General features: G+C 50.5%; 2 protein-coding genes across 4 annotated transcripts; both read right to left on the bottom strand.

Moving 5' to 3' along the window:
* Positions 1-29416: 29416 nt before the first annotated feature.
* On the bottom strand, positions 29417-37539 carry LOC102576758 (keratin, type I cytoskeletal 19-like). Of its 2 annotated transcripts, XM_019476632.2 has the most exons (9): positions 36648-37539; positions 35745-35873; positions 34921-35003; positions 33808-33964; positions 33174-33335; positions 32778-32903; positions 31917-32137; positions 30315-30352; positions 29417-29673 (listed from the first exon to the last, which is right to left on the bottom strand). In XM_019476632.2, exons 1-9 carry the CDS (start codon positions 36936-36938, stop codon positions 29564-29566), a joined length of 1317 nt encoding a protein of 438 aa, XP_019332177.1. In that variant the 5' UTR covers positions 36939-37539; the 3' UTR covers positions 29417-29563. The 2 variants fall into 2 exon arrangements, with proteins under 2 accessions (XP_019332177.1, XP_059582936.1); XM_059726953.1 differs by lacking the exon at positions 35745-35873.
* Positions 37540-45069: 7530 nt separating this feature from the next.
* Positions 45070-56465, bottom strand: LOC102576985 (zinc finger protein RFP-like). Of its 2 annotated transcripts, none has more exons than XM_019476611.2 (7): positions 55960-56465; positions 54138-54233; positions 51544-51774; positions 51135-51157; positions 50569-50681; positions 49454-49495; positions 45070-46973 (listed from the first exon to the last, which is right to left on the bottom strand). In XM_019476611.2, the coding sequence occupies exons 1-7, from the start codon at positions 56377-56379 to the stop codon at positions 46927-46929; spliced, it is 972 nt and encodes a 323-aa protein (XP_019332156.1). In that variant the 5' UTR covers positions 56380-56465; the 3' UTR covers positions 45070-46926. The 2 variants fall into 2 exon arrangements, with proteins under 2 accessions (XP_019332156.1, XP_014460174.1); XM_014604688.3 differs by lacking the exon at positions 45070-46973 and adding an exon at positions 47894-49075 and having other exon boundaries at positions 55960-56464.
* Positions 56466-69974: the final 13509 nt, after the last annotated feature.

The raw sequence follows: 69974 nt of genomic DNA, 5'->3' as shown, positions 1-69974 counted from the left end.
CCAGAAGCACTATAGGATTAATTCTCATGGGTGTGCAGTACAAACAGTGCAAGCTCTCTCTGACTATGAGTTGCTTACATTCCCATTTCAGGAAAGATGCAAGAACCTGGATGTAACAAAACAGTAAGGTGCTAGGGACAAGCCCCTTCCTTTCCTGCGCCAAGCACACTGGCAGACAGCTCTCACTCCTGGCATTTGCCCCCCAAAGCCACTGCATTTGAAACAGAACTTCAGCACTGTTAGAGCAAGAACGAAGACATGCCCTCTTGTCATGAATCTCTGCTCATGGCAGGGATTGCAATATCCTGGTATTTGAACAGCTGACTAGGTTATTCCAAGCAGTCTGTCTTTCCGAATCTGTTTGGTGCTCTAGGCAGGAGTAGAGTACAAGCTGCCTCTCTGGAAAGGACAATCTTACTCACTTCTGATTTAACCTGAGTAAAAATTGCTCTGCTTCTACAGAGGCAGGCCCTTCAGGACAGTAGGAACTTCAGACCCGATTTTCCACAGTGGCCAGTCCTTGTCAGTTGCATGTAATAGCTAGTTATGAAATAACCTGCCCAGAGAGAAAGCTCATTCCCAACTCCCATCAGAAAGAGGTAGAATTATGTCTGGAACTGGTAGGTTTATATTTTTTCCACCAAGAGCAGATCCAGGGGGCACCCCACTTAGATTCCTGGTCCACCCAAAGTTTAAAATCAACTGCCTGGCAGTGGCAGCAGCATTTCTAGTCCGGCAGTGCTGAGGGAGTCAATTGACTTCATGGCTCATTATAGTCTACAGTCCCTTCTAAATTCATCCCATGGGATCATCTCTTCTTTTTAATGGTCTTGATGTTCCACCAGTCAAGCTATCCTCTGTTCTGCAATTACGCTGTGTGTTAGCCGGTCCTGGTAATGAAGGTCCTATTTCACAGCCCTACAGACTGTTTTTATTCATTCCAATGAAGTTATAATATTTGTTTTTGTTTCAATGCATCCCTAGGCCCCTAGCATATTACTAAAGCTTCTAGTTTATGTTTAACTGTAGAAAAATGATTGGTTTCATATATGATGATGCACCACACCATCTGCACCCCACTTTTCAAAATTCTAGATCCACCCATGCTTTCCACAATTCAGGGTATGTATTTTCAAGCCCCTGTTGTTATAGCTTTGAATCCTTTTGTTAGCCATATAAATGACCCACCATTCAGGGTCTTGCTAAGCTCTTGGCCTCAGTGATATCTAATAACAATGAGCTCTTCAGGCTAATGGGAGGGGAGGGGGACACAAGGTAAGATGGTACTGATAAATGCCTGCAGAGAATAAATGTACTGCTCAACACCTGATGACCTGAAAAGGCACAGAAATAAGAAGTTTCCCATACCCCCTGTGAGCTCCTCCCTTCTCTGAGCCCCTTCCGACTGCCCCCATCAGCTCCTTTCCTTCAGAGATGTCCCTCTTTGCATCACCGAGTCAGACCCACATTGCTGCAGCCAAAGGAATTCTTGTACATAGGCTTCTTTTCAAACCCTCCCTCATGACAACTAGTACACTTGCCATTAATCTACAGTTGGCAGCCAGCTTTATGATACCATGAACAAGGCTGGAGTAGCGTGAACCTCCCAGGGGAGATGAGTTCCCACTGGTTCTCCTGCCCTTTGTAGTTTCTCACTCTCTCTGCAAGATGAGAGCTTTCTTTCCCAAGTCCAACAGTTATTTCCTTTCCTTGCACCCACGCAACAAAAAGGATCCCGAGAGGCCCTTGTTTCACTAAGCCCCATTGCAGCTCTTCCCCATGGGGTGGAGCTCCCTGTTCCCTACTCTTACACCTCACAGTGCCCTGCAGGGCTCCTGGCTACAGTTTCCAACCCCGCCTTGGAGACTTAATTGTTTTTTTCTTATCCTTCAAAGGCAACACCCTTTGTTTGTGCATATGTATAAGTGCAATTACCCTGCGGGGCCTGGCACAGTCTTTTGGCTCAGCTTGTGGCTTCTGCCTGCAGCGCAGCTGATCATTTTGATACGACATACGTAATTAGAATTGTATTTTGTCATCATCAGCGCTGGAATCATTTCTTCTTCTTACAAGATAATTAGGCCTGGGCTTATCACTACAGTAAGGAAAAAGTGCTTGCATTGGAAGAACCTCAGTTTCTTATGCTGGTGCTGTATTGAGCAGGGAAGTGGCTGGTCTGGCACAGTAACACACATCCTCCTGGATCTGAAGAATCCAGCAGTCCTTGCTGTCTGCTATGCCAGTGCATACTAACGATTTACTTAGTCACACAGAAGTACTAAAGCATGGTGCAGTACGGGTGGTTACTGCATCGTGCATGCAGCACATGGTTAGATTTCGCCGCTATGTCACCATAGCAGCACACTATACTGGGGAAATGCACCACTACTGCGATGTAGCTGGCAAGCACATGTAGACCCACGTGATCGCTACATCACTGTAGCATGCCATACAGCAACATATCACTTCAGTACATTGCTGTAAGGCAACCTGTCTTTTTTAAACTTCATTTGAAACCTAGGTAAGAAGTCCTTTCCCCTAACAGGCTGGCCACCTCTTAGAGGTTTTTTAAAACTTTAGGGCCTAATGAAATTAATGTTAGAATCTCTCAAATGTTAATAAGATTATTTCTTTAGATGAATGCACATTTTACACATTACAGGGGTGTAGGTTGTAGCCATGTTGGTCTAAGGGCATAGGCAGACAAGGTTCTTTGGGTGAATCTGATATCTTTTATTAGACCAACTTAAATAGTTGGAAAATTGTTTTCCAACTATTTAAGTTGGTCTAATAAAAAATATCAGATTCACCCAAAGAACCTTGTCTGCCATTTTACACATTGTAATCATTTGCTTGATATGCCTTATCTGTGCTATTTGGTCGTTTATATCTTATCTGTATTTCATTTTTAAATTTGCTGTTAACATTTACCTATGTTTACATTTGTGAGTGTTTAAATTTGGTGGGACAGACTTTTCAAACCTTTCTTCGTTCTCAGAATATATGTGGGCATCAACACACATCCAGTACACCAGAGACTAAGGCCTGGAGAGCACCTTCAGAACCATGAAGGACGTATGTCCCCAGCAGCTGGGGGGGCACGGCAGCGCTGGCGTTGGCGGCAGTAAGTGGGGAGCTCCCGCATATGCTGCCAGCACTGTCAGTGGCGGGCTGGGGGAAGGGGTGTGGTGAGCACCAACCAGGGGTTGGCAACCACCCACAGACACCACCGGCAGTGTCGGCGGCAGCCAGCGGCAATCGTTGACCTCCTGCACACACTGCTGGCAGTGTCGACAGCAAGCGGAGGGGGTGGCAAGGCCACTGTCGGCAGCACCTTTTCATAGGACATTCACTGCCATGCTTAGGGGGTGCATGTGTACCCGCGTGCACCCCCTACGTGTCACTAATGCTCAGAACATCTGGAGCAATACCCCAGGGCATCTTCACCAGTATATTACTTGGTTTGGAGCCTAGCCTTAAGGCACCTAAAAAGATATTTGGTGCTTAAGTTTAGATACTCAAGGGGCTGGGGTAAGAACTCAGTCCATCTGGGAGCATGGAAGGTAACAGGCAGAGTCAGTCTGCAGGCTCCAGGGACAGAAAGCATATTGTCCTCCTGACTACCACCACAAACCAGGGAAAGAGGAGAGAGAGATGTGCTGGAGCAGGGTGTTTTCAGCTAAAGGGAAGCACATGGAGGAAATTCAGACTGATAAGGATCAGGATCAGCTGCGATTACAGAATAATCTGGTGTCTGGTTGCCAGAGGCATGGCATACGCCGCCCCACCTGAAGCTGTCACATCTGGCTGAGATGCGAGTCACTGTACAAGGCAGCGCATTGAAACGCATCCTCCAACACATTGAAACACATCCTCCATGTACACCACAGCCCCCTTGTGCTCTCACACCACAGGCTCCCATGCCAGGTTCTCAGACATGAGGCTCCCCAAGGGATAAGAAGCATCATGCCCTTCAACCCTCCACTTTCTTTCCTCCAATAAGTACTCCAGAGAATAAGTGCTGCCTATAAATCTTGCAGGGCCTTAGGTGACTTGTGGGGTCCCATTTAGTCCCCTCAAAGCAGGTAACCAAGCCCTCCATCCTCCCTCATCTGCTAAGGGGAGCTGCATGGAGAATCACAAGTGTGGATCCTGGCGGGCTGGGCAACCATGTCACTACCAAAAGCCTAGACAAGTTCTGTTTCTAGCCATCTCAGATGCACAATGATCTCCAAGAGTATTAAGTTCCCTGGAGAGTCTGGGAGAAAGGCTGATTCTCACTGCCTCCTTTCCCTCCCCCCTGCAAAATAACCTTAGAGAGATCCAAAAACATGCTGAGGACTGGCAAACTCAACTCACTTCAGTCAGATCATGTGGGCACTGTTCCTGGGAAGGCAATCTGTTTGCCTTCTGCATGTGTCTTCATTAGCTGATCTTGTTGGGGCCTGTTTCCAGCATGTCTTCTGAAAAGCAGCTATCTGGGGAATGTGGGCTGCACCTGAATGCCAAGAAACTACACCTGAGGTCATCTGGCTCCTCATATTCATCTGCCATCAATCCTGGATGTCACAGTCACTGGGGCGCTGGCTTCAAGGGGTCAGAGAGAATATGCATCTCCATAGCACACAGGTGCTGCTGAGTTAGAGATGGCCAACTTCCCCCTTGGATAATACTGATGCAGTGTCCTGGTGTGATGGTAGGAGGCACTACAGTACAGAAGATGTTACTGGTGCCCAATGGGGGATGCTTTCTTCTCCTAGCCCATACTGGACCTATGACACTCTGGGGAGCAGGCTTCCTCACAAGATGCCCTAGGCAAACTTTAATAGGTGGGACAAGAATTCAGAGGGTCGGGGGGGATGAAAAGCAAAGGAGAAGGAAACAGAGCTTGAAGCACCATGAGATTCATTTCTAATGTACATCTTCAGGCATCAAGTCAGGGTTTCTTTGGCAGCATTTTCGTTAGAAGGAATGGTATGCCACCGGGCTATCAGCCAAGTAGAACTAAGTGACCTGTATGTTTACAGAACTAGTACAAGAAATAGGATTGCTGTGTGAGCAAAATGGTGTGTCATGGCACATGGGTGCACTGGAAGATGCATAGATCAGCTGGCAAGAAGCCCAGTTATCCACATGGATGTATTGTCTCTCTAGGCATGGTTGCAATGAGTCCCATTACTATCGTCCTGTGCTTGGGCATGTTCAGGTGGTGTTCCCTATTGCTGTGCCAATTCTGGCTAATGTCTCATCCCCTTTCTGGTTATTCCTGCCCTCCTCCCTCCCTCTCTGCATCTGTCTCCTTGACTGCTGTGCTTGGTTTGGACTCCTGGGAGTGTCCCTTTGCAGGGGTTTCCAGTGTGGCACCACCCCATACATTGTTGAGTCTCATGCTCAAATAACTACAACACCTCCAAGAGAGACAAGCCAAGTTCTTCCTTCTTTCAGACTAGGTCTGTGGGCAAACTGACAGCTCTCTGCAGTTTGTCTGAAACCTCAAAGCCACTCCAGGTGTGGTTAGAACCCAGCTTCTGCTTGTCAAAGAAAGGGCACAGATTCGTCTACCTGTTAACTGTTTTGGAAGGGGGTGGGGGCTCCTACCAGTGGGAACTCACATCAGCTACTATGATCTGAAACCTCTGACTGATCCTGTGGCAATGCAAGGGAGCCAAATCCCTGCAACTTTAGTTCTGAGTGAAACAGGGTTAAAGCTGCAGTGGTTTTACTGTGCTTGTACTGTTGCAGAATTGTGCAGAAGTAGCATTTGTATTGTAACAGTATCCCTGATCCAGAAGCTACTTCTATCCATACCAGTGGTTCCCAATCCTTTTAGACTCAAGGCACCCTCCTTAAAATCAAGGCATCTCTTGGAAAATGCCAGCTTCTAGTTTTCACTTGTTTTTTGACTACAGGAAAATACCAAAGCAATTCTGCTGCTGCAAAGAACTCAGAAAGACCACAGCAGGTCCAGATGTTTTTAACACTCTGGATTCCTATTTGGAACAGAGGTTTATCTTGTGGATGTTGGATCATATTTGCATATCTAATGGTGTTAACATTGCATGGCACCCGGTGGGAGCCTTGAAAGGATCTCAAGGCACTCAAGTATGCCACGCCATTCTGGTTGAGAATCACTGAGGCTCACCGCTGTGGGGAGGGGCCTCAGGCTAATAAGTAATTTGTCACTGTTATGCGCACAGGCAGAGGGGATGGTTCTGGGTGAGAGAGATAAGAACTGCATTGTGTATAGAGTTGTACAGGTTATGCCTACCTGATGGCTTTTGCTATAGGAGTCCTGAGTTCAGGGATGACCTGCCTTGGGAGTAAAGAAAGGGCTGAGCTGCTCAAGCTACACTGAAAACCTCATGGAAGAAGGAAGGCTTAGCACTGGGCCCAGCAAGGCTGGTACAGAGCAAGGCCTGGTGGGCACTTCAAATCTATGTCAACTCAGAGGATGAAAGTCAGCTCCCTACGCTGCCCCAGCTAAAGTCCCAGCCTGGGCACAATGGTGCAAAAAGAGTCATTTTGCTGGCAGGGAATATTTGGTTCACAGGGCTGGTAAAGGAAAGCTGATGTTACAATTGTGGCATAACTGTCCATGCAACCTTTTCTGGTATGGACAGTTCCTGAGAAGCAGGGCGGTGCCTTTGTCTTCAGTAAGAGTGAGCCACATGGGAATGCTTCTCCCACCCACTCACACAGCTGCTCTCTGCTTGCCTAGCACTGCTAGGGAGGAACCATGAATGTCTGGATGTCAATAAATGTGATGGATTCAGAGAGACAGGTCCACAGTCAAAGCTTCTGAAAACTAGTTGTCATTGCTCAAACCATAGGCAGGATTTTAAGTCCACAGAGAAGGCAGAAAGGAGAGAGTTTCCCCCTTTCTCAAAGTCGAAAGATCAGATGGGATTGTCAGATCAAGTCCTGAGTGGGACCTCGCTCCGGAGCCTCACTGGTTTATTATTGTTATCATATATTGGTTGTTGTTATATGTTTCTAGGCTGATTTCCCACCAAGAATAGCAAAGGATGGGTTCTAAGTGCTTTTGGTTAGGAGCATGAAAAATTGTGCATTGATCCCCATTCACAAGTGTAACTGACTGTATTTGAAGGTAACCTAGGAGCCTAAGAACTGGGAAATGCCAGGCACCATATGGAGCAGGGAAGTGAAATGTGCTGGGGAAATGAAGCACTGGGTTTCAAACGTTTAGCAAGGGTGCCCTCACCTGGTGCCTATTGGTATTGCAGGTCAGTGCCCTGGATTTGAAGGTTCTTGGCACCACAGTGTGAAGCAGCTGGCACAGACTCTGAACATAGGTAAGGGTTCATCCCCAGCACTGCAAAGTTTTGGGGAATGAACACATACTTATTTTCTAGTGTTCAGTGCATGTTGGCATCCAAAATAATGGTGCAGCTTTAGGTACCAGTGTTTGCCCCTTGAAGAAATGAAATGTATTTAAAAGTGAGAAACTGGGGCATTGTATTTTGCGGGGCGGGGGGTGATGTTGTGAGGTGAGGCTGACTTGCAGGCCATACCATAGCCACTGATTGCAGTGACTCTTACACAAGCTAATCTGGCCATGTTGCAGGATTCTTATACTACATATGGATACATCTGCCCAGGATTTCTCTTTGCAAGAGAGTTTTGAACTGCATCTATGCAGAGAGATCACACTTAAGCAAGTGGGTACTTGCATGTGAGTTGTCCCACAGTGAAAGCAGGCATCCTGTGGGATGTGTCACTTAACAAGATGTCCATATGATAGGATTTGATAGGCCTCTCAGTCATAGTACAGGCTTCCTCCTGGTGTCAGGGGAAGTTCTGAGTGTGGATTAAAGGCAGAAGAAAGGCAAAAGGGCGGGGCGGGGGGGTATGCAGCAGTCCCAAGTGCTTTCAGCAGCTGGAAAGTTTGGGGCTGCCAGCGGCGGCTCACCTGGCAACTGTCACAACAGGCCCATTGCAAGAGCAGGCACTTTGTCTTCCCAGTCAGTCTAGTAGAGACTGTGTAAGTGGTGTCTTATTGACAGCTATGCAGGGAGTGTCACTGGGCAGGGCTGTGCCTCCTATGAACACTTCAGGGAAATGACATTACTGGGTTTTGGCTCTTGGCCCACAAGTTGCTCAGAGCCTGCCCCTGCTTCCCTGACTTGTGCCTCTAGTCCATGCACGCAGGTCTGTGTGCATACAGGCGTGTGCAGGAGCATGTAGTACCGATTCAGTTCCATAGGTGGCACCAAGCTGCTGGTCATCCATCCCCAAGGCTTCCTATGAAAGCACTGTGGTGGCCTCCTTGTCATGGCCACTGTGAGATGCCAAACACCCTGATGGCTGCTGGCGGTTCTCTTGATAGGTGAAAGTGGCAACAAATGGACCCCTTCCCTCTTTACATACATGTGTGTGACCCTTTTCATGCATCATAGGGGGTGGCAGACTGCAAGGGAAGGTGCCTTTTGTAGCTATCAAATGGGCACAGTAGTGCAGGGTCAAGGCTGGGTGGGAGAGGGAAAGTTGGGTGTGGCAGTAGGATAACAATGGGCCCTGGCCTTGCTTTCCACTTAGGCTCCAGCCTCAGGGCTTTCCAGAACGTATCAAGGGAATGAGGTGCACAAGAAGACAGAGCTGCTGCCACTGAGGGCCCTGGGAACTTTCCCAGGCTTCAGCCTCATTGCTTGGCTTCATTCACTGGTTCTTTTGCATCCATAAAGGAATTCCACAACTCTCTGTCATGCCCCTGGCATGTCCTCACCCTTGCAAAATCACTTGCAAGGCTGGCCTGACCCTTGAGCTACTGTTTGACTCAGACAGGCCTGTCCATCCAGTGTACCCCCTGCACCCTAGTTTGTCATTCATATTAGTCACTGTTCGTACTACAAAGTCACCAGGGGGCCAGGGACTCCTTATACTGTGGGCTGCACACACACAAAAGAGCTTCTAGCCTTTAAGTGCCTCCCACTGTGCAGGGAAGGGGTGGCTGCAAAGAGCCTATGCTCTGTCTCTCTTGTCCTCCAGTGGGAGAGTTCAGAGATGGTCCACATCAGTGTCACTCTCACACTCCAGATGAGTGTGGCCTCTTCATGCTTTGCATAAGCCCCCACTGAAACAGAACTCGGCAAATGCTTTTCTGCCCACCTGAACTGCCTCCCCAACTCTCCACTCTCTGTCACCTTTTGCAGTACTGGAAGGTCTTCACTTATCCCTGGTGGCCCCAGAGCCTTGAGGAAGAACTATCCTTGTGCCCCCACACACACACACTAAGATGGGTACACTCCATGGCTCTTTGGCCTTTGCCAACCCAGACAACTGTACAAGAAGGAGAAACTGCCCAGTATGACAAAGTCCTGACTTGCATGGTCACCTGCCTGCATGGGAAGGGTCAAGTCAGTTAGAGGAGTGACAAGTCCATGGCTGATTCTGCAGGCCTGGATACCTTTCAGCAGGCATGAGACCTTGTGTCTGAGTGTCCAGTGGGTCACTCAGATCTGGAACTAGGCACTCTTCACTTAGACACTCTCAGCACCATTGAACTCAGTGGGATTCAGGTCAGGGTGGGATTTGTCCCAGAGATAGCTGAAACAATTTGTGGTTAAACCCGTTGGCAGTGGAACTAAGCTATTAACAAGCACTGGCAATAGTGAAAGGCTCTGGTTTGAGATGAAAGTGGAGAAACGGTAGCAAGTCAGTGAAGCTCATCCAGCAGGGAGGGCTGGGGGAATTGAGCGAGGGACAATTGGAGAGGGGCTGCTCCTGTTCTAGAGATGGATTCTGGCTCAAAATCTAACACTCAGTGCCCTCTACCATTACTAAATTCACTCCAAAAGCTCAGTGAATGAGAGTATGAGAGGCTCCACCTCAGGAATGCTGCCAGTAGGGTGGCCATCATAGAGGACCCTCCAGTTTTCTGCTACTCTGTCCTCTATTGATACGAAACCAGATGCCTTCATGTCCTCTATTTTAGAGAAAAATAGAGGACGTAAAGGCATCCGGTTTCATATCAAAAGAGGACAGAGGACAACCAGACTGTCCTCTATAATGGCCACTCTACCTGCCAGGCTTGTCATGTGTTGGCTGCCATAGATCCATAGATTCATAGATGCTAGTGTCGGAAGGGACCTCAGCAGATCATCGAGTCTGACCCCCTGCATAGGCAGGAAAGAGTGCTGGGGTCAGATGACCCCAGCTAGATGCCTATCCAGCCTTCTCTTAAAGACCCCCAAGGTAGGGGAGAGCACCACCTCTCTTGGAGGCCCATTCCAAATTTTGGCCACCTTTACCATGGAAGTTTTTCCTGATATCTAGCCTAAATCTGCTTTCTGTCAGTTTGTGACCATTGTTCCTTGTTACCCCAAGGGGCACCCAGAGCATCTCTGTTCCCTTGCTGCGTCCCCCTAATGAATTTGTAAGCATCCACAAGATCACCTCTTAGCCCTCTCTTGCTGAAGAGGTCCAGATCCCTTAGTCTCTCCTCATAGGGATTGTCCTGTAAGCCCCTAACCATACCATCTTCTGTGATAAAAGCAGCTCCCACCATAGTGGTGACCTTGGTCTCTCTGGACTGCATTTTGCAGACCCCAGAGCCAGAATGTCAGAGGCAGCCATTCCAAACACGTAGCACAGGCAAGGCGAGGCGTAACTCCCCATGTGAATCATGGCATGGGTGCATTCCTGAGGCAGGAGCGGGCATGTGCCTTTCAAGTGCTGTTTATCTCAAGACACTCTCTCTCTCTGCCTGGGAGCTGGGGTGGCCTCCAGTCTCCATGCTGAGACTTGTGAGAAAGTAATTGCAAAATGGGTTAGGATTTCAAAGGTTTTGCATTCCTCCTCTATGGGCCACACCTTAGGAAAAACTTTCTCCAAACACCATCATGACCTGGCTGTAGTTAACAATGTTCACAGGCCCCTCACTCTCTTGCAGTTCTGCCAGCACTGGAGTCTGTTTCAATGACAACCAGTCTCCCTTCAGATCAACCCCTAAAAGTCTGGGTACAGCTCAGAAAGCAGCAGTGCCCCCCTTGCTAATGTGCTTCAGACCAGGGCTTAAAGGAGTCTCACTGGGAGAAAAGGGAAGTATAGTGTCCCTAGCATCTTCTAACCAAAAGATTGCCCCTCAGTACTGGTGTGGTGTTTTGTGGTAGTTTCCCCCTGGGAGCTGCACTGAAACCCACCCTGAGCCCATGCATACAGGCCTCTGAAGAACTGCCAGAGACTCCCAATGGCTCTTCAAAGCTCTTCCTTACCCTTGACTCTAGCAAGCTTTTTTACACCCCTTCCTTGAGAGCAGGGTACACTGGATAGCAGTCTCTTCCGCTCTGGTTCTGTTGATGCAAGGGGCTCTCCAGTGCTTTCAAAATTGGATCTTCCCTTACACCACTCCTGAAAAGGGAAAAGCAAGTTACCCACCACTGTGACCTTATTCTTTAATTCTGCATCCACCTGTTCTTTGGGGCTAGGCAGCAGTCGAGGCAGGATTGCCCTCTCTTGCAAAGATGACAAAAGACAGGGCAGAGTGGCACCTTACAGACTAACTAGTTCAGAGAAACATGAGGTTTTGTAGGAAACAACCTACTTGTCAAATGCTAACAAAGATGGAAATCCAATGTCCTTTTATGGGAGCCTTCTGGGTGGCTCTGGATTGACACTGGCATAACTGAGATCAGACCTGACCTATTTGTCCCTAATCAGAGCTGCCATCTCACCATCCTGCTCCCCTTGCCCCTCAACCCCACAGTGATATCATAGCATTTTGCCTTTGACATCATCATGTGTTACTGCCAGGGAAGCAATTATGTTCCAAGGAAGTCTAAACAGGGATCTATAATGGCTTTGTCTATAGCAGGGGTGGGCAATTATTTCAGGCAGAGGGCCGCTTACTGAGTTTTGGTAAGCCATTGAGGGCTGCATGACAGGCAGCCAGGAGCAGATAAATATTAATTTTCTCAATTTTTAGGGGCCCCGTGGGCCGGATAAAATGGCCTGGCAGGCCACATCTGGCCCGCGGGCTGCATTTTGCCCACCCCTGGTCTATAGTCAGGCCCCACAATTAGTAGCTAGATTTCCAGAGCACCCAGAAGCTATCAGCATTCAGTTGGACACATGCATGTTCTGGAACTCAGGCCACTTATTTAGGTGCCTAAAAATGATCTTTTGTTTGGGATTTTCCAAAATGATGTAGAAGCACAAGTAACACTGACTTCCAATTGGACATTGCTCCTCAGTCACTTGGGCCCAGATCCTCCAAGGTATTTAATTCCAGCTGATTCATTCCCATTTCAGCCCATGGGGGCTAGGCTCCTAGATGCCTTTGGATATCCAGGCCTCGGACTCCTTTGAAACTTCCCTCTTTGCATCCTCCTAAAGTAGCCTGATTTGGGGCACAGGAGTCCCTCTAGGAGCAATGAAGTGATTTGTGATTCATCAAGTGCATTCAGTTAATGACCCCCAGCTGCTCAACCAGGGTCCTTTCCCATCTGGAGGTCCCACCAAGCAGCCCTCTGCTGAACCAGAGCTTTGTTTGTAATAGCTTCTTGATGACTCATGTCCTGAGCCTGAGAATTTGGCAGCCACCCCTGTAAAATACCTGCCTTGCATTATTTCCAAGGGCGTGGAGCACCACAGTGAGATTCATGCAGGGGCATCCACCTGGGCCACACAGCTCAGGCAGACACTCCTATTAGCAGGGCCAGGGGACACCCAAGCCATTACACGTCAATGCCATAACAAGCTGAGCTTGCAATAGGTAGCTGTCTTCGTGGGAGCCTGGAGACGGGAGAGGCAAATCTAGGGCACTGGATCTTTGCTTGACTTAATCTAAATTTTCAGCATGTTAAATGCTGAGGAAGGACATTATACTATGCAATTAGCCTGGAGATCCAGAGCTTTGGCTTACCCAAGAGCAGACCCACCCCAGGCCTAACTGCTGACTTAGAAGGTCCAGGGAAGAGGGAGCCATTCGGTTCTCCTGTGGCCCCAAAAGCCTGTCAGGAAGCGGCACCAGTGCACAGCAGGGGTGCTCCATGGACATATGCATCAGGGACTGGACAGAACCCACCATCTCATTTCACACCATCCACCTGGGGGAACGTTTGTTCACCAGAGCGCCCCAAGGGATGACGACTAGGTCGAACGGTCATAAACTACTACAAGACCGTTTCAGGCTGGACTTAAGGAAGAATTTCTTTACTGTCCGAGCCCCCAAGGTCTGGAACAGCCTGCCACCAGAGGTGGTTCAAGCGCCTACATTGAACACCTTCAAGAGCAAACTGGATGCTTATCTTGCTGGGATCCTATGACCCCAGCTGACTTCCTGCCCCTTGGTCAGGGGGCTGGACTCGATCTTCTGAGGTCCCTTCCAGCCCTAATGTCTATGAAATCTATGAAATCTATGAACCTTATGGCCTCAGTCATGGCTAGGGCACGGCCTCCCAGCCTTGACTGAACCCTAACTGATGATCCATGATGGAAAGACTTAAATTCCCTTCCTGATCCTGCAGGGAGGTGGATTCTGCTGCATTTCACTGCCCTGCACAAAGCACCTGAGTTTGCAGGCAGCTGCTCCCTCTGAGCCAGCTTTGCAAAACATCCATCTGGGGATGGTGACTGCTTCCTGGACACTTACTGCAGAGCCCCACACACCCTGTGCATGGCCTGAGCTGCCAGGCCCCACATGCAGACTGGACATGGGCCTTCCAACACTCTAAGCCGTCCCAGTCACCTGGACATAAAGGGGTTGTTGCAACGAATCTCCTATGTACTCACAAAGCCTGAGCCCTGCCTGGGTCAACACATCCAAGGATACATTCAACTTTGGGTGGATTCTGCAGACTGGGAAAGAACAACGGACAGGCTAGTAAGACAGCTGGCCTCCTGCAGCAGCCCAAAAGGCACTAAAACCCCTTCCCAGCTGCTCCATATAATATCCCCAGTTCTGAAACTTCAATCCACATGCCTTCCTGAGCCTTGCTGAAAACCATCTTGTGCTTGAAGCAGATCAAGGTCCCTAGACAGAGCCAACCTTAGGGGTGGGCAATGTGGGCGACTGCCCTGGGGTGCCACGGTCAGGGGGTGCCACACATGCAGAGCAACACTCTCCATCCACCCCACCCTGCCCCAGGTGATCTCTGCCCAAGCCGCTGCTCAGAAGGAGCCATGCCAGGTAGTGTGAGCAGCTCTGGCCTGCCTGCCAGACTGCACCCTGCACCCCTGCCTGCCAGCATCTGCCTGCAGCAGCACTGCTGACTTGGAGCGGGACAGGACACCAAAATACAAGTTTTGGTGCCAAAGGCACCATTTTCCCTAAGGCCAGCTCTGTCCCTAAGTAGCCTGTCCCAGAAAGCAGTGAGCTCTGGGGCTTAAGTGCTGCTAGGTACAAATGGGGCCTTAACAAACTTTCCTGGCCTTCTCCTGACTAGTTGCTGACCCAGGGAACTGGGACATCATGGGGGAGGGGGTTTTGTCAGAGGAAGCATCCAGATGTGTTACTGTCTCTCCAATCCAAGCTGGAAATCGCACAGGGAGAGCCTTTCTTCTTAGGTTGCAGGGCTTCTGCTTCCTACCTGGCCCAATTTTGCCCACGAGCCTGACAGTAAAGAGCTGGAAGAACATCAGCCGACATCAGTCATCACTTTGAGTGAACTGGTTTATGACTGCAAGAAACAGCTTCCCCAAAGAGAGGGCAGTGGTTAAAGTGTTGACAGTGTATATTTTACATGCATCAGGGAGACATTTTAGTTGGCGCACCTGTTTCCCTGGGTCAGAAGGGAGGTCAGGTTTTATCCCTCTCTTTTACCCTGACTTTCCAAGGGCCTTCATTAATTTCAGGTCCTCTAAAGGGCCCTTGGCAGGTTGCAAAGATCTACTAGATGCTGAGTGTGATCAGTGCAATGGTTTGCCAGAGTGCTTTGAGAAACATGCCTCTGTGAAGGGCAGGAGTCAGCAGGGGAGCAGGGCAGGCCTGGCATGAAGAAAAGGCAATATGCCACCATTTTAGGCCAAGTAGCCTCGTTGTATGTACCATTGCTTTACAGCCACAAACAGTTGCACTGCTAGCAGGGGGCTGCTTGGCACCACTGAGCCACCTCTGCCTGACAAAGTAGCGCGAGGAGAGGAAGGTGGGAGTTGCGGGTCTTGCAGCCCAGGTCATATACTAGCTTCCTCTGCCTCTTGCCATGTCCTTTATCTGCACTGCACCTTTACATGCCATCAAGCAGGAGGGGTTCTCAGAGGGCTGGACACAGGCTAAGATCACATACCAATGTCAAGTGAGGCCAAAAAGGATTCTGATTAAGGCTCAGTTTGCACCCCACAGTTGCTTCATTACATCCTCAGTCTTTGTTGGCAGGGGTGAGGAGGATCTGGTGCCAGGCGTTGGGCTCCCCCCCACACACCTGCAGCAAGCTGGGGCAAGCAGGGTGTGTTAGCGTGTTCCAAGTCCAGGCTGTTTCAAAAGCAGCCGGGAGTGATTTGTTTCCTAATAGGGTAAAAGACTCAGCATGGCTATGGGCGGCAGCAGCAACAGCCAGGTACAGCAATGCAAGCTATACAGGCACACCTAGCTTGGCAAAGCTTGAAAGAGCCGTCTGGCCCTAGGCGTAACAAGTGCTGACATCGGAAAGGTCTCCTGATGCTGGCAGCACCTCCTCCCCATTAATCACTGCCTGACTTCAAGATGCGATTAGGTGTACAGCAGCAAGAACCCAAGGAAACAGGCATGTCAGCTAAAACGCATCTCCCTGCTGCATGGGGAACCTGCACTGTCAACACTTTAGCCATTGCCCTCTCTTGGAGGAAGCTGCTCCTCCCAGGCATAAACCAGGGGCAGGGGCTCCATGCTGAGAGCAGCTGAGGGCTCAGATCCTAGGGGGTCAGCAAGCATAGCAGGAAGGGCTGGGTCCTCGCTCAGAAAATGCTCTATGCAAGGCAGTTGTGCACCAGAAATAGTACAGACAAGGAAGAAGGACAGCAAGAGGTTCCTGAAGTAGTTTTGCTTCTGCAAATGAAGTGCATCTGGGGCAATGACGGATGTGAGATTGGGCTGGCCACCATTTCTGCTATGAAGCAGGGGACATTGAAATGGCACTTGTCTCAGTCACAGGCCTCCTTCAGGGCAGAAGCAGGTTCTGCACAGGGAGGCTCAGTCTCTTCTGCTGTTCTGCAGCATCTCCAAAGTGCCCCTGCTTGAGCAGAGACCTCCTTTCTGCCAGGAGAGGTAAGATCTCTCTTCCTAGCAGAGGAAGGTTCCTGTCTCAGGCAGCTGGTGGGCTACCTGCAGTGGCAGCACAGCTCCTGGTGGAAGCCCCACAGAGTCAGAGCTTCTTGCAGCAGACTGAAGTGAGCACAGACAAAGCCCGAGTCTCATCATGTGTCATTCCAGGAGCACTGACCATTCATGAGCTAGCACATCATGGAGGAGAGAGGGTCTGTCCGGGGAAGCATCCAGATGTGTTGCTGTCCCTCAATCCAGGCTGGAAATCTCACAGGAAGAGCTTATCTCCTAAAGTTGCAGGGCTTCTGCTTCCTACCTGGGCCCAACCTGCCTGGGACCCTGACAGGAAAGAGCTTGGAGAACATCAGCCAAGCTTTTCTAAACCTCTGTGGGGTTTCACTTTGAGTTAGGAATGGAGTTTTAGGATTAGTCTTACTGAGCCAGCAAACTCAGCCCCTCAAATCACCAGGTTTTTTCAGCCCTCAGCATAGCGTTCACTTCCCTGCATCTCCAGACTAACACAGTGCCAAGTGGAGCCTTTAGCTAAATGCTTGGAGTGACACAGGAAAGGCAGCAGTCTGTGCTGATGGCCAAATGCACCCTTTGGGAACCAGACCCGGGGGGGGGAGGGAGGTAAACAGATGATATTTGGGTCTAGACACTTGGTGCACAGAAGGCAAGCCAGTCCCACTTACCAATAGGACTAGCACCACAGCATGTCCCCCAGCATGTCGAGACAAAAATACATTTGCAGGTGGCTGACTAGGCAGTGCTTCCATAGCAGTGTTTGTGCTAGGGGAAAGCAGCCTGTAATGGGAAGTAGAGCAATGCAGTGGCGAGGAGACCAACCTGGGAGGCTGGAGATCTGGGGTCTATTTCCTTCTGCCACTGACCTGCTGTATGACCTTGGGCAAATCACTTCTGTCTTCTCATCCCCTCCCCTCCCCCTTTTTCTGTTTAGATTGCAAACTCTTAAGGCAAAGCCTAACTCTTATTGTAATATTTGTGCAGGATCAAAAAAGGGCTCCTAACCTTGATCAGAGCATCTGCCTGTTACCCTAATGTGTGTAACAGTTGCAGAGGTGAGCAGTGCATAGGAGCCAACTTCTCAGTGGCCCTCTGTGTCTGCCTGAACCAGCCTCAGCAAGGCAGAGCAGCTCTTGCCCTAATGCTTTGCAGCTGAGAGCTGGGATCTCTCAGCAAGTGCAACTATTCCAGGGGTCATTGGCAATGACCACCTCTCAGTCCCATTGCCTGGGGCAGGGAAGATATTAAATGGGACCTCTAGAGGGTTCCTACTGCCTAATAGGAGTTTGCAGTCTTCTGTTAAAGCTAGCTGCTTGCAGGCCAGCTCTCTGCTTGGGCATTTGAATCTGGGAAAATGGCTTGAAGGAGGATTTCTGGGGTAACTCATTGAGGCTTTGCTTGCTAGCAAAGTTGTTGAGCTTTGTAGAAAGCAGGATAGGATTGCACCTATAGACTAACTGATTCGGAAACATAAGCTTTTGTGAGCCTGAACGCTTTATCAGATGCTGTGAAAGGGCATGCACAGTGTTTTGTAGTCCTGGCTGAACAGTAAGCTTGCAAAGCTGTTGCCATACTACTAAAGTTGCTGGCTGGGTGTAAGGGCAAGACTCAGTTTCTGGCTGGAAGGAAGCCTTGCTGGTCACAAGCTCAAGAGTGGGTATGTGCTGCTTTTTCTTTTTTCCATTAATTGGCTGAAGGGGCAGCTGTTTCAACTTCAGCCTAGTTTAATCCTCAAGGCAAAGGCTGCAAAGGCTTCCCTGCACTGCTGCTGTCATGGCTTTCACAGTCTATGCCTATGACAGTGCCCAAGCTGAATTGTCTGTAGAGATACAAAGACAAAGGGTAGTCTCTGGTATCTGCATGCTAGTGTCCAGTGCACTTGGAGTGGTGCACTGTTACAGAACAGCAGGAAACCCCCAAGTCAGTCATGAGTGGGCAAAGAATGGCCTGGAGAAGCTGCGAACAGGCCAGCTATGGCAGTCTGGTAGAATGGTTCCTCAACATTATGCCAGCAATACTCCCTGGGTCAGTTGGCACACTCCTGAGGTTCAAGGCACATCCAGCTGCTCTTGGAAGCTGAGACTCTGAAGGGCTTCCAGCCTGCATTTGCTTGGGGGTAGGGCTGGAGGGCAGGGCTAGGGTCCAGAATGACTTGGATAGAGTGGAGATATGGTCCACAATCAATCAGAGGATCTTTCACAAGGACCATGCAAAGTCCTTCACTTAGGACAGAACAATTGCATGCACAGACTGGGGAATGACTAGTTAGGCTGCATAAGCTGAATATGAGCCAACAGTTCATAGATTCATAGATGTTGGGGTCGGAAGGGACCTCAATAGATCATCGAGTCCGACCCCCTGCATAAGCAGGAAAGAGTGCTGGGTCTAGATAACCCCAGCTAGATGCTTATCTAACCTCCTCTTGAAGACCCCCAGGGTAGGGGAGAGCACCACCTCCCTTGGGAGCCCGTTCCAGATCTTGGCCACTCTGACTGTGAAGAAGTTCTTCCTAATGTCCAGTCTAAATCTGCTCTCTGCTAGCTTGTGGCCATTATTTCTTGTAACCCCCGGGGGCGCCTTGGTGAATAAATACTCACCAATTCCCTTCTGTGCCCCCGTGATGAACTTATAGGCAGCCACAAGGTCGCCTCTCAACCTTCTCTTGAGGAGGCTGAAAAGGTCCAGTTTCACTAATCTCTCCTCGTAGGGCTTGGTCTGCAGGCCCTTAACCATACGAGTGGCCTTTCTATGGACCCTCTCCAGGTTATCCGCATCCCTCTTGAATTGCAGCGCCCAGAATTGCACGCAGTACTCCAACTGCGGTCTGACCAGTGCCCGATAGAGGGGAAGTATCACCTCCTTGGACCTATTTGTCATGCATCTGCTGATGCACGATAAAGTGCCATTGGCTTTTCTGATGGCTTCGTCACACTGCCGACTCATGTTCATCTTAGAGTCCACTAGGACTCCAAGATCCCTTTCCACTTCCGTGCCACCCAGCAGGTCATTCCCTAGGCTGTAGGTGTGCTGGACATTTTTCCTCCCTAGGTGCAGCACTTTGCATTTTTCCTTGTTGAACTGCCGTGTGCTCTTGTTGCAAAAAAGCAAACCGCTTTACTGGGTTGTATTCATCAATTGTAAACAAAGGGAAGAAATTCTGCCACTCTATTCAGTGCTGGGGAGGCCTCACCTGGAGTATTGTGTCCAGTGTTGGTCTCCACAATTCAAGAAGGATGTGGATAGATTGGGAAGAGTCCGGTGGAGAGCAACAAAAACTATTAGAAGCCTGGGAAAAATGACTTCTGAGGAAATGCTGAAAGAACTATGGTTACTTAATCTGGAGAAGAGAGGACTGGGTGAGGGAACTGACAGCTTTCAAATACCTAAAGGGACATTATAACAAGGATGGAGAGACTAGTCTCTGTGGCCATAGGAGACCGTACTAGGAGCAAATGGCCTCAAACTGCTGCAGGGGGAACTTAGGCTGGAGATTAGGAGGAACTTTCTGACTAGGAAAGGTATTGGAACAGGCTACTTAGAGAAGTTGTGAAATTTCCATCCCTAGAGATTTTCAAGAGCAGGTTAGAAAAACACTGGGCTGAGATGGCTTAGTCAGGGGTGATCCTGTCTTGAACAGGGGCTGTACTAGATGACCTTGTGAGGCCCCTTCCTGCCCTACTTTCCTATAATCCTATGACAGAATCACTGAGTAATAGGGCTGAAAAGGCCCTGAAGAGGTCACCTAATACAACCCAGAATCAGGTTGATGGTGGCATATTTTCCAAATGTTCACATTGCCCTTTCAGTGCTACATCTCTACAGAGGCTTCCCCCCAGGCCCAGTGCCAGGATCCCATGGCAGTGGGACACCAGCAATACCCAGCCTGCTGAGACCCACCAGCAACTCACAACACCAAAAGGCAGCTTTCCCTTCTCCTGAAGGTGAAGGCACCTTGGTAGCTTTTCTGTGCTGAACGCCTGTAGGGCCAGCTGCACTTACACGCACCCCATGCAGTCTGGACAGCATTGCCAGGACTAAGGCACTGAGGGTGCCTGATCTTTCCTTATTGTACATTGCATGGGGAGAGCTGTCGTGGCTGCGGTGTGCAAGATGAGTTACAGTAGACCCTAGAGACAAATGGTTGCCTGTGAACGCAGGGGCCTGGACTTGATGGCCTGGAAGGCCCCTTCCAACCTGCTGTTTCTGTTCATTCAGAGGCCCAACCTGAGCAAAGCAAACTCCCTGGGCTAAGTCTAGTCAACTCATTGGATTCAGTGAAACAACCCCAGAGTCCGTGTGTGCCAGAAAAATAGCATCCTCCCACCTCCGATCAAGATTAGAAAGCAAAGCCTGTGCTTGCCGAGACGTGCTCTGGGGATACAAATTGCTTCTAATGCGCTGGGAGTTGTCCCTTTCCAGGGCAGGGCTGGGCGAGGCTGGTGCTGCACAGGGAGTTGTTGCCAGGCCCAACAATAGGGAGCTGCTGGCACATGGCCAGTGTTTGGCCCTGAGGCGGTTGCTGTGTGTGTGGGTGTGGAGCGGGGCTGTGCCTGGCTGTGGGGCAGGGAGGGGACTGGGAGAATGCAGGAGCTGAGCTGAAACATGGGGTGAGCTGCAGATTGAGACACACACGCTCTCCAGGGTTCTGGCCGGTCAGGGGCATCTGACATGAGCAGGGAAGAGACCAGCTGAGATGGGGCCTAGAAGTGGCCCAGGGGCAGAGCAGGGGTCTCATCTGCAGCAGCAACCAGAACACACTGCATGTGTCTGATTTGCTTTTTCCTTGCACTGCGATTATTCCGTTGACTTGAGCAGAATGACTTCTAATGTACACTAGGGAGGGGAGAGCCAAGCCTGTGTTTGCTTAGCACTGCTCACACTCGGGTCTCCCAAGCAATTCCAGAGTCCCTGCAGACACAAGGAACGTGTTGTGTGTAGGCGACCCTCCAGTACAGCTCTCTCTGCTCCTGTGTGCCTGTGCCCCCCAACTTGCCCTGCTCCACAGAGCAAAGCTGATGCACCCCTCCCACCCTACTACTGTCTTCAAATAGAAAATCAGAAGTTTAGAGAAGGGAGTGTTTGACATTGGCCCTGCAAAGAGAGGGAGAATCACTAACACTGACAGCAGCAGGGAAGCTGCTTCCATGAGCAGGAGCTGCAGAGGGGCTGGGATGGAGGCCCATGTTGGAGGTCAGTGCTGGGTGAATAGAGTCCCAGTATGGACAGGGCCATGAGGGGCTATTTTAACTTGGACCCTGAGAGAAGCAGGGAGCCAATGGAAATGTCCAGGGGAGCTGTGCAGCTCACATCCCGCAGGCAGATAGTCAGACGACACAAAATGGCTTTCACTTTAGCTTCCTTGCCATGGGTCTAGCATAAAGACTCCTTTCCTTCACTCCCAATGCCACTGTGTGATGAGCAAGCACCATCAGGGTAGATACTGTGGGCACTGCAATGTCAGCTGGGAAAAGAAGTGACTATCTAGCCAAGCGCTTCCTGTCACTTCCAAGCAGCAAAGAAATCCCAAGGTCCCCAGCAAATGTAAATCACATATGTGAATGCAAATATCTTCTCCATCCCACAATAATTAGCCCAGAGGGATGGGGATGGTCTAATCAAAGGATCTCATATCTGAAAACCATCACAGACAGCAAAGCACTGACGTGAACTGTCTCATGCCCCAGCCAGACCCAGACCTCATGTGTGAAGGGTCCTATGAAGCAAGCACCCCCTGTGGCCCATGCACTTGGCCTTCCAGCCTTTATGCAGTTCTGCCTAGAGTCACCATGAGTTTGCTGGGCCTCATGCTCTCCCTCACCAGTCTGTCCCTGAACCAAAACCACTACCCTCAACTACAAAGCCAAGATGTTCTGCCTCAAAGAGACTCTGTTTGGGTTGTTTTGAGTCTTTTGTTATAGTCTGGTTTTCTAATAAAATGTTTAAAAAAAAAAAAAGAGAGAGAGACTCCAGGCTGGGGTAGGACAAGCTACTGCAGGCCAAGAGGAGTGGATTGGCAGAAAGATGCATCAGCTCAGGGCTGCATTGTGGTATTTTGCCAATATAAGCTGTGCGTACAGGGCAGGGGAGGCAGGTCCAAGGGTGCTGTGCATTAGTAGAACCAAGTGTGGGCCTATGACTACTGCAAGTCAGGATGACAATATGTTGCTGGGTGATAGGCCTGGAAATGCAAAGGCTGCTACACTAAGCCCTAAGTTGCCTGCTTTGTAGCCCTTCCTTGTCTGTGCCCAGCTTTTCCTGGCACCCCAAGTGCAAGAGTGCCAACCCCACATGGAATTTTTCCAAACAACCCAACAGCAGCCCAGTGCCTGCCATGCCAGCCAGGCAAGCTGCCCAACAGAGGTCCTTTCACCCAGGGGAGGTTTCTGACTCCACTTCCCTGCTCTCAGGAGTGGCCAAGTTGCACAGGCCAGGCTGTGAGGGTATCTTTAAAACACAAGCTGTTTCTTTGAACACTAAAATCAACTCCCCCCAGCCTCAGTTATTTAAAAATGAATGGACTTTTAGGAGGAGTTCCCCCTTCCCCTAAGCCACCTACTTGTTGCTGAGCCTGGCACCAGTCCAGAATGGTGTGATCCTAGCTGTGAATCATTCTAGCAAGGTAGGGCAAGCCAAGTAACAATGGACTCAGTGGCCTGTGGAAACAGACTGTGCTGTGGAAGTCAACAGCTGGCCATTGCCAGGTGAGTTTCAGTCAATGCAATCTGGGCCGCCCCGGGCAAGGCTCAATAACAAACCTCTGACTCAAGAGCTCAGAAGAGTAATTAAAAGTTTGGCCAAATAGTGATTTTGCTTGATCTCCGCGGCCGTTTTACACTAAAAGCAAAATGCAAAAAAAAACCCCAAAAAACAAAAACAAAAAAACTACCATGACTCCAACCAGATTGCTTTCAATTTTCTTCCTTCCTCTAAGAGTTTCTGAACTTCTGCTCACCTTTTTCATGGGGGCTCCTCTGGAGCACAGAAAACCACACAAAAACTGAGCACTTCACCAAAAAGCGCATCTCAAAAGACATGCCCCAACCCCAAGCCAACTCTGCTGCAGAACCTGGAGAGGACACTGCGAGATGCAGTGGCCTTTTTGCAGATGGATGGTGCCATGTGTTATTTGCAGGAGGCTCTTTGTGTAGCTCCCCCTGCCCAGAAGGCAAGGCTGGGGAGGGAGATCAGCTATGCAGTGCAGTGGATGGGCACGGCTGTAGGTCAGAACTGTAGGGCAAGCATGTTGGGCAGAGCCACAAGTGCTGCCTTTCTGCAAGATGAGATAGGGACCTAAACACTCTGCTTACATTTGAGAAAGTCTCCCAGAAAATTCAGTGGAGTTCAGTCTGGCTCACTGGCAGGGCCTTGCCCACATCCCAGCCCTGGGTGCAGCAGAGAAGACAGGGAGAAAAAGGCTTATGAGAGGCTTGAACGTAACTGTTTAAAGGCCCCACAACGATCACATGTTACCACAGCTTCTACTGTGGACTGTGCATCAAAAGAGTCACACCTCCAGCCAAAGTTCAGGGCTGCTACTCCCTCCCCTCCTAGGCTCAGGGGACAGTCATGTCCTTGCAACAGGCATTTAGGCCGGTCTGATCTTAGTTTCAACTGGATGCTGAATGCCCTCTGCTCCTGCACTCCAAATGCTCCAACCTCTCTGAGCCTTCAGTTCTGCAGACAAGCCCAAAATAGGAGACAATCAAGATCTCCAAAATAGAAGTGGCTATGAGGCTGTGAGCTCTGGGGTGATGTGCAGCTCCACAAACCCCATAACGTGCCATTGCCAACCCTGCTTTTTGAGAGCAAACCACCTTGTTTTGCTAGCACTCTGCCAAAGGGATCTATAACCAAGGCAGGGCAGCTTTCCTGGTAGATAGCTATGGCTAATCTACTGCACTGCAGAACTGGTAATAGCAAGGCCATCCCTATCTCTAGGACTCTAGTGCACCTGTCAGAAACTGGTGCACTCAGTCTTAAGGGTGGCAATTGCTAGAGATGACCCCAAATTCAAATATGCCCATTTTTTAAAAAATTCTAGGACTACCTTTGCTGCCAGGTGCTTTGGATCTTGGGCCAGGATTCTCATCAGAGTCTATTACCACCTGCTAAAATCCTAGACAAACAGGGACAGGCAGGGATAGCAATAGTATGCATCCCTCTCTTCTCCCATCATGTAACCTGGATGCTGGAGATAGATTATGTCCCATAGGACTCAGCTCTTTACCCTTTACATTTTACTTGCTCGCGTGGGTGGTTGACTGTCTGGTATAGGAAGTACCAAGTGCAGTATGCCCTATGTTCCAGTGCTTGGGGACTGCAGTCAGTACTTCTCCTGTACTGTAAGGTGCACCCCTGCACATGTGGCTCCTATATCTATTTGTGCTGCACCACAGAAACCCCAGTGGCTGCTTTGCAGTAGAGCTGAAGGAGGAGCTTGGACAGCAATCCCCTGAAGGCCTTGTGTATTCAGGGAATGTACACTAGCACACTGGAGGTGTCTGCCAGGGGCTGCTACCACCCGGACAGCCACCTCTCATTTCAAGTAGAATAAAGCTGAGCCGGTGAACTGCAGTAGCAGCAGCCACATCAGCAGTAACTCACTGAGTCTTTCAAGAGAGAGGCAGGGCTACTGTTTGCTGACAGAGCTTTGGGCAGCTTTGTGCTATCACCTGGGCACCAGCCATTTCATTGCCAGCTCACAGGCTCTGGAGACAGGGGACACATGGCAATGGAGTCCCAATGACAGGAGCTCAGCACTGGCAGTACAGCCTTTAGCAGAAGGGTCTGGCCCTCTACACAGATATTCTCTGCCCTTTCAGTCTTATCTCCCCATTATTTGCATGGGCAGATCTAGAGTTTTGAAAACAGAATGCAGACGGTGTGGTGCGTCATCACATATAGAAACAAAACATATCTTTCTCCAGTTAAAATTAAACTAGAGGCTTTACTACTCTGCTAGGGACCTAGGGCTGTATTATTCAGTATAAGATGGAAGCAAAAACAAATATAATTTCATTGGAATAAGTTAAAAACAGTCTGCATGGCTTTGAAATAGGAGCTTCACTACCAGGAACAGCTAACAGACAGCAGAATTGCAGAACAAAGGATAGCTTAACTGGTGGAACATCAAGACCATTAAAAAGAAGAGAGGGTCCTTAAAACCTGTCGGATGGGATCAGGGAGACCATAATGAGCAGGGATCCTCGTTTTCTCTGATTTCTCTCATGGACTACTGTGCTGGGACACCAATGGGAACACACACACATGCGGCAGGCATGGTCATGCCATAGGGCATGTTCATTTACCTCCATCCCAAGGGCTTGACAAATACCAGCTCTTGCACGTAATGCTGATCGCTTAGGTATAAAGTGTAACTGTCTCTGCTAAACCACTCATGACTTCATGGGACAGGACGAGACAAATTCTGTATCCATTTTACATTGCAAGGGGCATTTTGGAAGGCAGAGTGTAGCTGTCTTGGTTAAGGCACCAGGGTTCACACCCTTCATTTTGTGAAGACACCGTGGGATCTTTAATGACCAAAAATGATTAAGGACTCAGAGCTCCCCAGCATCACAGCTGCCCTCCTAGCACACCGGGGCTTCACCAGCCAAGCTCCACCTGCTGAGTCATCCCTGCTAATCCTTTCAACACACACTTCCTCCTTTGAGGTCTCCAATCCTCTTTCCCCACAGAGGCTCAAACCCGCATATCTGGTGGGGTTACTGAGATACGCCAGCACCTGCTGGTGTCCTAGCATACTCTAAGTGCATCAGAGAGATCACAAAACAATCCTTATTCTGAGAAGGAGAGCTGCAAACTAGATACAGCAAAAGGCATATCTGCAGATGAGCAGCAAATACAAGAGGAAATAATGCAATTATCCTGGTTATTACCAGTATTTATACTGGGAGACCCACCTGAGACGGGGCATTGCACAGGCATAGATAAAACACAGTCTGAATAGCCAAAGGCTAGGTAGGAAAGTGATCTGCCCTAGAACCCAGCCATACAGTCCAGTGCCCTAGCTCATGCACCTTCTCCCTAAGTTCATTAAGTCCCAGAAATTCAGCTATTGTAACAATTAACCATGCTTAGAAGAGCTGTCTGCAATGACTCAAGCGTGGAGAAGGATGAACTTCAGCCCTGCTCCTTTAGAACACTTACACTGACATCTTGTGGATAAACGGGGGTAACACACTTCAGGCCATGAGAGTCTGGGCTTTGGAAAATGACAGAAGAGCCAGGCCCTCTGGCAGAAAGGAAAGGAAACCAGTACCTCCTTGGACGTCCTGAGATAAAAGGGTGTTCATCTATTCAGAGACCATGGGGCTGCTCCTTCCTACATAGTCTGTCTCATGGGACTCTGCAAGGGAAACCACTCTGATGCCAGTTCAGCAAATGCCATGCTCTGATCTTCTAGATAAAGAAATTGTCTTCTGAACCTATTCTAGTTCTTTATATAGTAAATTCAGTAGTGTTAATGACAGGAAAATAGAAGTAATCTCATGATACCTCTATTGAGGGCAGCATCTCTGGAGTCCTATGTTGGATGTTTTTTCATGCACACAGAGAACTTTTCCTCCCAGAGGACCCCTGCGTTTCCCCAGCCATATACAGACATTGTCACCTGGCACCAACCTTCAGAGAAAGGGCCTTCTGTGGAGTGGGGATATTACTTGGTAGCTCTGCTCTGCCACAGCCAGTGGGCTATGGGATAGCAGTACCCCCCTGGGAGCCCAATCCAAACAGCCCAATTCATTTCCTGTGTTCTGTACATTAGTTAATTTGGCAGTGTATCTGAACCAAAATGCTCTGAGTCCTCCTATGCTGCCCAATCAACAGTGAGAGAGGGGTGAGAAAAGCAGGATCTAGGCAGGGAGAGCAGAGGAAGGGTGAAGATCTGTCCTCTCCGCCATCCCTTCCCCAGCACCTTGGGATGTAAGCGTGCTTGGAACTGTGTGTGTTGGATGCATCATGCATTATGTTGCTGGATTCAAGGTTTGGTCCATGCTGACACCTGCTGGCCATGCCTGGGACATCAAGCCATTGTATAGTTTCCAAACTGCAAGGGTAACTTTGCAAAAAATGTCAAGACCTGATGGGTCCATTGATCCAGAAGGTTTGGGAACCACTAAGCCCAAAAATCCCTGGGCTTCTGAATGAAAATACATGCAAGAAAGATATGAATCAACCCTTGTTTAGTCAGGTTTGGGGTTTGTCTGTTGGGTCAAAAGCATCTGTCTCCTACCACCACACACATACATGTATGCACACAATGGCACAAACTTGTGCAATGAGGGTGCTATGGTGAGGGAAGAGATAAATGGGCATCAACACCATGGTAAACCTCTCACTCTCCTACTGCTGCAGGGAAGTTCCCTGTAGTCTGCATCCTCAGGCCTGGAATCACTAGTATGTGTGCCCTCACATGTGCTCCTACATGATTCACTGAAGAAATAATGAGCATTGCAGAGATGGGTCTTTATACTCGGGTACGTTCCCCTCTGCATTAAGATACACCCTGAGAGCAAGCTGAGGTAGCAGGTTGAGCCTGACCCCTTCTCCACTGGCCATACATTCTTCCCCAGGATCAGCCCATGCCAAGGGGTGAAATCCCCCTTGCCGCTGCCACAGATCATACCCTATCTCCCCACCCTGCTGTTGCTCTAAATTTGCCCTGGCCACATCTCAGAGAGGATTTGGGGGACCATCCAGCTCCACATATTTCCAATGGGGTACGGCAGCCTGGGTCGGGAGCGGGGGGAGGGCACTACCAGCTCCCACTCCAGTGCCGGAAACACAAGTGGAAGTAGCCGGCTTCTTGCCTTGCACCCTGTAGAGGATGAGATAGGTCACTGCTGCCCCCTAGTGGCTGCAGATTGGCCCTGCTGGTTATTTTCCCAAGTAGTCCAAAGGTACTAATGCAGGCCAGATCAGGTTAGCCCTCCTGACCGCATCCTCACACTGTCGGCCCATGTTCATCTTGGAATCAATAGTGACTCCGAGATCCTTTTCTGCCTCTGCACTGACAAGAAGGGAGGTCCCCAGCCTGTAGGTATGCTGCTGGTTCCTCCTCCCCAGGTGCAGTACCCTGCACTTGTCAGTATTGAAACCCATCCTGTTCTCATCCGCCCACACCTGTAAGCTATCCAGATCTAGTTGTAGCCTGTCCCTCCCTTCTAGTGTGCCCACTTCTCCCCACATCTTAGTGTCATCTGTGAATTTGAACAAGGTGCTTTTCACCCCTTCGTCCAAGTATGATGATGATATTGAACAGTGCGGGCCCGAGGACCAAGCCCTGGGGGACTCCACTGCCCACATCCCTCCAGGTCGAAAATGACCCGTCCACCACCACTCTCTGGGTGCAGCCCTCCAGCCAGTTAGCGACCCTTTTGACTGTGTAGGTGTCGACACCACAGTCCCCTAGTTTTTTAATGAGAATGGGATGAGAGACAGTGTCGAAGGCCTTCCTGAAGTCCAGAAAGACCGCATCCACTGCTACCCCTGCGTCTAAGGATTTTGTGACCTGGTGATAGAAGGCCACCAGGTTGGTCTGACAGGACCTGCCTCTAATGAACCCGTGTTGATTGCCCCTAAGCATAACCTCCCCTGCTGGCCCCTTGTGGACATGTGCCAGGATAACTCTCAAAAGCTTCCCCAGGATCGAGGTAAGACTAACTGGCCTATAGTTCCCTGGGTCCTCCTTCCTCCCTTTTATAAATAGCAGCTCCAAAGAAGACTTCCTGATGAAGGCACAGGCCACATTCTGCTCTCAGTGCTGTGGTGAAACCTGGGAATCAATTCACCTAGGAAAGTAAGCCACTGGTTCTCAACCTCATTAGGCTCTAAGCCCCCCTCAAAAATGCCAGCTCTCTGCTTTCACACATTTGTTGACTATGGAGAAACAATAAGAGCAGTTCTTCTGTTACAAAGAACTCAGAAAGCCCACAATGGGTCAAATGTTTGTGACACTGTGGTTTCCTATTGGAAATCTTTGGGTTTGTTTTGGGACACACAGAGGAGAGAATGAGGTGCAGGGTGTGGGGTCAGGGTAGGACTGACAGACCATTTGCTCAGTGTTCTTGCCTGGGGCTGGAATCCTGGCATGGCCCACACCTGCCACGAACTACCAAGGTCTCCCTCTGCCGCACTGCAGAAAGCCCCATGCCATGGTTTCACTCTGACCACTCACCCTACCATTTGCTTTATTGAAAACCAGAGGCAAAAAAGAACAGGTGGGAATTCAGCAGGATGGATGAACAGCAGGGGCTGGATATGCAGAAGCTGTAGAGGGTGGAAGGGTTTACCCTTTTCTTGCCCTTTCCCAGCCACCCCTCATAGAGGATGCTCCACCTCCTCGATGTGGGAGGAGACCACCTCGCCATCCACCAGCTCTTCAATCAGAGTCTTTATCCTCCTGGTGGTGGGGGCCTTGCTAACAGCCTCTGTGAGAAGGAAAACAAAAGAGTGGGGCTGTGGGAGTTAACTGTACAGTGGGGCTCAGTGTGGGAAGGAACAGGGCGGGGAGCCATCTGAGCATCTCCCCATGCACCAGGAGTTCAGCCACCCCAAGGAGGCCCAGCAGCAGCAGGCAGGACAGCCTTCCTGGCCACCAGCAGGGTAGGTCTGTGCCATTCTGCATCCCCTGGACCTCCTAAGAGCGATCAGCCTTCAAGGAAGGAGGTTGGTCTGTTCAGCACAGAACACAGATCTCTGGCCAGCTCTGGCTTGGCCCAAATTGTTGTGACCGAACAATGCCAATCCCAGCAACTCTCTGCCATAAGCCAGTGACTCCAGTGGGCAGGTCTCCCTGGCACCGGAGCCAACACTGCGACTGGCCCCTTGTTGACAGCAGCTGCAGCAAGGCTGAGATTAAATGGGTCACAGTGATGGAGTTCTGCATGGCAGAAAGGACATGCTGGGGGCCAGCAGCACCTGCTCCATTCCCCAAGGCCCTGCCCCACTCACCAGCACCAACTTCAGCATTTACCCATAGAAATAAATAGAGAGAGGTCACAGGAGGGAGGTTCAGCTTAAAAGGGACCATTCCCCCAGCAAGTGGAAGCTCCTCCACCACTCAACTCACCTGGCGAGATTTCTTGCTTAGGTGATTTGGCCTCTGACCTGTAGTGAGAAGAAGGGATGCCTCACTTGGTAAAGATGACCAGAAGGGCCACCTTCCCCCATCTCCTTGGAAGCCCTGGCTGTTCCACCTACACCCTCTTCTCCAGCCCCAAATCCCCAGGGAGGCTGGGATTCTCCCAAAACAACTTTATTCTGCAGTAAATCAGAGACCTGGACCCTGGACCCAAGCTCTGCAATCTCCCCTCAGAGCCATATGTCAGCTCCCCTTTTCCTGCTCATGACAGTAGCTAATGCAGAGAAGGCACCAGCATCCCAGGATGAAGAGTGGAAGGGGTTATGGAAGGGAGTGGAGGGTCTTTGCCATGTGCTGTGCTCAATCTGCGGACCCTAGAAACCTGGACCTTACCCCGCACCGGAGCTTCCCAGTTCCCTTCCCTCCACCAGCTCCTCAGGCTGCCACTGCACTCCATGGGGAATGAGTGCTGGTGCCACCAGCTGGTGAGCTCAGAAAAAGGCCTACTGAACCAAGCTCTCATTTGGCTGTCAGTTCTGTGACAGTTTGGGGCAAGACAGTTTTGATGGTGGGGTTGATGAAGGGCTGTTATCCCTTTTGGATAACAAATGGAGAAGAGAACTGTTGCGTGTGTCTGAAATGAGAAGTCACCTTGTAATAGTGGGGTAAAGGAGCCCCAGACTTTATAATGACAAGAGAAAAACACATGATCATGGGTGGGAAAGCAGGGACTCTGTTCCTGGTGGCCTAGAGCTGGTATCTAAAAAGATGTGAGGACATAGAGATGGTTACAAAGCAGTGAAGGGAGCTGCAGAGGTACAGAGACATTGCTGTGGTGGCCAGCAGAGTTGAGATGGCAGGTGACAGCTTCAAGGTGATGGGCAGAGCTCAGCCTACCTGAGCTAATGCTAGGAGCAGCAGCTTTGCTAAGTTCATCCAGAGAAACTTCCCTATCCTGCACCAAAGCTGCAAGCACTTCAGCTAGGAGAGGTGGTGGAACCATTTACTAGAAGGTCCCTTTGGAGAATGGGCTGGGTCTGGCCAAAATTGAGACTTCTTCAACAGCTAACTGTGAGTAGGGTACGATGGAGCTGGGGTGGTGGGGGGGCTATGTCAAATGCTTTATTAACCACTTGTGTGTGAGAAAAGGATCAGGATTTAAGTAATTTAACAAGACATCCTGGGGACAGGCCACCCACCTGTTAGCATTTCCTTATCATTCTGGGTCCCTTTTCCAAGTGTATGCATGCTCCCTATTTCCCCATCCCATATTGTTCTGTTTGTTTTTAAACCCTTAAGCTTCCTGTAGGTGAAAGAGAAAATATTCTTCATCGAGGTCACTCAGATGATAAAGCATAGTTTCCCTGGTTTCTAGCTGGGGAATTGAACTAGCATTTAAATATTTTCAGAAAGAGCCCCTAGATAATTGAACTTGGCCCTTTTCACTGCCAGCAGCTCCTGGCAGAAGAGTCATGCTGACCATGATAACTCTCTGGACTACATTGGGTTCTCTCCCTCTCCTTCACCTCACACCTTTCCCAGCCCTCCCCAGCCTGTGGCTTCAGGAGCTCAGAACTGTACATCTCCTACCTGACCTCTTGACCCTCAAGGAGTTGCTGATAAGTGGCAATTTCCACCTCCAGCCTGGTCTTGAGGTCCAGCAGGTGCTGGTACTCATTAGCTTGATGCTGGGTGTCAGTTCTCAGTTGTGCCAGCTCTGCCTCTTTCCCAGCAACCAGGTTCTGCAGCTGTGCCATTTCCACCCCATAGTGAGACTCTGTCTCAGCCAATGTGCCCTCCAGAGCTTCTTTCTAAAAGCAAAAGAAAGATGTGCCAAACTGTACGGACTCTATTCCAGCTGCACATGGGTAGGGGAAAACCCAGCCATTTAAGGTCTTTGCAGAGCAGTGAAGGGAGGGGTATCATCACACCAAGGCTGCTGAGTGTCTTGGGTAATGCCATCTGGACAACTTCTTGACCAGGGATTTAGGGTGTCCCTGCAGGAAGAAGCCAAGGAGCCCGCAATGGGTGAGAGAATGGGAAAGCCATCCTAAGAGAGACAGCAGACTCCAGTTTGGATCCTCAAGTCCCACAAGGGACAAGGCCCACCAGAGCTTGGATTCTGAGGATTAATATTTCCTGTGGGCCAAGATGGTGAGGCTTGTGGCCTATGACCCCAGGTGATAGAGCTTAAGGCCTGGGGCTGAGGTGGACCTTCAAAAGTTTTTTCAGCAGAGAAACCAGTACTTGTGTTTCAAGGGAAACGTTTAATGCTGAAGGCTGCAATAGCCTGTTCCAAATCCCAGTGCCTTTCCCTTGGCAAGAAGACTGTCACATGACCATTGCTTTCTTGCTTTTTCCTGGATCCCTGTGTACCCACAGTTTCATGGCCTTTCTAACGACACTCCTCTTAATACCTTACAATTATGAAGATGGAGTTGTGGTACCCACCGTGCTCTGCAGCATCTGCAACTCAATCTCGAGGCTCTGCACAATGCGCTTGAGTTCTGTTGCCTTTGTCCTGGCAGCCTGGAGGGCTTCACTGCTGGTGGCAACCTCTTGAGTGAATGTCTCACACTGCACAGAAGCAAAGGAGCTCAAGCCATGTACCTGGCAAGGTGGCAGGGGCACTATCAGCAATGCCTTAGTCATATGATGCCCCCACTCACCAGGGGGACATTTTGCATCCTCTCTTTTAGTAGATGGAGACAATATGGATGGAAAATAAGTGATCTCAAGTCAGATGCATCTTCCACCAATCCTCCCACACTGAGATGTAATGTGAATAGATGTCACTGAGAGAAGGTCATAGCATGAGTTTGTGGCTAGTTGCTGAGCCTCCCCTACCTGCTGCTTGTGCCAGGCTTCAGCCTCTCTCTGATTCTTCTCGTTTATATCCTCGTATCGGTCCCGGATCTCTGCAAGGGTTTTCACCAGATTGATGCCTGGGCTGGCATCCACCTCCACACTGACAGAGCCTCCCAGGTGACCTTGGAGAGCAGCCACTTCCTTTGAAAGGTGAAGGAAATTGGTCGTCATAAACCAGAAAGAGCAGGAGGCGAGGCAAGGGAAGGGATGGGGGACTGGCAGCATAGAAGATTCATGCACTGGCTTTTTGTCATTGGGATCCAGTCTTAAGTCATGGTTTAGATCAGGGGAGGAAAAGAGGATTTGAGGTTAGTCCCCAGAGGAAGTTTGTCCAGCTCATTATAAAAGCAGCTCTCCATGTGGTATGTAGGTGAAAAGCCCAGGGCAGAGATGTGGGTTGGGAGTGCCCAGCAGATCTGTGCCTTGGGGGAGCAGAGGGCTGTGGCTCAGGACTGAGAAGTACTGTGTATTGGGAAAGCCAAGGGAACCATTCCTGAATCCCACACCTGTCATCATGTCTTCTGTGAACATTAAAACTCCTCAGATTTGTTCACTGAAGTCATCAATTATAGTGATCCTCTTGGATCCCAGTGGGGTTCTGCAGCAACCTCACCTCTCCATGGTTCTGCTGGAGATAAGTCAGTTCCTCCTTCAGGCTTTCAATCTGCACCTGCAGACTGGCTCTGGCCTCTGTCAGCCCATCCAGGACCTTGCGTAAACCCTTTATGTCACTCTCCACACCCAGCCGGGTAGCCAACTCGGCCTCAAACCTACATGGAACGAGCACAAGAGTCTGCATCCTGCTGACCCAGACACAGCTGAGTGAGTCATGGGCAGCTATGATAATAAAGTGTCCTGCTGCCCACAGCTGAGAGGAGTCATGTGAGCTTGAGAATCTAGGCCAGGGTTATCCCAAGCAAACTAATAGTCTCCTGGGGTTCTCTGACTGCTGATACAGGACCAGAGTTCATCAACTAAGTCCGTTACCCTGCGACTAAGCTAGGGTGGCCGTTGGTCCTGTACAGGACCATCCTGTTTTTAAATCATTTGTCCCCTGGCTGTTTCTGAACAAGAAACGCAAAAGGTCCTGTTTTTCAGTTCATTGGTGGAAAGACATGTCAATCATTTGTCTTTGAGAGTCTGTTGGCTGCGTCTAGAGGTAGGGTGGTGCACAGCCAGGAGCAGCAGGGTTCTGAGCCAGCCTGGGAGGGAGGGAGAGAGAGAGGGAAGTGGCCTTTTTTGTGGTGGCCCCACCCCTTGCTGCTGATTGGCCAAGGAGGGGGGGGTCCCATCACTCACCAAGGGGATGCCCTGTATTCTGGGGATGCCTCAATGGCCACCCTAGGTGGAGCGAAGTGTGTTACTGCACTCTCCAAGCCAGGAAGATGTTCCATTCCACTTCAAAGCATCACTAACAACCACAACTTCTTTGAGGCAGACCCACCTCATTATTATACAAATGTGCAGCACCCAGCACAATGAAGCCCCAGTCCACAGTGGTAGCCTCCCAATGCCACCACAAAACAAATCATAATACATAAGTAGCATCTGCAAGAGCATTTCCTTTGTGTGAACAAATGTCCATTTCTGTGCTTGCGCAGACTGCATTTGTATTTTTGCCCAGTGTGATTGCAGAGGTTGTTTTGAAAAGCTGGCCTTTAAAGGGAGCATAGGGGTGAAGGAGAGGGAAGAAGATGAGGAAGGGGGTCTAGTAGAGATCCCTTACTTCATTCTGAAGTCACTGGCAGTTAGCTTGGCATTATCAATCTGGAGGATCAGCTGGGAGTTGCGCACTGACTCATCCTGGATCTGCAGAAGGAGAGAAGGGGAGGTAGCTGAGCCCCTCTACTGCTTTCTTGGAAACCAGGGAGGTCTGCTGGGGAACACTGTTAGCCATCTCTTTTGCTACCAGGGCCAGAACTGTGCTTTCAGGTGCATGAACCTCACAGCACAGGGCAAGCTTGGAATAGCGACTCTTTAAATCACATTGCCATTGAAAAGGAAATACACGTGACCAAAATCAGTATGATGGACATTTAACCTCTCCCGGCACAGCACCCACCAGATCTGTAAAGAAGGATACAGACCATCTGCAAGCTACTACTTCCCATGATAAGCTGCATTCATTTTTACATTGCAAGTCAGACTTCATTTCACCACAGAGAAAAGAAATTCTTTTGATACTCAAGCAGATGGTGTAAGGCTTTGTCTGTAATAACTTACTGGGACACAGAGGCAGTTCATATGTCTCAGAGTGACTGTATGAGGCTGCAAACAAGCATCCCAGGTGGCAGGTTACCTTCACAGTGGTACAGAATGAGGGCTCTTTAAATGAAAGCTGAGATGTAGGAGTAGCCTCCAAAGCGGGCACCAGCTTACCTTGCCAAGGTACCCCAAGGCAGCACCTGATATTCAGTCCTAGCAATAAGAAACAGCAGGGATTGCCTCCCTCTGTCCACACACAAGCCAAGGGTGGAAATGGAGCCACAAGTCAAAGCTAGGACCTTCTCCCCATGTCCCCACAGTAGAAGGGTCAGGGAATCTCAGTACCTGTGATCTGAGTTCTGCAATGGTGCTGAAGCAGCTACTTGGATCATAGTGTCTGGTGAGTGCTTTTTTTACCTGGAGCTCCTGGATCCGCTGCTCCAGCTGCCCATTGGCTTCTTCAAGAGAACACACCTAGCGGCAGCAAGGATGGCCAAGAAAAAAAAAGTGGGTGGGGAGCAAGAGGTTTGGAGGAGGTAGTGCTACGTTGTCTCTACTACAGATTCTGATAACAAAACCAAGGCAGCAGCATTGACTCATTCAGGGCAAAAATTGGGATCATCTGCTACCAGAGAAATGGAGCTCCTGGGGACACTGTGCAATTGCATGGTTTGCCAACGAGCTATTTGTACACTTGGGGGCTGGGCTTCAGAATGGCCACAGCCCAGACTCCAACCAAAGATCTGGGAGCCAAAATGCTGTGATGATGGGCAGTCTGGAAAATGAACCATCCCCTCTTTTTTTTATTTTTTGGATAAACTTACTCTGGCACACTCCAAACTTCAGCTCCATGCTTGTAAGTGGCATTTGTACAATACACCAGTCATTGTGTACACTGGCTACTATGTTTGCATGATACCATTCCTAGTTGGATCCTAGGCACTGCCATAATGATGACAGTGCTGACTGTAATTGTTGTTAGTTATGTTATCATACCAGTACTACTATGTTACACTACACTTATATTATGTAGTAGTAATACTAGTTGTTATTATTATTATTGCCCACCAGCACTAATGCTGTTCCCTTAACTAGAGCTTTGCTGCCCAATGGCTTTTATCTTCTTTCATATACATCCATGCACAATCATGCATCATGTCAGATGCCTCAGAGTGAGATGCCATGGTTATGTCTCTCTGCAAGAGGCTGCGCTCCAGACCCCAAATCTCAGCTCTGAAAGTCACTCACCCTCTCCAGGTAGGCGGCCAGGCGGTCATTCAAGTTCTGCATGGTGTCCTTTTCATTCATACCAAGGAGGCCTATTCCACTAGCACCAGATCCAATGCCTGGTTCATAACTACCTCCTGGCATAGACTTCACAAATGCATCACTGGCAGAGGAAAGGCAACTGCCAATGCTCCCTGCTCCTCCATGGATACTGAGCAGCCCTGGCTGCAACCCTGCTGCACTGATCCAATTTAGTCTGGGCCCTTGAGGAACCCCAGAGCAGAATAAATTGCGACTTAAGGAACTAGCCATGCTTAGGATATCAGTGCTCAAGGTGCAACAAAGCTTATATCCTCCCCCTGGAAAGCGAAGAGATGACAGTGCAGGGCAATCCTTTGGACAGCTCCCTTATATAGAGGAAGGGAGGGGCTGGGCTACAGGAGCTCACTTTTCCCCTATTGCCTGAGTACTATCCATGTTGTTTTCTGAACAGATGTTTGCAGTTGCCACAGGAAAACTCCTGTTGAGTTGCTTTTTCTAGTTTTGTCAGCCAAACTGGTCTGCAGACTGGCTTTGATCTTTGTCAGCCCCAAGTGCACACCTGGTTCACAATCCTGCCCCCTGTGTATTTACTCTGCATGCTTCAGAGCATACATGGGTTCTAAGAGCAGTTGGCTTAAAAATCCTGGAGGCATATGAAAAGTTTTTGGGGGGAAAGTGTTCCTGGCAGGCCAGGAAAGGCACCATAGCAAGTAGTCAAGAGAGCAGCGCAGGGAGTACTGTGCGCAACTGCTCTGCCACAGCATGCCTAACACCCATCACCAGGCTACACAAGGGGGAGGTCTGCATGCTAAAGAAACCTGGCCTAGCACCTCCTGAGCGCTGTTCCAGAGGTAAGAGCACTTCAGATGCAGCTTAGGATCTCTGCTAATGGAAAGGTATCTCAGGCCCATAGAAGCAGATCCTTTGTCCACTGGAACAGCCTTCAGCAACTGACATTTTGACACCTCTCTGGCTGAAAAGGAGGGCAGAAAGATGGCTCACATGGTTCCTTTAATCTGCACTCTCAATATTGTGAACGCATGAATAGGGTTATGCCTGAGCATGGCACCAGTGTACCCGTCTGTCATTCCCAAAGCTTGTGTTTGTGTACATAGGAGCAAGAGCTGCGTTGGCACATTTTGCCAGTGCACCGTGCAAAATCCATTTGCAACTGTATCCTACAATGAAGAGAAAATGCCATGGGGCATCCAGTAAAATCTATCCCAGGAACATCAAACAGACACCAAACTGGCACCCAGCTTGCATTCACATATTTCTTTGACTGCTTTTGGTGTCCTTCCAAGGACAGAGTTGGTTTGCCAGGAATTCCTTACTCCATCTTATAACTGACAGCCTTCAGCTTGCTTGTTTGTGAATCTCTATCTGGGGGGATGTGATAAGTATACCAGACATTTCAAATGACCACCTTGCACCATCTGGTTTTTGGGAGTTGGCCATTCCAATGAAAAAAGTTCATTCATTGTCCTTAGCACAATTTCTTAGCATCAGCTACACTTGCTTTATTTAAAACCCAGCATCTATTTGGTTCTTTCATTGGTTCTCATACTGTGCCCCTCACTGCAGTATCTGGTAGCATGTTAATTAACATGATGAGCTTCTGTCAGAATTCCCTTTGCTAATTAATAGTACTTAATACTGTATGTCAAAAAATCTAGCTAAGTCCTGCAGCAAGGTCAGCAAAAATGAGGTCAGGAAAAGAATGTTAGAGAAGAAAAGCTGGTTAGTGCAAATGTTCTAGCCTAGAGGCCATATCTGAGCTGAGGAGGAAAAAACAGAGAAGGCAAAAAGCTGGTTTAACTACTTGACTTCTGAGAAATATTCCAGGTTTATTCCAGGCTGAAAACACCAGCTGCAGTGCTAAAAGAATCAGATATGTTTGTGTAGAACAGAACTATTCTACTACTGCACCTTTCGGTTATGCCCTACCACTCCATTGGATGGCAGGTGCAACAGCTGGTATGGTAGAGACCCAGCACAGAAAGGGTTAATCTGGCTGCTGTCACCCAGCCTGTAGCACCTGTACTGCATTCCTCAGGGAGGAATGGATGTGGTAATGGGGATTCAGTGAGAGAGAAGCCAGTTGCTGTGGTGCTGGGGGTACTGTTTATATTCTCAGCTCTGTGCAAAACAAGTGCTGAGTCTATGCCAGTATTTTCCAGTTCTGACTCTGCATGGGGCAAGAAAGGCAGCACACTGCCTGACCGCTGACTTTTGGAACACTTCTGGTGTGTACTATTGTCAAACTGCCTGCTACACACCTGCATCTACTTCCATTGCTGAACACACACAAGCAATGGAACAGCCCAAGCCCATTATCATTGTTTCAGTCATTTACAACCAGAGACAGCAAAGCTCCCAAAAGGCCAATGGCTGAAACAGTTTCCGCAACAAAGACAGTGAAGTGAAGAGGGCCATGAGGGTTGGCTGCAGCTCTGACTGCCAAACAGAAAAGGCCTTCTTGGAGTGTTATCAGCAATAATGGCCTAGATCTGCAAATATCACCAGACTCCATTGCACAAGCCCAAGGCTAGTTAACCTACAGACACAGCAAAAACACCCTCCCCAACACTGACCCTAAAATATGCTGAAGAGTATTAAAAGGCTTACAAGTGAAGTGCTTTTCATTAGCTACATTCTCCTCCATTATGCAGGCTGCTTTGCTCTGTAGGGTTATTTATGCATGCTGAGCTGGTTTATCAATGTTGTTGTAACTCCCAGAAGTCTCATTTGCCCCAGTGTGCTAGTTACTAACAAACTATCTTGCTCCTGCCACAAAGAGCTCACAACCTAGGGGTGTGATGACACTAATGAGAGACAAGAGATGGGTAAAACAGACAGAGCAGAGAGCACAAAGGAAGTGCAGGCCTGTTATGATCAGCATGATAAGCAGCAGTCAGAGCTCAACAATTGCAGAACTGTTTTCAAATGATTACTAGGCAACGTGGCATCATTATTTCAGGGTTGCACATGAGAGCTGATCCATGAACGCTAGCTTGTTGGTGCAGGGGTGTTTGCAAGAGTATGCCTGTGCACATGGGTTTGGTTCCAATGGGTGATTGTACAAGTGGTGAAAATTGCCCTTTTTTGTGATTTAACTGCGTTACAGTTTATATAATATATGGGGTTTTTGGGCAATTGAAATGTCCCTTTTGCAATTCAAAGTTAAACACATCCCAATGTATTTTACTTTAGATAGCCACAAATTAAACCAATGCATCCATGGATCCATTATGGGTAAATTGAAATTCACTCAGTGACATGTAATGAGCCCCTTTGTCCACCAGGTGTCGCTTCAAATGGCAGCACATGAACAGGCATAACAAGGTTTACAACTTTATTTATCATCCCCTTTCCTTTCCTCAGAGCTGGGCAGGACTGACCATGCTGCTCACACAACAAGGAAGGTGTTGATTACTGCGGCAATGTTGTCCTCACTATCTAGGGTCAGGGTCATGTAGCACTGCAACAGGTATCCATCCAACCATTGGCGGAGGTTGTGTGGAAGGTCAGGCTTGCCTCCTGCACCATCATTTCTAAGGGTCCTGACCCAAGAGTGCAGGTGTGCCTGGGGCACCAGCAGGATTAGCAGCAGCAAAGCATAGTGGTTTGGGCAACCTTCAGCCTGCACAAATTGCTTATCACACATGGCCCAGGGTACACATAGCAGTGGCATGCTCTGAGCACATTGGTGTCGTGGGGGGTGACCTTCCCCAGGGCACCTTCCCGGAGAGGCCCCCAGGGCGATGGTGACTGAATAGCACCTGCAGCCCCATGCATCCTGAGCCCGGGCACCCACAGATGTGCAGCAGCAGAGAAGAGCAGTTGTCCTTCATGGGCAGATGTGGGGGTGGGGAAAAGGGTTCAGAGAGGTAACAGCAGTTACCTGTGGCCATCACCCAGCAGGATGCTGGCCACAGTGAACCAAGCTGGGAGGTGCAGGGGGTCATCTGGTGGCCTTCTGGCTGCTGGGCCTGACCAGTTGAATTACCATTCTCACTGGACAACCCTGTGCACAGTCAAGCCCTAATCTGAGGAAAGGCAGTGGACAGCACTTGGTGCTGAGCATCTTATCTGTGAAATGTTGCAAAGCTTCACAAAAGGCTTCCATCTATTGGTTCTGCAGAACTAACTTCTGTACACGGGGGAGAGTGCAGCTCAGGATCCCAAACATCTCATGGTCACATGCTTAATATAAACATTATGTTTAAATATAAAAATCAAAGTTTCTGTGTGCCTGACTTCAGGTTCCATGTGTATTCTGGCCAAAGGGAAGGATTTGCAAACCCTGATGGGCAAGCAGTTTCTTTTCCAATGAGGGTTATTATCCAGCCACTTTATTTTTCAGTGCAGACTATTATCACATACTCAAGCCAGGCTTCCTGGCTTTGTTCTCCTCATTTGCAAAACCACTAGCAGTTGGCAGAGGCACCCATTGAAGGGTTTGTTAAACTTTTAAAACTATAAATCTGTTAAAATTGCAGATCGGCTTTGGGGATGGGGGACAAAAAGAAATATCAGGAGCCAGGAGGAGCACGGAACAGGTTGGCACCCTGGCTAGGCACATGTGTGGCACTGAACCCAAACACTACTACCAAAGTAATAAACTAAGTGATAATCAGGCCATAGTTACACAAGGCAGTGGTTCCAGACAACAGGCTCCATTTCACCAAAGGACGACCTTTAATACAGTTTGGCAAAACTATCAGGACAATTAGCAAGCTAGGAACCAATGACTTGATGAAAGCTGGCAGCATTACAGAGAAGGATCTGGTGGCCTTGGTAGATCACAGACTCGATACAAGTCTGCAGTGGGGTGCAGCTGCAAAAAAGGCAAATGTGGTTTTGGGATGCATCAATAGCAGTATTAGGTGCGTGATGCGGGGAGATGATTGTGTCTCTATTCACCACTGGTTAGGCTTCATGTAGAGCATGTGCATTTTGTGCTCCACACTTAATAAAACAACATAAAGAAGTTAGACAGGATCCAGAGGGTGTGTGAGAGTGATGACAAAGATTCTTAGAAAACAAGTCATCTGAGAGACTGAAGGAGCTAGGCACATTCAGCTTGTGGAAAGGGCGGTTAACAGGGGATATGATGGCAGTCTTCAAATATTTGAAGGGCTGCTATAGAGAGAAGGGAAAGCATGTTTTCCTCTCCCGCTGCAGAGTGGAGGACACAGACCAGTGGCTTGACATTGTAGCAAAGTAGATGTAGGTTGGTTATCAGGAAAAACCTCCTTGCTGTTAGAATAATGAGGCAGTAGAATAGCCTGCCTAGGGAAGCTGTGGACTCTCCATCACTGGAGGTGTTCAAGAAGACAGCCACTGGTTGTGGAAGTTCTAGGCACAGCTATGTTTATGTTCTACTGATCATATTTATTATGCTTCTGAGCTTTGTTGGTTGCCCCTGCCCCCCCACCTTTTCTGCTACACCCCCTTTATCAGAGCATTCAGAAATACATAGACTCCTGTGAGGTTTGCGCTTGCACCAAGATCCCATGTGCCAAGCCACTAGGCTTCCTCCAACCACTACTGACACCAAGACAGCCTTGGCGCAAGGTGTTCGTTGACTTGATTACTGATCTGCCTCTTGCCCTAGGGCACTCAAGCATCCTGGTGGTAGTGGATCACCTCACCAAGATGGCCCATTTCATCCCTTGCCCTCACACCACCACAGCCCCAGAGACAGCCCAACTCTTCTTAGGAAATGTCTTCCAGCTGCATGGTCTTCCCAGGGTGTCATCTGGGACCACGGCCTTCAAATTATTTCTGACTTCTGGAAAGAACTCTTAAAATGGTCAGAAATCAAACCCATTGCTGCATCTGCCCGTTTCCCAGAAACTGACAAACAAATGGAATGGATCAGTCAAACACTCAAACAATCTCTCTGATGCTTTTTGAATTATCATCAGGACAGTTGGGTCTCCCTACTCTTGCTTGTAGTATTCCCATGTGGTAACTCCCAACATGCCTCCACCAGCCAGTCTTCTTAATTTTGAATGATGGCCTCCACCCCTGCATTCATCATCTCTTGCCCTCTCAGTCCTCTTGCACACCAACTGCAGCCAATCTAGTCAATCATCCACCAGATCCAACAAGACCTAAAGGAACATCTGGAAGCTGCCAAGGAGCTTACAAGATATTTTCAGATAAGAATCATCAAGAGGCACAAGCCTACTCAGAGGGAGATAAGGTTTGACTACCCACCTGTTGTTTGCACATCTGTCTACCAGACTGAACTACCACTACTTCCCAATCAGTGCAAAGATCAACCCAGTCACTTATAGATTAAGGCTCCCCAGGACCATGAAATTACACCTGGTCTCTCATGCCTCTCTGATGAAAACTCCTAAGGAGAACCCTTTTCCAGGTCAAGCACCAACCTTCCACCTCCCATGTAGGTCCAAGAGAAAGGGTACGTTTTGGTTCACCAGATTCTAGACTCCAGGATGATTGGGGGAAATTGTACTCTCTAATGGACTAGGAGGGTTAAGGCCTGGAGGAAGACTCGTGGTACCAGCAAGTAATGTCCATGTGCCAGACTTTTCTGAAAGGCATCCATCGGGCTCACCCTAATAAACCAGGCTGCAGGGCATCTAGAAGCCCCGGGGCCTGGTTTATTACAAGTGGAGGGGGTTAGTGTAGGGCTTCTGTGCTGCAGGCTGGGTCAGCTCTGTAAGGCCCAGGTAGGCTGCTGCCCTGCAGCCCTTGTTAAGTGAATTGACCCAGAGTCTAGGAGAGAGGATGCTTGCTGGTGGTAGCACTACACAACTCGAATGATTGAACTGTGCTCAGTCAGTAGAATTTGGAACTGATTTGGCTGATTTGGCCCAAGACACTTAATTATGACATTTTTTTTTTAAAGTGCAGAAGTGCTGCTTAGAAGTGTGTTTATGGAGTACCATTGCTAAAACTTGCAGCTGTTTGAGAAAGCATAACATGCATCAGTTCTGGACCAACTATGTTTATATGTCAGCTACTGCAGGCTTGTTTATTTCAAGGTCAGTGTTTTCAAATTTGCTCCTCCCTTTCATGTGTTCAGGGAGAGCAGAGGGGAAAAAGGTGGAAGGGAAAGGCAGGGGAGCTACCTTACTGCTCACCGCCCAATTTATTTTCCTGCTGTGGCAGTGGGTGGGAGACAAATTTAATAATAATAGATTCTATGCCTGGAAAACTACAGCACATTTTATTTTTTTTCCATATATACAATCTAACTATTGGGAGCTCATCTTGTATTCAGGGTTGTCTTTGTCTATGTATTTGAGTAAGTATGGTAGTAGCCCAGCTCAGATGCTGTTGGGGCTAAGGACAAGGATTCTGATTCCCATGAGGGACACCTGGGTGCAGCCTGGTGGAGGGAAAGCAGAAAACACAGGACACTGCTAAGACAACATCAAGCCAGGCAGGAAACATGTTACAATGGAGAAGCAGAAACTTGAGGCGTGCCCACGTAGGGGCAAGAGTCTGGGTTCAACCATGCAGCAGCAGCACATGGAAGAGTGTCAAGAGGCCATAGTCCAAGCTGCTGGTGGACCAAAGACCTATAAAGTAGTTGTAACTGAAGGTCAGTGGTTGAGAAGAAACTGTAGAGGACTGTGGATCAGGAACACTAGGGAGCTGGTATTCAGGAACAGAAGAGACTGGGGCCCAAAAGTCTGATTGAGCCTCTGCCCTCAGTTGGCCAGAGGCCAGTCTGATGCAGCAAAGAATACTAGTGGTGCCCTGAAAGCCATCACCAGCAGGGAGACCCCAGCAGGATAGAACAAATCTTGCTCCTGGAGCTGTGTCAAACAAGGAGTGAGGGCCTGGCCTCCAACCAGCATGCTGGAATGACTGTGAGATTTAAGAGGCTCCATATACACTGGGCTGAAGGAGAAGACCTTCCCCTTTCCCTCCCTTTGTGGGCTATGTGCTGCCAACTACGTCTGTGCAAAGCTTCAGGTGGCGATTCAGTTCAGAGGAGATTCGGCCCGATTCGGTGGCCAAATCTCCGAATCTGAATCAAATCAGGGGACCAATTTAAAGGTCCAAATCGATTCAAAGCTCTCTGAATCTTCAGCAAAGATTCGGAGAGCTTTGATGATTCAGGCAGTCCCCAGTGGCTGCAACAGGGAGCTGCAGCCACTCCAAGCTGGTAAGTAGTAGGGGCAGAGGAGGGGGCGCTGGGGGAGGAGGATCATGGGGGGGACCCCTGCCAGCCCCCCCACTCCCCCAGCTCCCCCATGGCTGCCCCTGCCTGCCCCAGCTTGGTACTTTAAAAAAAAGCCCTGGTACTCACTGGGTGCTGCTGGGTGGAGGGCGATTCCCCCGCTCAGCATGAACCCCCTCAACCCTCCCTCCCACTCCCCCGGCCTCCCCACAGTTGCCCCGCCTGCCAGGCCTCTGGCCTTTTAAGAAAAAAAAAGCCGAGGAAAGCCCAGAGACTCACCGCTCCTGGTGCAGCCTCAGGGACTTGCACAGAGCCCCTCACGTGGCACGGAGCAGTGGGGATCGCCCCTGCTGGCAGCAGCGGTGAGTCCCGGGGTTTCTTCAGGCCTTTTTTTTTTCTGAAAGGTCAGGAGCTGGCCCATGCAGGGCACCTGTGGGGGAGTGGAGGAGGGGGTTGGGGGTTCGTGCAGAGCCCCCCATGCAGCATGGGGCAGTGGGGATCGTCCCCCGCCCGGCAGCACCTGCTGAGCTGAAGCTTTTTTTTGCCCAAGTGCTGGGAGCTGGGGCAGGCAGAGCAGCCATTGCCGAGTTGGGAGAGGGGCAGGGGATGGGCCTGGCCTGGCTTGGCTGATTCAGAGATTCAGAGATTTGGCTGCTGCCAAATCTCCAAATCAGATTCAGCCAAACTGAATCAGGACAGTGATTTGAATCACCAAATCAAGTCATTGTCCCCCGAATCAGCCGAATCTGAAGCGAATACTAGCCGCTTTGCACAGGCCTACTGCCAACCTCTGGCCCCAAAGTTGTGCACCCCTTTTTCCTTTATTTTACCAGGAAATGTACAACAAGCTAAAGGGAAGCTGGTGCCTGGTACTCCCTGGCTTCTAGCCACAGTCCTTCACACACAATTGTGATCATGTCTAAGTCAGTGACATGTGGGAATGGTTCAGTTGCTCCGTGTGTCCAGACCCACAGGAGCAGCCTCCCTGCTTCTTTTGGTTGGAAATGGAAGGACCTGATCTCACAGACATCTCAGCCTTCCTCTCACCATTACAGTGCAATGGTGTGCTCAGATCCTTCCACAGACGGTCCTCTGAATCCAGTGATGCAGCCATAGCAGAAGGGGTGGAAGAGAGAAATCCAGCTCTGGAAGGAAGGTTAGTCAAACCCAGCCATCCAGTCTGACCCAGCTTGTGCCCCCATACCTGGCAGATGGGAGCTTCAAGGTGAGCTTGGTGCACCCAGGACTCGGCTTTTAGCCTGTTTCACAGAAGAGTTTTGGAGCCTCCCCATACTCCTTGGGCACCGTCTTCCCTCCAGCGCCCTCAGCTGACCCCACCCTCATTCCCTTAGCTCTTTCTATGCATGTTTTAGTATTTTTAAGGAAATGTTTTCATGTCCCAGGTCAAATTAGCCAGATCAGCCAGATCAGTTCCCAATCCTTTGAACCATTCAATGTGGCTCTACTACCAGCAAGTATCCTCCACCCCAAACTTTTCCGCCTGTGGCTTCAGATACTTCCAAATCTTTTGACAGGCATTCTACATGCAGGCCCAAGCCCAGAGGCTTGGGGTTTGGATGCCCCCGGGTTTTGCTTGCCCTCAGCCATATGGAGCAGCCCTCAGCAGGAGCAAACAATGGAGGACTCTCCCATTTCCATAAAGTCGGCATGTAGCCGAGATCCTGCCACTGGAAGCTGGCCAGTGGGAAGTTAACTATGAGGCTTTTGTAGGGAGTCCTGTCAGCAAGTAGACAAGGGTGCACCCTCCACTACACAGTGCCATTTTAATTGCATTACCTCAGTCATGGTATTTCCCCTGCTCACATTCTCCAGTTGCCTGCTTGGGCTGAGGTTCCCCTGGGGAAAGGTCTGTCTGCACTGAGGGCAGTAACTTGTCTCCCAACCCCATTCCAGCACTGGGTGATGCAGGCTCAGCAGAAGTTGTGCCCACAGCCCATGATCATCAACAGATCCCTGAAGAACTCCAGGCAGATTCATAGATTGTAAGGGGCTGGAAGGGACCTCGCAAGATCATTGGGTCCAGCCCCCTGCACTAGGCAGGAAAGATAACGGGTCAGGTGGAGCAGGTCACGTCATCCTGGAGTTTTTCCACAGAGCTCTCAGTGGCCATGGCTCTGAGAGGAGAAAAAACAAAGTTTGTCTCATTTTCCTGAGCTCAGAGATAGCTTGACTTGAGAGACAGCTGGGTGTTTCCTTTCTCTAAATGGCTCTGATTGTCTGCTGGACTGTCAGGAGTCTCTGGGTGCAGCCCTTAGATTCCTGGTAAAATTGCCTGTTAACCCTTGGTGGGGAGGTAGTGAGGACAAATGTAATGGAAACAAATGGGAAGCTTGTTAATCAACTACCAATAATTGATAATAATAACAGAGCACTTTAAGGTGAGCCTGCTGCAACCCAAAATATTTTCAGCATAAACTCTCCTGTTGGGCTAAGAATTGCCTAAAAACTGGTTTGGAGAAAATAAAAGCAGCATATGCTTTAGTTTTGATTTACCACCAATCCCAGTTAATGTTCCAACCTCTGAAATGGCAAATACTTCAGACCTGCTGCTGGGGCTGAGATGGAGGAGGTTCCTCTTGAGCTGGGATATAACTAGCATCCCCACCTCAAGTCCTGCACAGGGATCAGTGGGATCTGAGCCTCCAGCTTTCACCAAGGAGACCTAGAACATACTACAGGGACCACGTAATATGACCTTTCATGCACCACATTATTCAGTCTTCATTCAGAGACTCCAACTCCCCAGAGTCCTAGGTCTTGTCCTAGGTCTTGTCCTTTCCTCTGTGATGTCCTGCTCTCTGGTTTCATCACATAGAGTGAGGAGCCTTGTGGGTGAATAAGAGCTTGGCCCAGCTTGAGTTGTCTCTTGGTGAAGAAGGCCAAGGTCCAAGACCAGGCCAAGGAAAAGCAGTGTCCATCCCACAGGGGACATCCTGCCATGTGAGCCAGAGCAATGGGATAGAAGCCCATGCAGGGGAGATGTAGGGAGAGAAAAGGGGGAGTGAAGGCCCAAGAGACAAAGCCATTACAAAACCCCAGTTTAGATGTTTATTGAGATTTCTATGAATGTGAAGCTGCCGGGGCCCAGGGCCAGGCAATACAAGGGAATTGTTGGTATCAGAGGAGCCTGAGGCAGGGAGGCACCTGCCCTGAGTGAAACTCTTCCAGCTCTGAGAAACCCCCCAGCGCAGGGGCCTTTGCTGCACATGAAAAACCAGCTCGAGCACAAACCAGCCCAGCAGCTTCCCACAGGCAGCACCTGGCAGAGCTCAGGCTCCAAGCCCAGGTGACCTCCCACCCCCAGAACCCCCAGCAGGGCTCTGTAGGCAAAGGACACCAAGAGACACTTTGCCCTCAGCCCCAGCCCTGGGCTGCTGGGACTGAAGGGGGTGGCAGCCCCAAAGCTGGCAGCTTCCCCGAGGGTCCATTCTGGCAGCCTTGCTTGAGTCCTGCAGAGCCATCTAGTGTGGGCACAGACAGGCCTGGTGCCACCTGCTGCAATGGGACAGACTTGTCTGTGCAGACTGCACCTTTTGCCTTGGCAGCTCCCAGGACATAAGGAAAGGGGACAGGGGCTGGTAGAAGGGATTCCTCCGGGGTCACAGAGAAGGGAAAGCTGGAGCAGCCCATTTCCCCACATGGGATGTTCCATTCCCCGGCTGTCCCCCTCCCCACCCAACTCAACGGCACAGTCTGAGCTTGGACCCAGTCCTGCACAGCAAGAGCCAGGGCCGGATTCTGTCCCCAGCGAACGAGGCCAGTGGGAAGGTGAAAATCGGAGACTCAGTACCAGCATCAAGAAATGACACATGCCCCCATGAATAGTCCAGACATACCCGGACCCTGCTCGGCGCCTGGCACAGGGACAGGGGGGTGGGAGCAAGGGAAGTGAGAGCCTCAAAGTGACTGAGCCCCCTGTGCACCGCTGACGTTCGTTGCACAGCCCAGATTCCCTCCTCAGGGCTAATTCTGATCTCTCCCTTCCTCCTTACAGACTCTCTGGCGACCCCTATGGCCCAAAACCCCCTCGCCACCTCCACCTCCCAGCAGTGTCTCCCCGAGGTGAATCCCTGACAGCCCAGCACACAGTACAGAGAATCAAATCTCTCAGGAGAGTCTGGCAGATCCTGCCTCATGCCTGTCAGTGTCACACATCTCCAGTCTGGAGACAGGATGAGTTCAGGATGAGCCGTGTCTGGATCCAGAGTCACCGTCACTGGGAGAGAGAATAGCAGTGTCAGGGCAGAGCTCAGCCCTGGGGCAGGTGGGGCTGTTCGTCACCCTCCCCAGAAGCCCTGTCCTGCCTGGGACCATCCTGGGCCCCAGAAGCTGCCTCTGCCCTTGGACCTGGAGGCTGAGCGGAGATAGCCCCACAGCTCCTCACTCTGGCATGGGGGAGAGCTCCTACCCTGATGGAAAGGGAGGAAGTGGCAGCAAATCTATAGGCAAGGACAGGAAAATCCCAACCCAACGACCCAGGCCCCAGCACAGGGGGTTTCAGTGCTGGGCTAGGAGAGGGTTTGACTCTGCTTTAAGGGTGTGGGTTATGTGGGATCATTCTGTTAATGCCAGGACCGGCTCCCCCAGCACTTACCCTTTGTGTACGCTGGCTTCTCCAGTTTAAACGGCAGAGTCTCTGCAGGGGAAAAGGGCAAAGGTATTAGACCTCTGGTGTCTGGTTCATGCTATGGGCTGGGACCTGCCTCAGCCCTGAGCCCCTAAGACTGAACAGAGATATGGGGACAGCTTCTCCCCTTGCTGCTGGGACTGTGGCTGCAGAAGCTGCCTCCACATCTTCCTGCTCCCCTGCAGCCGAGCCTCCTCTCCCAGAATAGGGAGGGAGGGAGCTGCAGGTTCAGGAAGAAGAGTGTAGGGAGGGATGTAACAGCAGCGGTGACCAGGATCCACCTGCAGGTGGCCGCAGTAATGTCGGCAGCAAGGGCAGGTCAAGCGGGGACCACCCGCAGGTGGCCGCAGCAGTCTTCGCGGTGTGGGGTGCGCAGAGGCAAAGGTAGCAAGCACCGAGAGGTGATCAGCAATCACCCACAGATGCCACTGGCAACATCAGCGGAGGCCAATCTTAGGGGGAACACGGCCAATCCCAGGGGGCGCACATGCCCCCCTATGCGTTGCCAATGCCTGTGGGGGTGCAGGATACCAGAGGTGCAGCTTCACCCAGGCCACAGCCCACTTGCCTGTTCTGCTCCTCTCCTGGCCCCTCAGGAACCCTCCCTGCCTACACCTCCTCCCCCAACCACCTGCCCCTCCTGCACCCCTCTCCCCCTTCCCTTCCTCCCACCCCCACCCCCAGCCAAGCCAGAAGGCTCCTAACTTGAAAACCTGACTCTGGTTTAACTTTGGAGGCCTGACATGAGGCACCAGGGCCTAGACATGTGTGGGGCAGGGCCCTGCAGCTCCCACCACCCTGGCTGCAGGTACCCATACTGAGCAGTGCTGGGCTTTGCACCTCTGCAGCTTGGACAAAGAGGCCCCATGAGGAGCCCAGGTTCATCAGTGATTTTCCCAAAGGCATAGAGACGCCCTTGCCTCATGGCTTCATTCCTGCGATCTGCAGGAATATCTGTCCAGCACATTCAGTTTCTCTCCCAATTAAAAAAGATGCAGGCTCCAAATTCAAACCAACTGCTTGCCTCCTCCCCCTCTGCAAGGACACTTCCCTACTCCCTTTCATGGCCCACTTCTCAATACCTTGAAACGTCTTCAGTGTCTCCTGTAGAGCTAGACTTTTTCCAGAGAAGATGATGAGCCTTTCCAGCTCTGGGCAAATCCCCTCTGGCAGCTGGAACTGCTCCGTCTTGCACCTGGGGAAAAAAACAGTCCATGTTATTGATTTTCTTTTTGGAACTCAGCTTCATGGTAATAGCATTGGGTAGATGGAGGGACCTGGAGACTGGCTCTGTCCACGTATGTCAGCCTCAGGGGCAGGGGCAGCACAGACAATGGCAGTGGCAGCTGCCCCAGCAGGGACCGGTAAGTGTTCTTCAGCTTGGAAATGTCCAAGATATATCCTAGGATCAGAAAGGAGCTGAGACTTCATAACTAGTTGGCTCAAGCTCTGGTGGCCAGGACTATTCTCCAGGACAGGCTGCCAGTGCCCAAGGCTGCCACTTGCCTGAAGAGAAGAGGGGGAGGTCCATCCTTCCCACCTCAGGGACAGTCCCAACACTTGCTGGGCTGTGGTGCCCTGCAGAAATGTGGCCACTGCATTGTCTCCAAGACCCTCCCTGTATGGGGAAAGAGGCAGAGCCACGTACCTGCTCAGCGTGCTTTTGATGTCCTAAAGGGGGAGAAAAAGATGGAAGAGTGAGCTCAGTGCCATGCACCCTGGGCACCCCCTACCGGAGGGGACATGCTTCCTCCTCAGACTCTGAGTGTCGCACACAGAAGGATCTGGGAAAAGTTCAGCCCCTTTACAAGCCCCAACTTAGTGGCACCCCCCACCCAAGGGGTGTAATAGGGCAGCTGTGCACCCTGGGCAGTGAAAGTGCACAGGGCAGCAGCAGCTGGGGCAGATATTCTGCATCTCCCATCACTGCCACCAGCATCTGCTTGGGGCCATTGCCCTTCTTGCCCCTCCTCAGTTACGCTACTGGTCCCAGCAGACCCAAGATTTAGGTCTTTCCCTCCTTTGTGCTTGGACTGGAGGCATTTGATGTGCCTCACTTGCAGGAGGTCACTTGCTGGCTGCTGGCACTTCCCCTCCAGTTCCTTGATCAGGCTGTTAAGATGGGAAATCTCCTCAGAGAGCTGGGTGACAGTCTCCCTCTGACTCTCCTCAATCCCCCTCTCCAGCTCTCCCAGCTCCGCCAGCAAGAGTCGTTCTTGTTCCACCAGAAACCGGCGCAGTTGTTCAAATTCAGCCACAATCTTCTGCTTCTCGGCTGCTGCCTTTTGCTGCCATGAACAGAGAGAAACCATGTCAGGGAGGGCAGCCCCTCTGGGGAGAGTCAGGGAATGGCTCGTAAGGCCCCGTGGGCATCATTGTCCGCACGGCCAGGACCCTCGACCTCCCACAGCCTGGTACAGAGTTGGGGGTTGCTCAGGTCTTGGGCCCTGCCTGGGATCTCTGCACTCTATTCATTTTACAAAGCTTTTCTCTGCTTCCCTGAGGGCTAGGACCATATGGAGGGGAGAAATCCAAGGATCTCAGCAAAGAAAGCTTTCCTTGCATGATCAGGGATCCTGATTTTCTCTGTTAAAAAATCCCAAAATCTCCGATAAAAACCCTGAAAATCCACGTTTTCCACAATTAAAGTGAAACGCCACTATATATATAGGTGTCAGTTGAGCACAATATTTTATTGATATATTTACAATTTTAAAGCCATTTGGAAGCCTACCAGTGCCTCAATCATTATAATAAAATAAATTCTAAATACCTATATAGTTTGGCATTTGATTTTGTTGGTTTTTTTATCATAGAAAATTGGAGCTCCCCTTGCCCGCTTTGCTCACCAGGACGCAGGTCCAGCTGCAGCTGTGCCCCCAGCTTCTTTGCAGCGCTGAACAGCCCTGATATGCTGGTGCTCCTCGTTCCCTAGCCACAGACCCCCCACCCCCAGCACTGCCAGTAGCCCTCAGTCCTGACCCACAGCCCCCTGGCTATGCTGGTGCCCCTCACTCTCGACCTGCAACCCCCTGTCCCCAGCGTTGTTCCTCTCTCTGAACCTGCAGCCCCCCATCCCTGCTTGTGCTCTTTACTCCTGACCTGCAGCCCCCACTCCTCTCAGCCCTGCTGATGCCCCTCAATCCTGACCCACTGCCCTCCAGATCCCAGTCCCCCAGTGTGTGGGGAAGGAGGTTGTTGTGTGGGGCAAGGGGATTGTGTGTGGGGCAGTGGGGTGGGGTGCGTGGCAGCATGGGGGGGTATGGGGCAGAAGGGTGCCCAAACATAGGTGTCCCCATAAGTATCGAAGGGTGAATGGGGGGCACAGGCCCCCCCAGATTTGTGTGACCCACAGCAGGGCATGGGGCTGCAGCCTGGTCAGACCAGCACGGGCAGGAGCCACCTCTCTGGCCTAGAAGACGGGGTCCAGCGTGGGAAGGCAAAATGCAGCATTGAGACTTAGTGTCCCCGCCACCACATCCATGCTACTAGCAGCATTAGGAATAACAGAGTGGGGGCAGGCCACACTGCCCTCACCTCCTCCCACTGTGAGGGCCACAGCTTTACCTTGGAGGGGAGGTGGAATGGGAAGCAGCATGGGTAGCCTGAGAGGAGCAGCAGTGCCAGCCAGGCCATGGCGGAGGGGTAGTGTCGTGGCCCGGCATGCGAGTGGCTGGGGCAGGAGGAGGTGAGGACAGTGTGGCCCCTCCCCAGGCCTGTTACTCCTTGCAACAGTGCAGCTGGTGCTGGGGCAGGGGCGGCAGCAGCAATGAGTCTTGCTGCCCCACTCCACCCTCCCACGCAGGGTCCTGCCTGCTGAGCCACGAAAATGGCTCCTGCCCATGCCGATCTAGCCAGCTGCAGTCCCATGCCCCACTGTGGGCACAGAAATCTGGAAGGGCATGTACACCCCCAAGCCCCGCCAACACATCACCTATGGTGCCCAACCCCTCCCCAGGAGCACACGCAACAGCGGGAAGCCAGCTTCCCTGATAGCCCCTGCACCATCCTGCCAAGCCACCCATGGCTCCACCCCTGGCTGGACCCCACAGTCTCACATTATTGTCCCGGCCCCAGGTGCCATGCACCACCACAGCTGGGCAACACTCCCAGCCCCAGCCGCCAACCCTGCCCTGCTCCCTCCCTCAGTTTGGGGGCTCTGTGAGAACTGCAGCCGCCACCTCAACCTCCCCTCGCATCCCCCTCCCCCTGTGTCGCCTATGCCCCCCCATAGACTTACTTCCAGAGAGCTGCAGCAGCTGCTCCACCACATTGTCTGCCTGCCAAGTGCATGTGTGCCCATGCACATGCCTGTGGTGCCCCCTGCCTCTGATCACCCTCCTCCCACTCCCCCAAGCCCCAAGTAGCCCCTTGCAGGCTGGAAGTCTGCCAGCCTGCAAGGAGAAACCCACCGTTTCCCCAGTTTTTCTCCTTTAAAGGAGAAAATCCACGTTTTTCTACTGCAAACGGGAAATCCAGATCCCTGCTTATCACTGATGAGTGGGTTTGCAAGGCCTGGCTGCATGCCTCTGCCACCGCACACTGCAACACACAGTCACAAAATGACACGGTCACTGTTTCACCAAACATGCAGAGCAGGAGACAACCCGTCCTTCCTCCCCCATGTCAGCCTGGCCCCAGCAGCACCCACCTGATATTCCTGGTGTTTCTGACATTCACTCCCTTTCAGTTCGTTAAGCCTCTTCCTCTCTCCCCTTAGAAACTGCAGCTGAGTCTGAATTTGTTCCTGAGGGAAGGAAAAATCCTTGGGTCAGTTTTCCTTTGTGTTGGAAGATGGAGTCTTTTCCCCACACCATAGCTGAGAGGGCTGCCTGAGGGTGCACTGTGAGGGCAAAGACAGGCCCAGGAAACTCCATGTGCTCAGGCTGGACCAGCAGCTCTCAGTACAGTGCACCCCTTTCCAGGAAGCAGCAGCACTGAATAGTGTATACTTGATACAGATGGAGCAGCAAGCAGCCAGCTTCCAGCTCCTGCCCAGCAGGAAGAGCAGATTGAAGAACTCGAGCAGGTCCTGAGGATGTGCCACAAAGCAACACTATAACCAGTGGGGAAGTGCAGACTGTCAGTGAAACGCACTGACTGCACAGCAAACAATACGGCCTGGAATCCACAGTGGTCGACACACTAGAGTGCCAACCAGTCTTAGGCAGCTGAGCAGGACAAAACCACAACTCTGGTCTCTGTGAACAGAAAAGAAGAAACTCAGAAGTGAGGCACCAGTCCTGAAGTATTACAGCCCAGCAGTACAGCTACAGCTACAGCTACAGCTACATTTGGATGCCTCAAAAAGAGCAGTATTAATGCAGAACCAGCACAGCACAGCATTTGCTAGCCAGGCCTGGACAGAGGCAGGAAAAGGAGGTGCTCAGATACAAAAGGAGCTCCTAGTCGTGCTCTCTGGACTGGAGCGGTTCCACCACTTCACCTCTGGACCCATCATTAGCCCCTGAAGCCATCCCTGAGAGCACCAAAGTGCCGCATGTTATTGAGACTTCTGCACTGATGTAAGCATCAGCTCCTGGCCTGGGAAGTAAGTCACTGCCAGTGGCAGATGCAGTGAGCAGGGCCTGCCTTCCAGAGTATGCCACATGGGGCTCTGTAGCAGGGGAAATAAAGTCTATCAAAGTACTACTACAATACCTCTCTGTCCCCAGGCAGCTACCAGGGGGGGTTGTAACAACTTAAGGGAAACTGGTGCCTGACACCCCCTGGTTTCAAGCTACAGCCCTTCACATACAACTGTGGGTCATTTTTTCTGCAGTGATATCGGAGAAGGTTCAGCTGTTCTGTGTGTCCAGAGCCAGGGAAGCAGTTTCCCTGCTTTATCTGGTTTGAAACAAGGATCTGATGGCAAAGACATCTCCGTCCTTCTTGTCTCATTCTAGTAGGACTGTTTGCACAGAGGCTTCCACCAAGCAGCCCTCCACGTGCAGGGATGCAGTTGCCACAGTGACCCTAGGAAAGAGAGATCCAGGGCTAATTTTTTTTTTAATTTGTATCCAAGGCCAAATTAGCCAAAACTAATTCCAAATCCGAGAGTCCAGAACCATAAGTGGCCCTACTACCGGCAAACATCCTCCACCCGCACCTGGGGCTTCAGACATTTCCAAAACCTTTGGCAGGCATCCTACTTGCAGGCCCAAGCCCAGAGGCTTGGGGTTCGGATGCTCCTGAGTTTTGCTTGCCCTCAGCCATAAGGCACTCGGAGCAAGCAAGGGAGGAGACTCCCATTTCCGTAAACTGGCCTTAAAGCTGCTGCACCTCAGCGGGTACTGAACCACGCCAGAAGAGCAGTTCTCCTGCAAAGTGGTTCAGGAAAACTGCCTTCTTGGACACAGATATATGTTATTTCCCCTGCCAGGTTAAGAAGCCGCTATGCTTGTCCTGAGCCTTCTAAAGGGAAGTGTAAGTCACACCCAGCTGTACAGCTGGACCGGGCCCATGCCCCGTACCTTGCACTGCTGGGCAGCTTCCTGGATGGGAGCTGCGGGGTGAGCTCGGTGTGCCCGGGACTCTCGGCAGATCAAGCACATCAGTATCTGGTCTGTCTCACAGAAGAGCTTCAGAGCCTCCCCATGCTCCTCACACATCATCTTCCCTCCGGCTCCTGCAGCTGACTGCACGCTCAGGCCCTTGACTAGTTCTACAATATTCACAAGCAGCCTGTTTGGGCGGAGGATCCTCTGGGGAAAGGTCTGTCTGCATTGAGGGCAGGCGACATCTGTCTCGGCCCTCTCCCAGCACTGGGTGATGCAGGCTCGGCAGAAGTTGTGCCCACAGTCCACGATCATCACCGGTTCCTTGAAGAACTCCAGGCAGACAGAGCAGGTGGCTTCATCCCGGAGACTTTCAACAGAGCTGGCAGTGGCCATGGCTGTGATGATCAGGAAGAATTCAGGGCTAGTTTCACTTTCTTGTGCTCAGAGCTGGGCTCACACTGGGGCGTTTCCTTTCTGGGAAATGACTCCATTGTCTGCTGACCTGGCCAGGAGCCCAGAGGTAAAGATCCAGCCCTCGGATTACTGGGGAATCTGTTAACCCTTTGTGGAGAGGCAGCTGGGGACCACTCCAGTAAAAACAACAGGAAAACTATTTTAAGCCACTGACTGGTAATTCAATGCCCCCAGCTTTTCTCAGTGCATCTGCTGTCAGTCAGGAGATTTTCATGGCCATCAGGACTGTTATTTGGAGCTGTGAACTGCCTAAAAACTCAGATTTACCTGAGTGTTCAGTTTTCCATAGGGATAGGGATGCGGAGGATATAAAAGAAAGAAAAATAATCAAGCACTCACCTCCAATGAATCTGATTTCTCATGTTTCATTTCAAAGCTCTTCAATGCCAAAGGCTTCTCCAGACCTGGCACTGCACCTGGGGGGAGCCCTGGTGCCTCCCCCTTGAGAGGAATAATGAGATTCAGCTGGGGCAGAGCCAGTATCACCCCATGGCGCCCTGCACAGGGATCAGGAGGATCTGAGCCTCCAGTTCTCACCGAGGAGACCCAGAAAGCAGGGGTGACTGGTGCCTCCTGAGTCAAATCTGCATTGTCCTGCACTGCTGTGCATGGATGGGCCTTTCTTTTCCTCCCTAGTTGCTCACAGTACAAGGCTGAACAACGATATGATGACAGCTGCTCCTTTACTCAGCACTTCTGACACCACAGACCCTTCTTGTGGGATCAGGACAGCCATATACAGTCAGGAAGAAACAGCATCCTATTGATGGTCAGGGAGAGCAGCCTCACCTGGAACCCATTTCTCAGCCTCACAACAGCTCCATTTCGAGAGACCGTCTCCAAATGATAATCTTTGGCTTCCATGTCACTAAAACCCTAGTGCTGCCCGTTTTTCCCCCCAGACTTTGCTCCATTCCTTCTTGCCATTCTCTGGGCTCCTGCATCTGGTACTTTGCCCTAGTTGCTTCAGTTGCTATCAGTGGGATTTCCACCTCATCTGTATGGGTGGGTCTCTCTGTCCCTGCATTGGCACCTGCCCTGCCTGTGTCTCCTGCTTCTTGCACCCAGCCCAGCCTCTCCAACCCTTCCCCCTCAGCAGCAGACTGGTGCCTCCCTAATTTCTGACCCAAGGACCTCTGGTGCCAAAGAAGATTATGGGTAACAGACCTCACCCCCTCGTGGCCCTGCAGGGACCGGGCCCCAGTGCCCTCCTGGCTCTCCCACAGCCTCATTGACACCCCAGAGCATCCCAAGTCACAGCCCCTTTGAACTCAGGCCTGCTTGGCTCCCACAGACCACAGTCCCTGTCAGGTCTAGAGGGTCTGGGCAGCCTCCTCCATAGGAGAGGCAGCGGGAGGGCAGGAGAGAAAACACAGCTGTATTCCAGCTCCAATGAGACCCCCCCCCAAGCTCTGCTCTGGGTTCCTAGACCTCAGCACATGGTCCCCAGGCTGCATTCTATGGGATGCTTTGCAAGGAGAGGGTTGTAAGCAGTCTTGTGGAGTGTGGGGTTGGCTGGGTAACTGAGCCTGCAGGGGCTCCAGATCCGCAGCTGAGACTATGCCAAAGGGGCCCAAACCAGGCAGTCAGAGTCATATGTCTAATCCCAGATGATATCTGTGCTCATGGTCCAGGTCAGGCCAAAGGGCAATAGCCAGGGAGTCCAGATGCACAATGAAGAAGGCAGGGGCACAGTGCTGGGCTCAGGGGCTGAAGCAAGGCTGAGGCCTGGAGGGCCACTGAGCTCATGGGAATATTCCCAAAGGGAAGCACTTGAGTCTGTGTCTCTGTGACAGTGACCAAGCCCTGGGACTGAGAGCAGGGCTGGGCCATAGAGGTAGAAAGCTTCACAGCCCCAGATAAGGCAGACCCAGATAAGGCAGCTCCTTAAATAGTGGCTTGCTGAGGTGCCCTCAGCTCAGAGGAAGGAGGAGCCAGGAGCTATTTAATCCCTGCACCTGAGGCAGGGAGGGCAGCCTGGCCTAGGAAGAGCTGGAGGAGAGGGCTCACTGCTGGAGGCAGAGAAAAACAGTGTGGGGGAATTGGAACCTAACCCTGGCTGTGCCAGGTGAAGGAGCTCTCAGGTGGGTGAGTTGGTGGCTGCCAGAAGTCCAGTGAACCACAACCAGACTGTCAATCCTGGGAGATGGGGCAGGGCAGGGTACCCAGGACCACATTCTGGTTCTCTGGAGACAACATCCCAAATTTATAAGAACAACTAAAGGTGTGGCAGGCGAGGACAGGGTGGTAGTTGGAGTGAGACCAGAGTGATAGGAATGGGATTAGAGTGGCCACAAAGAGGTGCTACTCCGACTGCTAGCAACAGATCCTGCTACAATCTGCCAAAGGGAGTCATGAATGTGTGGAGAGCACAGCACTGCTGAGAGAGTGGGATCTACCAGAAACCTGCATTAGCAGTGACTTTGCTTGAAGACTTCAGCATCTTGCAGCTGGCCAGGGGATCCTGTTCATGTCCCACACACTTGTTGGGCTGTGGAACATCAATGTGCACACCTACACAAGGCTTTGCCACATGAACGACTGGTGCTTCCCGAGACTGGGGAGGCACCATGGTGGCAAGTGAAGATATTCAGAGAGTGTTTACTACCACATGTTGATATTTTTTTTCCCCACCAAGTATCTTTCTGCCTTGACTTGTACCTTTGTCCTGCCCTGTTCCCCCACCTCCCTGGTGTGCCCATTCACTCCTATTCCTGCTGCACTGGGAAATATTTTGGGCTGTGCTGACTATGAGGGAGGACTGGGCTCTAACAGCTTAGCTGAGGGCACAGGCAGGCAGGGCCCTTGAGGACATAACCATGATACTTCCCTCCAAACACCCTTATTGTAGCTGTGAGACATAAACATCCACCTGGCCTAGCCCTGTCCTCAGTCTGTCCTATCTGTGCTTTTAACTTAACTTGAGGGGAGCCCAAACCAACCTCAATCATCAGCACACCCTGAAACATCCCCCTCCCTTAACACAGCATTGAGCAGGTTTTTGACATGGGACTGCCAGAGCGTAGGCTTCATTCTACCTCAAGAATATTTCCTGCAGCAGGAGAACATGGACCTTGGGTCTAGGAAGTGCTTGAGAGTTCCTCAAGCAAGGCTTTGGCTTTCTGTTGGGAGAGGTCTCCCTCCTGGAGCTGGGTTTGGGGCTTCTGTAGGAAGCTGAAGTGCTGGTGTTCAGTAGGTGGAAAGATTAGGCTGTTTAGGTGTTGGCAGCAGCCAGGTCCCCTAGCCAAGTGATGGTGAGAAGTAGCCAGGATCTAGATTGGCCAGGTAGATTCTTATGTCCCACAATTCTAGAAAGGCTATAGGCATAGTGCTGCCAGAGTGTAGGCTCCATTCTGCTTTAATAATAGTTTCTGAAGCTGTGACGCCCAGGGCAAGGGTCAAGGAGTGGTTTTGGGGTCCCTCAAGCTTGGCTTTGGCTTTGGGATGGGAGATTTCTCTGACTCAGAGCTGGTTTTGGGGCTTCTGCAGGAAGCTGAAGTGCTGGTGTCCAGCAGCTGGAAGGATAAGGCCATTTGTGTAGTGGAAACAGGCAGGCATATTTTTTGCCAAGGAGCCCTGGGCCAATGCCCATAAGGGAACACTATAAGCCTCCCTTAGAAAGGGAGGTCACTAGATAGGCAACAAAAGAATGCTTAGGGCAAACAAAGACAAAACAGGGACAGGAGTGAGGGTCAAAGGTTTAAAACTAGTGTGCCAGGGGGCTGACACCGAGCAGAGCACACTGGACAATGCTCATTGGTCCTCAAACAAGTCCAGGGAGCTAGTGGACACTGTCTAGAGATACTCTACCAGGAGACGGGATTTCACAAGTGAAAGAAAAGCAGCCCTACAGTCCCCAGGAACCCTCCCAGCCACAGTCTCCTTCCTGGGAAGATCTACAATGAGCTTGGCCAGGGCCAGGAGGAGGTTGACCAGGAGGTCCTTAGACTTTATGGGGCCATGGATAGAGAGTGCACAAATGAACAGGTGAGGGGAATAGAATAGCTAGAACCTCAGCAAGAGGTTTTGGAGTAGATGGTGCAGGGGCTGCAGCCTGGCACACTCCAGGTATTCATGTGCCAAGGTTCCCCTCTGCTTATAAAAGGGGTAGGTGTCAGGGGTGTCCATGAACTGGGCCAGATACATGCCCATGGTGATGGCTCCATGGAGGAGCCACTAGCTGATGTCCCTGGTGGCTCTCAGGATCAAGGTGCAATACAGACTAGTCCACCTGGGACCCTCACCCCTGCTCTTGCCTAGGGTACCCCATCATTTGTTGTCAGGGCAGGACGTGAGAACAAGATACTGAACAGTGCAGAGCACAAGCATGTAGAGCAGGCAGCAGTGGGCAGATTGAAAGCAGACCAGTTTGGTATTCCCCAGCAAGGTAAGATGATGGGGTGGGGAGCATTGTGGGGCCTGCCAAGGCAGGGGCTCCAAGATGAGCCCTGGAGGATACCAAGGGATGAAGACTGCCCTCACACATGACCTAGTCTATGTAGGCAAGGCCAGTGTCTGGCAGGGAGGACTTGACCTCCTGGAGTACATGGCACCAGGCCAGAGCAGCGGAATCTGCCCACCCCTGCTTGGCATAGTCTAGGGGGTCCCCAAAATGAGTGAGGTGGCCCAGGACCATCCTCCAGTGCACCCAGGGCAACTCCATCACCGGCACCACCAGCTGCAGTGGGAACAGGCAAACCCCTAAGCCAAGTGAAAGTGAGATGTGTCCAACCCTCTCATTGACCTAGTGGATGGTTCTGTCCCACAGTGGTGGGAAGGTTTCTGGTGTGGGGTTGCCAGACTGTAGTTAAATGCTGTTAAATACTTAAAGAACCAGACAAAGAGTTATGCAAATGCTTCAATGAAAAGTAGATCTTAGGCACTGTTTAATCTACTTAGAAAGGTGAAGAGAATTCATACCACATTTTTGGATGGGTTTTGTGTTAACGGAGTGTTAAAAACTTTCTGCCCTGTTGGGGTGTAGCAGACTGGGTGGCAAAGAGCTTGTAGCAGGCTGCACGCTCCAGGAGAAGTTTGCAGGCTTGCAGGGACTACAGAAGAGGTGGGAAAAATCCAGCCCAGCAAGCTATTCTATCCAGCCCATGGGCCTCTCCAAAAAACAATTACTGCCAGCCAGCAGAAGGCATGGGCTTTCAGAGTTCATGTGCCATTGGACCAGATGGGCTCTGTGTTTCCACCTCCATGGGGCTCCCAGCACTCCATCTGGGAGCCCCATGTGGAGGCACCAAGCACAATGGTGCACACTGGACACCTGGTGAGTGGGGAGAGGAGCTCCTGCATGAATGAAAAGGGCTGGGGGGTGTGGGGTTTGTGAGTTGGTGTGGGCCTCCCTGCCACGGTGTACAGGCCCTGCTGGCAGTGGCAGCAGCAGCAAGAGGTGGCAGGTCCTCAGGGCACTCCTGGCCGGCAGCAGGCATAGTCCCCTGGCAGCATGCAGCTCTGGTTGAATTCTGGGAGCTGCACATGGTGGCATGGAATCCACCTGGCCCAGCTTGCTGGCGCACACCTTTAAACCAAACCAGGCTGACTCTGTGTCAGCATGTGGGGCTCCTGGCACTCCAGCAGGGGGAGTCACATGCCATTGGGCCGGGCCAGGCCAGGCCAGGTCTAGGCCTCCATGTGGGGCTTCCAGCACTCTAGCAGGGAGCCACATGTTTGTCACCAGATGGTGCTTAACTCCTGTGGCTCCTGGTCCACATGCCATTGGGCTGGGTGGGCTCTGTGCCACCATGTGCAGATCCCCGCTGGAGTGCTGGAAGCCCCATGCGAAGGCACAGAACCGGCCTGGCCTGAGGGGACACAACTCCCACCTGCAATGCAGGGAGTCCCACATGCTGGCACAGAGCCAGCCTAGTGTGGTTTAACGGTACATGTCAGCAAGTCAGGCCAAGCCAGCTCCATGCCACCATGTGCAGCTCCCAGGATTCAGCTGGAGCCATGCGCCAACAGGGGGCTCTGCCTGCCACAGGCCAGAAATGTCCCAAGGGCCTGCTGCCTGATGATGCTGCTGCTGCTGCCAGCAGTGGGGGCTGTGCGCTGTGGGGGCGCATGTGGCAGGGGGGCCCACACCCACCCACAAACCCCACACACACCCACATCCAACCCCCCCACACAATCCCATCCCCCCACAAACCCCAATTCCCGACACCCACAATCCCTCACAAACCCCACAGCCTCCCACACCCACATCCCTTCATGACCCCCAGAACCCCACACACCTACACCCCCACACCCCTCCCCCAACAAATCCCACATGCGCACATACACCCCTCACCCACCCACCCCACACAATATACAAGAGTAAGCCTTTATTTTCAGCTATTATGCAAGCACCTCTATACACACTGTGTAAACACACATAAATCAGGACAGAAATATGTTTTGAAATAAAATTAAAATATGTTATAGTAGGTGTTTGACTTTTAGTATATGATTTTGGCTACCCTTGCAGCCCTTGACATTTCACCAAAAGTCATTAAGTGGCCCTCCAAATGAAATAATTGTCCACCCCTAGACTACGGCCAGCTGCAGGCAGTAAAGATAATTACAGGCCTGTTGGGAAGACTGAGCCAGCTGTGAAAGATAACGGGCTGGCGGAAGGAAGTCTAAGGCTCCCATAAGAAGGCACTGGGGAGATTGATCTAGAAGAGAGGCAGAGGGGAACTGAGTACTGGCAGAACTGGAAGTTAGTAAGATAAGAAAGGAAAAAGAGACAGAGGAAGAAGTTTGCTTGGCAAATGGCTGCAATACCAGGCCAGAAACTCCTTGGGTCTGGGAAAAGACCCAGGGCAGTAGAGTAGGAGGTAGCAGTACCATGACAGAGAGCTCACCCCAAGGAAGAGGTGGAGGACTGCAGTGGGGAAGAAAGCAGCGGGCAGCTGGAAGCACCTTCTCAGGTTCTGTGAGTGAATCCTGTGTGGGCTATGTTAGTATTTGGGTACTGAGTGGGGTTTATGCTGGTTTCCTGAGAGGCCAATGAGCCTAGAAGATAAAGAACTCTGTATAGTTAAAGGACTGATCAAGCTAATTAAACCTGCCCCTGCTACATGGGGTATGTAAGAATTGCTGTCTTATTTTTCTGAACTCAAAGAAGAGTGAAAAGTAAGAGCTGGCTGTTTCTGAGAGATGCCTCACCTATGTCTAGGGAGACAAGTCTAAATAGGTTGAGACGCACTGAGTTGGTATGAGGCTGGATAATGGGAGCACTGAAGTCATGAACGCTGCATGTCCCTGGAGGCTGGGGGGGGCACAGCGAGCTCTGGTAGGTGGCAGTGGTGCGAGTGTGGCAGCAGTGAGACCGGGTGTTGTCAGCGATGGAGGGCGCTGACGAGTGGTCAGCGACCACCCTCAGACGCCACTGAGAACGGTGATCGTGGATTGCCTGCAGACCCCGCCGGTGGTGTCAGGGTGGAGGGGTGGTGAGTGGCAACACTGCCAGCGGTGCCTTTTCGTAGAGGGTGCACCACCACACAGGGGCCATGTGGCACCTGCATGCATCCCCTGTGTGTCACCAATGACTGAAGTCACCCTTGTGTAGTTCTCAAGAAACGGAGGAGTTAAACTTATAGAACAATAAAGCTTGCTTATTGCGAGAGCCCTCTTAGCCTGCTGATCTGCTGTTCCATGCAGTTCCCTACTCCCCTTCCTGGGCACATGTAACAACTTATACCTAACACTCTAGTAAAGGTATTCACAACCTTCCCTTGTGTGGCAGGCTTGCTTTTGATCGAGTGCCAGCAACTTATTCTCAGTGCTTCAGCTTCCTCATGTGTGAAAGGTATTCTGTCATTAAATCAGTGGAATTGTTTGAGCAAAGATTTTGTTTTGTCTAACTCAATCAAAAATTGAAGCTAATGCTGCTTGGCATGATTATTTTTTCAAAGAAAAATCATGTTTAGTCCTGTTCTGTAATTGTGGCCCAATGTGCACCTTTACTAGATGTTTCTAGTTGGTCAGTAAAAAGGTCACTGTGTTTCTAAGTGCATTTGGAGAGATCACAAGGCAACCTTTCATGTATGATCATTCTAGGAGGTTCCAACATAATCACAGCGACTGGCTTACATCCCTAGCACTAGTCTTCTGGAAAATGATGGTCTAAAACTTCAGTGTCTGTAGTGTTTTTCCACTGACCATGGACTGCCTGTTAAGATATGATCTCCCAGGTTCTGCCAACAGCTGTATAGTGATATTTTCAAGGTATTCCTAGGAGCCTGCTTGCACATCACAGTAGTGATTAAATTGTACTAGTCAAGTGAGCTGTGGAGGTTCAGCTATATATCCAGAATGGCATTTTCTATGCTGGCCACATCGCATCAATGAACAGATGTTAGTTAGCCCGGAAGGGAAAGAAAAACCATGGTATCTCATTCCTGAGAGTCTCCCAAGGAATGGCCAAGCAGACCCCTCTCTGGAGTGGGTTAGGAACAGCAAATCCTGCCTCCTTTGCAGGGACCTGGGCTACATGACCTTTGACTTTGCTTCCAAACCTACTTTTAGAAAGGACTTGAGCCAATGTTAAAGTGCCATCATCTCATCCAAGCTCCTGTTACCAGCAGAACGGTCTGAATTTTATTTCTTTTTAAAACCATGTATTGTGGTGCCTGCAGCCTGTGGGCACTGTTACTGTGGTATCTAGCGTTTTCTAGATCTTTGGCTGTTTCTTTCTTTTTTTCTGAAGTGTATTAAGCTTGAATTGTAGGATTTGCCCTCAAAGAAATGGGTTTATTGATTCAATTTCAGTTACTATTTATCACTTGATATCACCTGGAGGGCCAGTGATCAGGGTCCCATTGTGTTTGTATCCTGCTACGTGTGTGTGTGTGTGTGTGTGTGTGTGTGTGTGTGTGGAGCCTGTGTCCCAAACAGAAATTTTGAGGGACTTTGTCCCTTCTGTTCTCTGACACTGCTGCTTGTGCAGCCTTTATGTTAACCTATATGAATAACTCCAGTTGCCTATCTTATCACTCCTGAGAAACTAAGATGCCCAATTTATTTTTATCATTGGTCATAGCAGTGATGAGTGTAGGTGTGGACTATCCTTTTTCCAGAGCTTTTCAACATTTGACCATCAAGTCATTGGTTCCCAGCTTGCTAATTCTCCTGATAGTTCTGCCAAACAGTATAAAGGGCATCCTTTGGTGAAAAAGAGCCTGTTGTCTGGAATCACCACCTTGCATCACTTCTCCTCAGCTCTTTGTTCAGTTTCAGGTTTAGTCTCTGAATTATGCCCTGATTATCACTTCCTGTATTTTATCCTTGTAAAAAGTTTGAGGTGTTAGAATGCTAGAATGAACCTGGTTTCCACAACAGCTATAAAAGGGTGTTAGGACGAGGCCTACTCAGGCAATCCTAACACGTGATGACTACTAGATGGCAGCTTTCCTTGTGGAAAGGCAGGCAGGTGTGCCATGCATGCATATTGGAACTGATAGGAAAATGACTGCTATTAGGAAAGCTTAGCTGACAGGTTTCCCAAGCCTCTCAAACTGTCCACTGTACGCCTAACCCCAGCGATCACAGTACCTGCCTACATGTTTCGGTGAAACCACTGGGGATGTGGTATTTATGAAGGATATCACTTAGCAAACATGTCATCTGGTGTCCCTTGATTCAATGACTTTTTTTACTGGAATATCCCTGGCTATAGGGCAGAGAAACAGGATGACTGTCCTTTTGTGAGAACTGTTTACAAAAACACATTCACAGAATGTGTTCATTATATTTTCCCTCTTTTTCCGTTATTGTATTTATAGATGGATCTCACGAGCATTTTGCAAGCTAGAGTATGTCTGTTCTTGTGTTGCTGCAACACTACAGGTCTCTTCTTTATATATAATATCCAGCCGCTACTATCTGATATCCACACTTCCCGACCCTTGCCCAGTACACGGGTGGAATATGAAGTCAAGCAAATAAGAAAAAGTATTTACAGAATTCAGCAAAATTGATTAATTAAGCACAAATGACATAATTTAACATATGAAGGACACGTGCCCCTGTTAGCTGAGGGGGCACGGCTGCACTAGCAGGGGCAGGAGGGCGGCAGCAGTAAGCACAGTACTCCCACAGACACCGGCGTTGGCTGCCAGTGGCGAGTGTGGACCACCTGCAGACACCGCCGACATTGTCAGCAGTAAGCAGCAACTGCCTGCAGGCATCACCGGTGGTGCCTTTTTTGTAGGGGGTGCACCACCATGCTCAGGGGGAACACATGCACCCCCTACATGTCGCTGCTTATTTAACAAACCACACAACATTTACAAGGTAATGATAATCAACAATCAGTAATCATCAACTTTTATAATGACAATCAATAATGAACAAGTTTTATAATAACAGCTTTTATATCAACAAGCAATAAGCATTCAACACTTAACGACAAATAAGCAAAAATCAATAATCAACAACTTTCACTAGATAAGCAATGCTAATTTCTATGTTTCTGAGCTGGACTGCTGTTCTCTCTCTCTCTCTGCCATGCCTATGAATGCCTTCTGCTGTGTTGACTGGATGACACACAGCCACAGACGGTGTACGTGCCTTGCAATCTCACTCGGCCACTCCGTGCAGCTATTGGTAGCACTGACAATCCTATCTGTCCTGGCATTGTTAACAGCCTGCCTATCTGGTCTGCATCTTCTCAGCAGAGGCATACCTTGTGGAGCTGAAAAAGAAGAAATGCAGGGAATTTAGTCTTTTGAGAGCTCTGGGCTCAACAAATCTTGTGAGCAGATAAGAAGCAATCATGCAAAAACAACGGAGAAGAGCTTGCCAGGCCAAGTGGTGGGTTGCAGGCCCTGAGTTGCTGCAAACATTTTTCCCATCACAGCCTCATGGGACCCACTGCCCTGCATCACCCTGCACTGCCCAGTAACTGGCCAAGTCTTTAAAGCAGTGCCCTATACCAACCCAATCCCCCCCGCACATACGCATCACCTCACATTCCAGCCTAATTGCAAGTGTCAGGTCAGGTGACAGTTGACTTAAAGGTTGACCCAGGTCTTCACATATCAGGTGTGGAGATCAAGGTCCCCAGTCTCTCCTCTTCGGAGGAATCCTCATGAGCCATTACTGGTCCTTCTGCTGTCTTCCTCGCTTGAGGCACCATGAGTCAAACCCGTAGTTGGTGAGGTCTCGGGAGTGGAGGATGGCACAGACCTCTGATCATCTCTGCTCGTGGTGTTCAAGTACCCCCGTTAGCAGACAGTGGTAATGATAGTGTGACACTTCGTAAACAGGGAGTGCCCTGCCACTGAGCTCCTGCAACTTCACGTTGGAATGATGCCCTCCAAATCTTGGTCTTCACTTTGCACTGGGCCACCAGTGCCCACACTCTGCAAGTCTCCTGGACATATTGAGGTATATATGCTAGTTCATACACAAGCTGTTGACAAACTGGGTTACCATCTCGGGGTCCCCCAGCACCTGCGCCACGCTCTTTATTTCTGCATAGGACCAAGTGATCCTAGTCCTAGGCAAACCTATCTGTTCTCTTGTCTCCCCAGCATCAGACATCTCGGATCAAGCATCTCAGATTTCACAGACATTAGGGGCTGGAAAAGACCTCAAGATCATCAGGTCAAGCCCCGCCGCCATAGGTGAGAAGTCAGCTGGGATCAAGTGACCCCAGCAAGAAATATATCCACCCATTTTTTGAAGGAATCCAGAGTAGGTGCTTGCACCACATCTGGGGTGAGTTTGTTCCAGACTCTGGACACATTCACCGTAAAGAACTCTCTTCTTATGTCTAGCCTAAATCAGCCTTCCTGGAGTTAACAAGGTCTAGCGGCCGTAATCCCTTGGGGAGCTCTGGTGAACAGATGTTCTCCCAGGTCCTGATGTATTCGTCTTATGTAATTGTAGGCTGCCACCAGGTCCCCCCTGAGCCTTCTCTTCTCCAGACTAAAGAGTCCCAGGTCCCTCAGCCTTGCCTCATACGGCCTTCCCTCCAGGCCTTGGCTCATACGAGTGGCTCTCCTCTGGACTCTCTCAAGCTTCTCCACATCCTTCCTGAAGTGGGGGCCCAATACTGGCTGTGGTGCCATGGTCGTGGAGCTAGCGAACATAACACTGCCGAGCCTGTAACTGTGCTGGGGGGGGTGTCTTCCTACTGTGGTGCAGTTACACTTCTCTGCATGGAAGACCATCAGGTTTTGATCGGCCCACCTTGAGAACGTGGACCGATCCCCGCAATCCTCCCCCATAATTTGGTATCGTCTGCGAACTTGGGGAGTTCACATCTGACTCCCAAACCCAGATCGTTAATGAAGATGTTAAAGGGTACAGGCCCAAGTACCAAGCCCTGAGGGACTCCACTGGTCACCCTGCACCACGTTGATTTTGCTTCCTTCAACTAGTACTCTCGAATTTCTCTTGGCCAGGTCACCCCAAGAACCTTTCAGCCGGCTATGGCTTGCCCACCCCCCCAGAACCCCATTAAACCCCTGGCTACTTTTATGCAAAAGCAACTAGCAGGGTTCTGAGAACCTCATTGCAAAACTATAGTGCTGCCACTTTATGGATAGTGGGTACACAACACCCAGCTCCACCGGACACCCAGTCCTTCCCTCTGGCAGTGGCACCCCCTGCTTCTGGCTGGGGGACTCCACATTTGCCCACCACCCTTAATTTGGGGTCCTGCCTCTTCAGTGTTCTGCTGATCACCCCTTTTTTTCTGCTGAAAGCATTTCATGTATAAAGGGGGTGCTTGGAGACTGAGGGGCAGGAGCAGGGATGGCTGTGGCTTGGGAATAAGGGGCACCTGCATAGCCCGGGAGTGGGGGTACTAGTGGGGCCAGGGGTCTGAAGGTTGGGGGTAGGGGCAGCACCAGGGACAACCCAGCAACTTGCGGGGGAAGTGGGGGGAAGTTTGCAGCCGCTGGCCATCCCAAGTGACCACCACACACAGGTTTCCTTGGCTCAAACACCAACCCGCATTACCCCCACTCCTCCATCTGGGCAAATGACAGCTCTGTGTTCGAGTGATATTAAAAAAGTAAAAGAGGATTTATTTACACACAAAATTAAAGTTTACTTGATAACATAGTAAAATTGGAAATAAAAAGTAAAATTCATTGAAGTAATAAAATGGCACTTATCTAGATTACTGAGATGGCACAACTTTTGGTGGTGATGATGTACATGCACATAGGAGTGTGCTGTGAGCTGTAGGTACCCCCACTGTAATTTAGTAGGAGGGCAGTATGAGGGGAGATCAGCAGGTAATTGCCATGCTGTGCCCCCTACAGTGCTTAACTGTGAATAGCGCACAGCCAGATGTGAAGCAGGGATGGGGGTGGCAGCAGCTGCCACATGCAAGCTTCCCCCTCCTCCCTTCGTCCATCTGGCCAGGCAGCACCTGTTTAGTCTGCAGAGGGGCACCACTGCCCTCATCCCAGCCCTGCTCCTGAGAGGTGGTGACATGGGGTGGTGGGTGGCAGCACTCCATCCCCACCCACCCGCACATACCCCCAGGGGTACACATACCCCTGGCT

The sequence above is a fragment of the Alligator mississippiensis genome, chromosome 4, assembly GCF_030867095.1.
Source record: "Alligator mississippiensis isolate rAllMis1 chromosome 4, rAllMis1, whole genome shotgun sequence".
Taxonomy (NCBI): Eukaryota; Metazoa; Chordata; order Crocodylia; family Alligatoridae; genus Alligator; species Alligator mississippiensis.
Note: the sequence above shows the minus strand (reverse complement) of the source record. Positions and strands in the feature narration are given on the sequence as shown.

What these genes read in the sequence shown, in the direction of transcription:
- LOC102576758 (XM_019476632.2), bottom strand. Translation starts at nt 36,938, where the DNA reads ATGGCTAGTTCCTTAAGTCGCAATTTATTCTGCTCTGGGGTTCCTCAA. An exon ending in TCCAGCAGAACCATGGAGAG is followed by an intron (nt 33,336 to 33,807) that starts GTGAGGTTGCTG and finishes CACCTTTCAAAG; the next exon opens with GAAGTGGCTGCTCTCCAAGG. An exon ending in AAGCCTGGCACAAGCAGCAG is followed by an intron (nt 32,904 to 33,173) that starts GTAGGGGAGGCT and finishes GCTTCTGTGCAG; the next exon opens with TGTGAGACATTCACTCAAGA.
- LOC102576985 (XM_014604688.3), bottom strand. Translation starts at nt 56,379, where the DNA reads ATGGCCACTGCCAGCTCTGTTGAAAGTCTCCGGGATGAAGCCACCTGC. An exon ending in AAGCTGCCCAGCAGTGCAAG is followed by an intron (nt 54,234 to 55,959) that starts GTACGGGGCATG and finishes TCCTTCCCTCAG; the next exon opens with GAACAAATTCAGACTCAGCT. An exon ending in CAGCAAGTGACCTCCTGCAA is followed by an intron (nt 51,158 to 51,543) that starts GTGAGGCACATC and finishes CTCCCCCTTTAG; the next exon opens with GACATCAAAAGCACGCTGAG.